Raw genomic sequence first — 60,948 nt, forward strand, 5'->3', positions numbered from 1 at the left:
CTACCGTCTCATTCATTTTTGGATGATAAGGAGCCGAATTGTGATGTTTGATATTTAACTTGGTGCAAACTTCCTTCATTAAGTCATTGTTCAGATTCAACACATTATATGTAATGATCCTTTCAGGTGTTTCATATCTACAAATGATTTCTGTTTTTAGAAATCTGCACACTGCTCCTTTTGTGACATTAACATAAGAGGCAGCTTTAACCCATTTGGTGAAGTAGTCTATAGCCACTATGATAAAACGATGTCAATTTGAGGCCTTTGGTGAAATTGCCCCAATGACATCGATGCCCTACATTGAAAATGGCCAAGGCGTGTTCATTACATGGAGTGGTGAAGGAGGAACATGTATTTGGTTATCATGAATCTGGCATTTATGACATTTTCAAGTAAATCTGATACAATCTCCTTCCATAGTGGACCAAAAATATCCAAACCTCATGATTTGTCTAACCATTGTGAATCCATTTGCATGTGTTCCGCAAACCCCTTCATGTACTTCTTCAAGTATTTTATTGGCCTCAATTATATCCACACATCTCAAAAGCACTTGATCCTTGCTTTTTTTATACAAAATACCTCCATCAAGGATATACCCCATTGCTAATCTTCTTAAGGTCCGTTTGTCATTCTCAATTGCCTCAGCTGGGTAAGCCCGATACTTCACATACTGGAGAATATCATAATACCATGGGAAACCATCCTCTTCCTCTTCCTCAATATTGCAACAATGAGCTGACATCTCTCTTATACTCATCCGAATAGGCATCATTCGAGATTGATCGTCGGCCTTAAACATAGCTGCCAACGTAGCCAAGGCATCTGCCATTTGATTTTCTTCACGGGGAAGATAAGTAAAAGAAATCTCTTCAAACTCTTTGATCAACTCCATCACCAAGTTATTTTATTCTATCAATATGGAATCTCGAGTCATCCACTCCCCACGAAGTTGATAAATAACCAAAGCAGAATTGCCGAATACTTCCAGGCTTTTAACTTTGCGCTCAATTGCAGCTTGAATACACTCTTCATATTCTGCGATATTGTTAGTGCATTCAAAGGCGAGCTTACTAGTAAAAGGATAATGATCTCCCTCAGGTAAAACTAGTATTGCCCCAATTCCATGTCCCACAGCATTCGAAGCACCATCAAAGTTCATTTTCCATGCTTCATTTTTCGGAGTATCTTCTTCAGTAACAAATATACTCATTAAGTCCTCATTCAGAAAATCAAATTTTACTGGTTCATAGTCTTCTAATGCTCTGCTTGCTAGGAAATCGGCAATAACACTTCCTTTAACTGATTTCTGATTTATATAGACTATATCAAATTCGGACAACAACATTTTCCATCTCGCCATCCTTCCAGTTAGAGCCGTTGATTCTATCAGGTACTTTAACAGATCCAATCTTAATATCAACCAAGTAGTGTGATACAGCAAATACTGTCTCAGCCTCTTAGTAGTCCATACTAAATCACAACACAATTTTTCGATAGAGGAATATCGAGTCTCACAATCAGTGAATTTCTTACTGAGATAGTAAATAACTCGTTCTCTTCTTCCAGTTTTGTCATGTTGAACCAGCACACATCCCATTGACTTCTCAAAGACAGTCAAATATAAAATTAATAGTTTGTTTGGGATTGGTGGCATCAGGAGTGGAGCATTAATAAAGTAACTCTTAACTCTATCGAAGCATTTTTGGCAACTATCATCCCATTCTCCTGGGTTTTGATTTCTCAGTAATCAGAATATTAGATCACATTTCTCGGTCAACTGAGAGATGAATCTGGTAATATAATTTAACCTCCCCAGAAAACCTCGTACTTCTTTTTGCGTTCTAGGGGGTGGTAATTCCAAAATTGCTTTGACTTTATCAGGATCTATTTCTATCTCATTCTCACTGACTACAAATCCCAACAACTTCCTTGAAGTAGCTCTGAATATGCACTTGGCTGGGTTAAGCTTGAGCTGGTATTTTCTTAATCTTAAAAACAGTTTCCTTAAGACTTTTACATGTTCTTCTTCGATTTGTGATTTGGCAATCATATCATCCACGTACACTTCTATCTCTTTGTGCATCATATCGTGGAACAAAGTAACCATGGCTTTTTGATATGTTGCCCCGGTATTATTAAGTCCAAAGGGAATCACCTTGTAACAAAATATACCCCACATTGTCACAAACGTTGTCTTTTCCATGTCTTCTGGGTCCATCTTGATTTGATTGTAACCTGAGAAACCATCCATGAAATAGAAAAGAGCATGACCGACCGTATTGTCAACCAAATTGTCGATATGTGGGAGTGGAAAATTATCTTTGGGACTCACTCTGTTAAAATCCTGGTAGTCAACACACATATGAACTTTGCCATATTTATTTGGGACTGCCATTATGTTTGCTACCCATTTAGGCTATTTGGCTACCTATAAGAACCCTGCATCAAAATGCTTCTTCACCTCTTCCTTTATTTTTAATAGCATATCCGGTCTCATCCTTCGATGTTTTTGTTGAACAGGCTTGCACTCTGGTTTTATTGGTAGCTTGTGCATCACAATGTCAGTATCCAATCCCGACATGTCTTGATAAGACCAGGAAAAAACATATTTACATTATCGTAGAAGGCTTATAAGATCCTCTATTGTTTTTTGTGAGAGTGAAGTGCCAATGTTGACTTCATGTCTGCCATCTTCTGTTCCCAAATTTATTGTTTCAGTTTTCTCTTAATGGGGCAATTTTTGTGTGTCTTCTTTCTCTATCATTCTAATAAGTTCAGAGTTTAACTCACATTCCTCATCATCTTTATAACCTTCATATTCTTCGAGACACATGTCATTTTTAAAATCAATTTATGGTTCTGAAATATCATTATTCGAACAATTGATATCTGAAGACCTGCAAATAAAAAAATGATATATTTGGCTGTGGACAATAATCTTATTTAATATTTACCAAAGTAATAATTATCAATGAAGAACAAATAATTAAAGAATTAAATGAGAGATTTTCTATAAAGAGAATGAGGAGAAAATATCTTTTCATTAAAGCAATGACAAATAACAGTTAGTCTTTTACAAAAGCCCTATTATATTTGGGTCAAAAGGAGACAGATTTGTTATTATGCATTACTTTGAAGAGTGCTTATAGTACACAGGGAGTTCTTCAACAGTGTAATTGTTCAAAACATAGCCAGGAGGACACGGACGGATTGATGACAGTGAGCATTCTCCAATAGAATCATCCGTGATAGCATTGATGCTCAGGATTCCCATTAAATCTTCAACTAATTTTATTTCTTTACTGTTCTATGACTGTTTCATCATGTCAATCACAAATCCTTCAGACACAAAAGATTTAGAGGTGGTGGCATGATCATGGGTCCCCAAACAACATCTTCTCCTTGTACTCTTGCCTTCCTCCTTTCATTAAGCTTTTTTGTATCTCTGACTCTATCATGGTACGTTGTTCTGTATCCGAGACCAAAATAATTTCTTTTAGGAACTGGAGCCAACCCTTCAGTGATGCCTTGCAGTTTATTCCCCAAACATTTACCTACCTTCACTCCTCTAGCTAATATCTCCTTTAACTGCATCTTTGTATTCTTCGAAAGATGAGGAGTGGGAATTTTTTTGCCTTCAGGGACAAAAGTGGCATTAACAAATTCCAATGACTGGAATGAGGACTCTATTGCATTTTCATCTACCCCTACATATGGTGTTTCCATAGTGATAGAGGCAATGATGTCTTCTTCTGCTTTGATGGTCACCAGAGTCCCATCAACAATGAATCAGAGTCCCTACAAAAGTTTTATTCAACACTTTGATCAGAGTATTTCGATGTACTTCTGAATGCAACAGTAAAGATAGGATTGAAATCCTTGCTGGGGTCTTATGAAATTATTCTACAATGTTATACTCGCTGTGTTTCAAAAACTTTAAAAATTCCTGAGCCTCCTCAATCTTAACAGGTTCATTTACTTTATCATCAGGATCTTCAATAACCACAGCTCTTGGTTTATCAGCCTTTCCAGGAGCATAGCATCTTTCACTCCTAGTGAAAAATCCAACTTCAGCAACCTCCTCCTCCTTGCTCTCAGGAGTATTAATTTGGCATGTATAGTCCCAGGGAACACGCTTGTTACTTTTGTAGGCAAAAGGCGTCAGGGTTTTAATCACTACCCTAGATGTTGTATTTCCACTGCTTGCCTCATAATTTGGTTTCGATATGACCAGTACAAAAGGCAAAATGAGTATTAATTTGGCAGATATATCTTTCATTCTCAATCATTCATTCTTCATAGAACTGCAACTCCTGTTTGTTCATTAATTCTTGGACCATCTGCCTGAATTCTTGACAGTCCTGAATTCGATGACCATTTTCACCACGGTATTCACAAAAATTCTCTGTCTTTTCTGTTGAATACTCATTTATAGGGTTCAACAACCCTCTCTTCTTTATTTGAACATATACCCATTTCAGTGGCATTCTTACTTCTTCAATCCTCATTTTAATTCTCTGATTTTTCTCAATAGCATTCACTCCCTGATTTTGATGATTTGGAAGTGGGTTTGTAGCAACATAAGGTGCTTCAGAATCATTAAAGGATACCACATTTCTCTTGATCAGATCTTCAACCACTCTTTTGAAAATGAGACACTTTTCAATGTTATGCCCTCTGAGATTTGCATGATATTCGCATGTCTCATTTTCATTAAACCATTTTGGATAAGGTGGTTTAATTGGATCAATAAATTTTGGTGACACTACGTGAGCTTAGACTAATCCATGGAAAAGCTCACTGTAAGTCATTGGTATGGGAGTGAACGTCATTCTTTCATTATTATGCTCGCGCTTAGTCTCTCATTGGGATGAAGAAGTTCTCATCTTCGGCTTGTTCACAGAGAAATTTACATTATTCACCTCTCATTCTTTCTTTTTCACATAGGGTTTCTTTACAGGAGTTTGGCTACCGACAATCTGTCCCTTCTTTAATGCTCTCTAGATCATCTCACCGCACATCACGATATCAGAGAAACTCTTAGTTGCCACTCCTAATATATGATCAATATAGGGAGATTTTAACGTATCTATAAACATTGTTATAAATTCCCTCTCAATAAGTGGTGGGTGCACTTGAGCAACAATATCCCTCCAGCGCTGAGCATATTGACGAAAGGTCTCATTATGCTTCATCTTTATATTTTGGAGAGTAACACGATCAGGCATCATGTCAGTAACGTGCTGGTACTGTTCTTTGAATGTGTTTGCTAAATCCTTCTATGATCCTATCTTAGCTCGGGTTAATTGATTATACCAACTGACAGCTGAACTTGTCAGACTGGCTTGGAAACAGTGAATTAATAGTCTATCATCCTTCAAAAATCCCGTCATTCTTCGATAAAACATGGTCAAGTAAGTGACATGGCAAGTTTTTCCACCATACTTCTCAAATTCTGGCATATTTTAACTTTGGGGGTAGGATTAAGTCTGACACTAGACTTAGTTCCTCTGCATCCATTCTGTCTTGAGAACCCTGTTTTCCCATCTCTTTGAAAAAACCCTTACATCAGTCTTTTAAATGTTCTGGTACCTCGGTTTTAGATCTCTTCGTTTCCTTAGGATCTACATCAATATACTCATGTGGTCTATTTTGAGGGTTAGGTTTGGCCATTTGAACTTTTAATGCTGAAGACCCTGCAGGCTGCTCGACTAGCTTTTCAGGTGAGATAATTAACCTCGGGGTAGACTCCTGCCTAGAAGCTTCAACCGGAGCAATACTTGGTTCATTAGCTGTTTCAATATGTAACCCATACATTTTGGTCATCATATCACTCACTATGTTAGCCTGACTTTGCAAGATTTGATCTATAATTGTCTTTTGTAACTGCTCCATTTTTGCCTGCCAATCTTGTTGTATTTTTAATAACTCTTCTTGCATCTCTTTCTTTAATTGCTCAATCTTGCCATCCATGGTTTTACTTCGTGTGTGATGAGGATTGATGTTTTCACTTGCCAGAATCGTCTGTCACATAACCCTTTAAGAATTAATTTCTTTGTTCTTTTAAATTTGAATGCATATTATTGGTAATGTGTTATAAATGATGCATTTTATTGGTGATGCATTATAAATGATGAATTTATTTATGCAGAATGAATGATGCAAGTGCAAAATGCAAACAAAAGGCGTTGATCCAAGCAATAACCATTCGGAAATAACTTTCATTGGATAAAAAGTTTCACTCATTACAAAGGAGTTCTTTTACATATAAGGCCTAGCCATCAGACTCAACTCTACAATTTCATTCATAATAGCAATGATCTCCTTTGTATACTCAAAAACCGGATTTGTGCGCAGTTGGATGATCTCCGCTCTATTGGCTAATTCATTCATGTACTGAGCAACTCCACCCATTTGAGCTATAGCTTCACCCATCATGCGCTCACGTTCTTCTACCAAGGATCGGTAATGCTCATATGTATTTTCCCATCCCTTATTGATGCGATCGGTTTCTTTTTCCAGATTGGTGATATGAATTCGGCATTTATGGAGTTCACCTTTCAATTCTCTGATTTCTTTCTGGAAATACTTGTTTTCTTCGAGAGCAACTCTTAGGTCCATTGAAGCGGGAGGAACTTACACTTGCAGAAAGGATTGCTCAAGGTTTGATACATGACTTTTGAGCTCATCATTTATAGCTCGAGATTGGTTTATCTCTTCTTCGAATCTCATATGCAATTCTCCCATTTCTCCCATGAGCTCATCTACTTGTATACTTTTTGTAGAGAATCTTTACATCCACGATTCAATCTCTGCCTGTTTTCTATCAAGGATTCGATTCCATCCCTGTCTTTCAGATCACATCTCCTCTTTATTTCACTTTCTTTCTTCTTCGAGCTCTGTAATTCTTCGATCTCTGTCCTCAAAGTCCTTAATTATACTGTTCATCTCAGTTTTTAACCCCTGGACTTGATTATTTTCTTCTTCCAATTCTTTCAAGCTGACTTCTTTCTCTTCCTGGAGTTTTTGAGCTCTACGAGCCTCAGCTTTATACTGCTTGATCAATTCTTTTTTATCAGCCTCTAGCTCACCTACTTTTGTTTTTCCAGCTTCTATCTTATTGACCTGACACTTATTCTCGATTTCCAGACTTTTAATTCGTCGCTTTACGACTGCTAATTCTCTGGCCCACTTTTGTGGCACTTTACTCGACCCAAGTCTCTTTCTCGCTTGTTGCATCCTTTGATAATCCTTCTTTAGGTCTTCTAAATCAGCTTCCACCTCCTCTTTCCGTTCCCTCATCATTATAAACTGTCTGGCATGAAATTCAGCCTCGATAGTTAACATGAAGTTTTCTCCCTCCATCTCTTTTATTTTCTTGGAATCTTTAGCCTTTTCTATCTCAAACTCAATTCTTTGGATTTCTAAATTCGAAGAGATATTTCTAATTTGTTCTTCCATCGACCTTGATCCCTCTCCAGATGCTAAAGGGATTTTATCATTTACCCTTTTTATTCTCCAAGCTTCATAATCAGGCGTCAAGATAACATCCGCTCCAACTACTTTAGTCCTGAAAATCAACCTCCAAGAGTCAGCCACATCTTTAATTTTCTTTCTATAATTAACTTCTTTATAATCAAATTCAACATCAGTCAGTCCATGAGTCACAGGAACAAATTATCGGGCACCGTATTGTCTCAATACCAATAAAGGATCATATCCTACTCCTCCCCACAGTCCAGTAATATAATCCAGTCCAAATCACCACACTTGAACAAGATTTGAGTATGTATCAGCCACGGAGTTCGCCATGCTATGTTTTGACTCTGTAGATTCCTGAAGAATTCAATCCACTGATATTTCTGTGATACTTCAGGCCACTCTTTCTTAAGGTACTCAAAACGATTATAGTTTACTTTTTTCTCCTTCCAAAATGACTTCTGATCCATACAGTAAGTAATTGAGCACAACCCATAAAACGGCCTCCACCCAACCTTCTACATATATTCAAAGATCGGAAAGTTTCAGCAAGAATCGCATGGACTGAATTCACTTCTCTTTCTAACTTCTCAACCAAATCAAATACTGCCAGCTCGATCAGCCCCAAACACTTTGGGAAGCTTATTAAACCATATATACCCAAAGAAAACACATCTCTCCGCATATTTTCATCTACGTGTGCTTCAGATATCTTTTGTAAGTGGGACCACGACATTCCCTCACTTTCTCCCTCTCATTGTAAGCGATCATTTACCCATTTATCGCTCGTACCCGATATCTTTGCAAGCTTTGACTTAAACGAAGGCCCTTTTATCGATCGGGAGTAAATTTTATCCACTTTAACACTTGGTAAATTCAGCATGAAGTGGTATTCCTCATGGGTTGGAGTCATGTCCTCTCGATTGATTGTGAAACAACTATAGGTCGGATTCCAAAACTGTATCATGCTTCGTATGAGAACCGAGTCTACCTTCACATATATCAGATGAAATATATCCCCATAAGTCTGTTGAAAAGCTTGCCTCTCAGTAAGATTCCAACTCTCCCGAATTGTTTTCAATCCCTGAAGCTCATTCTGTTTTAAAAAAGCTGGTGTGTAATCAGACAACTCTGACACGTAATTCCCTGAGAGGTTATCCCCTTGCTCTTTCTGTTTGGCTTCGGACCAATTCTTTACATCTGTCGGATTCACTTCTTTGTTTAGGAAACTCCTTTCCATCGTGAAAGTCTTTCCACTTTATCGATACTCACAGATCAATCACCTTTTCTAATGATATGTGCATGTAGTATGAATAAGGAAAAAAACAAAACAAAACAAACAAAACAAAATAGTTAGTCAAAACAATTGTATAAATTCAACATAAAAAGATATGTATAACATTAAATAAATCTAATCCATTTATATGCTATCTACCCGAATAAAGTTCATAAAAAAAGTCCTACCCCAAACATGTTCTCTACCCTCCTAAATTTATTTAATCAAATCCTAACTGTACATAAATTCTATTTCACATGCTTTAAAAGAATAAATCTATTCTATATACTCAAAAATAAATAAATAAATAAATAAAAGTTAGAGTAGGTTTCTCCATCGTTTACGCCTATTTTGGGTACCTACTGACGGACAGAGGTTCGGCATGACTCTACCTTGTGTGACCGTTCTATGGTTCACTATATGCATGGTTTCATCTCTAACAGGAAAAGAGACTCAAATTGTCCTTGATGTTGGTGCCCCCTTGGGCTGCCAAACCCTCGATCCTCACCTATTACAGGTTTCGAACGGAATGAGTTCAATTCGAGGGGATCACTGCCTTAAACCCATACGAGGAATAAATTCCTACGAAGGTATAAGGAATGTATCCCATGAGTTATTTGCTAAAACTCATACGAAGAATAAATTGTTACGAGAGTAAAGCAATCACCCTGACTAATTTGGATCGAATCTCATGTCTAGAGCTCATGTTATTCAAATGTAAGTGATGTGTGTGAGGAGAAACATACAAACCTTTGACTCAAAACAGAAAAAAAAAGAAAAAACTCGATAAGAACTTAGATATATCTGAAAAACAAAAACAATTAAAATGTTAGTATGTAAAAATAAAGAATTTAGAAAAAGAAAAAAATCAATAAATAGATCATAATTTAACTAGAGACTTGAACTTATAATTTCCACAATAACGACAAAATATAAGCGACTGACAGCCTGACTCTCTTAGATGTCCCTAGCAGAGTCGCCAAACTGTCATACCTTTTTTCTAAAACATTTTTATTATTTTTTAAAAACGATTATGACTTTATTTTGGAAAAATTGATGATTTGAAATTAATTTGAAATTAAATTGAAAAGAGTCGCCATCGACCTTTGGGTTAGGTAGGTTGAATACCTAAAAACGTCTTTTAAAACAATTTTAAAGAAAATCATTTTTAAAGATAAAAGTGGTTTGCGTTGACAAAAGATTTAATTAAAAAAAAAGTTCGAGAATCGGTTACGCGTGGGGAATGATTAGCACTCCACAGAGCCCAAAATTTGGTACTGTATCGCTTATACCTTGTCGTAAATGGTTGAATTTAAAATTCAAATCTAAAGTAAAACTATGATATTTATTGAATATTAATTAAAATAAAAGAGAGAAAAAAAACCTTTCCTCGATAAGAAATCCCGAGATTTGCAATCCTCCGTCGGGAAAGCTACCTCGTCTATTTCTTACTCGTAAAGAGTATTTTCCTTTAAATTAAAAAAAAAGATATCGAAAATTGACATAGAATGCAACATATTTTTTTTTTTCAAAACATACATCATTAATATTAAGATTCAATAAATAAATGAAGAAATTATAATAAAGATTAAAATTTAAAACATTAAACAATATGAACATAAAATAAAATTACATAACAAAAATATGATAACAATAAAAATTAAAAATAATTTCTATAAGCTTTTAAAAAAGGAAGAATTTGCGCTTTCAAATTCTTATTCTGTTTGAACGTCGTATCGGATTGCACCACTTCGATCAAGTGATACTTTCCATGCCCGTTCTACAAATCTTTGTTCTTGAAAATAGTCGAGTGAAATATATTTAATAATGAATAAAAAGGTTTAACAGTAAAAAAAAGTGTAACATTAATAATTTGTTAAATTTCAAAGTAGATGTGCATAGAAGTATAATATAAGGTCGAAATGTATCAAAACAATATGCATAAAGTACAGAAAATGCTTATAATAAAAACGTAGTTAAGCACATAATGTATTTATTATATATATATATATATATATATATATGTACATATACACAATAATCAATAAACACTAACTAAACACATATATAGTGAAACATTAATTTTAATATTAAAAAAATGTGAAAATAATTAATCAATATACAAAGAAACCAGGCACACAATGTATAACGATGTAACTTAAAACATACATACACAAATAAAAATTACTAGACACATATCTATGGATAAATCATAAAAATTTCACGTGGTGTTTTAAAATGATAGGCAAACAGAATAACAGGGATCTAATGAGCAATAAACCACAAGCACTAAGACATTGAAAAGGTGACTAAAATGAATTTAGGACAAAACATACGCTTTAAAACATAAAATACTCTATTTTATACATTCGTAAATATTAAAGGACTAAAATCAAATATTATGTGGAATCAAAGATCCAAAATCTAAATATGAACAAACATTATAACTAAATCATAGGGACCTAAACAAGAACTATTAAAATCATGAGATAACTATCTAAACATTGAAAAATAAAAATAATCAAGCAAATAGGACTAAAACAAAATAATATAAACATATACAAATTAAGTATAAATAAAATGAGATGTCCTTAGTTTAAATAAGACCATAAAACTATTTAAGGTTAAATAGGAATGAATTTACAACATAAACAACATAGGAGACCAGAACAGAAGAAATTTAAAATTTACATTAATGATCGAAATGATAAAAATACAACTACAGAGGACCAAATTTAACATTACCCCCTAAATCCCAGTACACGGGTATGCGTTTACAAAGGAGCAAGGACCAAAGTTGAGATTAACCATAAAAATTAAGAACACGCGTGCAAGATTTCAGAGCCACGAGGACCAAAGATGCTATTAACCTTAAATGCAAAAACACGCAGACCCCTAGCCCCTTAAACAACGTCGCTTCATTTGGTGGTTATATACCACCTTAAGGGTTTTGAAAACCCTTATTTTTCATTCCCCAACTCCCTCAGCCGCCTCACTCTTTCTCCTCTCCCTTTCTCTTCTTCCTCGTTCCTCTTCATGGAATCAACACGGCTCCCCGACCACCGTAAGTTGGTGGCCACGGGGAGCACCACAACCTTAACCACTCTTTTTTTCTCTCCCAAACATTAGCAACCAAAAATCAACTGAAAACCCACCCCTAAGAAAAACTAGATCTAGGAAAAGAGAGGTTGTTTTACCTTCGGTGGTGGCTCCTTTTCACTCCGGCAAGGATACAACCCTCGAATCTCTCTCTAAAGGTAAGGTATCTCTCGGTTTTTTTTGTTTTGAGCTTTCTTTTTGGTCTCTTTTTTTCTTTTCTTTTTTTTAAAACCCCGAATCCATCCTCTCTCTCTGATTGCATATTGATTTTTATCTTCTCCTTTTTGGATGAGATGATGATATCTAGAAAAAATAGGGGATGGGTCTCATTGATTTTGCATGATTACATCCTGATTTTTCGGGATTTAATTTGGTTTTTAATGGGTTTTTGGATTTGATACTGTTTTGGGTACTGTTATTGACTGATCTATCTCTATAGGGCTTCTGTTGATGACACTTGGAGGCTCGAGAACGATCGGCAGCGGCGTGACTGTGCAATTGAAGAGTTGAAGGCGGTGATTGAGTTTTAGTTTAGGGTTTAAAACCCTATTTGCCATCGATCTGGACCGTTGGACGGGTCCATATTGAATGGTTTTTTGGTGCGGTACTGGGATGTTTATACCCTAAGGTTAGGGTTTAGTTGGGCTGGTGTAGGTTGTACACCGGGTTAGGGTCTATAATTGGCATGCTGAGTGATGAGTCTGGGCTCGGGTCAATTGGGCTTCGTTTGTTGGGCATGGGTTGTTGGCTTGTAATATGATATTGGGCTTTAAATGGCCTGCAAAAGAATGTAATTTATATTAATAATAAAAATGAAAATAATAATAATAATAATAATAATAATAATAATGATAATAATAATAATAGATAGAAATAGATAGAAAAGACCAGACAAAAATAGGTGTCTACAGCTGCCCCTCTTTGCACATTCTTGTGTTAACAAGGATAGGGCAAAGACGACAAGACAATACGTTTTTGTCTGGTTCTCTCCCTTTTTGCTTAAAAATTGGATGGTTTGTTGTTGGCGACGACACTGCTCATACGCAATGAAGAGATCTGGTCAGGGGACGACACTGCTCATACGTGATGAAGAGTTCTTGGCAATCTTTAAGAAGGGTGATAATATTGTTCATACGTGATGAGGACGACGGGTTATCTAGGGTGACACGACTCCTACACGATGAGGAGGTCTGGTCTGTGGATGACACGGCTCATACGTAATGAAAAGTTCTGGACATTTTTAGGAATGATAACACGGTTCCTACGTGATGAGGACGACTGGTTATATAAGGTTAACGCGGCTCCTACGTGATGAGGAAGTCTGGTTAAGGGATGACATGGTTCCTACATGATGAGGACGGTTGGCCGTCTTTATTTATAAGGTAAATAACACGGGTCCTTCACGATGAGGAAGGTTGGTTATCTAATGTTGACGCTGCTCCTACGTGATGAGGAGATCTGGTCAGCTGATTTTGACTGATTCATTGCTTCACTAGTGAAATAGATCTTGAAAATCCTGTTAGAAAATGGTCATATGACATGATTTCATGCTGGCAATGTGCCCTAAGAATGATCTAAATGCATGTTTAAAGGGTTATGCTTAGTTCGATCCTGGTATTTGGAATCTCTCATGCTCTTAGATCTGAATACACGAGATTTATGTGTTTGCCCATGCTGGGCTTTGATTGGTTTTTTTCTTGACCTCTCACTAAATATTCTTTGACTTGGTTCTTCTGATCTACCCCAAGAAAGTTTATCTTGCCTCTTTGATTCTTTGGTCATTGATTGATTTTATGAAAATTTGATCATAATGGCCTCTCCTTGTTTTGTGTCTTTAAATTGGGACTTCTTTGCTTGGAAGGTTATGTTGAAACTGATTTCCTTGATTTACCCTTCTTATCCAATAATTCGGGTAAGGATTTAGGGAAGTATCTTCATACGTGCTCTCTGGTGAACACTTGTTTTGAAATCCCCATACTCTGACACTTTTCAGAGTAAGGCATAATAATCGACATTGTTATTGATCAATAATTTGGTGAATATATGCAAGGACAATGAATCAAATTAAAAAAATTTCATTGAAAATAGGCAATGAGAAAATACAATCTTTTGGGGACAAGAAACAATTAAGTATTATATGAAGAACAAATGATGAATACAGTGAATATCAAATGTTGAGTCCTTCCATTTCTTCACCCAAACCTTTCTTGAAAGTTGACATGTGTCTCAAAGATTCAGTTCGTACAAAAGATGTGTGAGTATGAGAATCTTTCCCTTAACCGTTAGGCTTCCGAGGGAATCCACCATTTCAAATCCTGACTATTCGAGCCGTCCATTACGGATTTTCAACTCGAATCCTCATTTGGTTTCAAGACACCTATTTTGGGTTTTCATCTTGAACCCTCATTTATTTATTTTTTTTCTTCTTTTTTCATTTTTCATTTTTTCATTTTTTTCTTCTTCAAGTGTAATATCGTTTGACCGAATCAGAATTCACAGGATTAGGCAAATCTTCTCCATCCATTTCTGTTAACACCAAAGCTCCTCCTGAGAATATCTTTTTTACCACATAGGGACCTTCCCAGTTTGGCATCCACTTCCCTCGAAAGTCTTTTTGCATAGGTAGGATCTTTTTTAGGACCAAATCACCTTCACGAAATTCTCGAGGTCTAACCTTATTATCATATGCTCGTATCATCCTTTTCTGGTACATTTGGCCATGGAAAATAACTCTCAACCTTTTCTCCTCAATCAAATTCAATTAATCAAACCTACTTTGTACCCAATCAGCCTCGTCAAGTTTCAACTCCATAAATACTCTCAGAGAATCGATTTCCACCTCAACAGGTAAAACTGCTTCCATCCCATATACCAAAGAGAATGGTATTGCTCCAGTAGATGTATGAACGGATGTGCGATAAGCAAGCAACGCAAAAGGTAACTTCTCATGCCAGTCTCTATATGTTTCAGTTGCTTTTATGATGATCTTCTTGATGTTTTTATTCGCTGCCTCTACTGCCCCATTCATTTTTGGGCTATAAGGAGCCAAATTGTGATGTTTGATCTTTAACTTGGTGCAAACTTCCTTCATTAAGTCATTGTCAGATTCAACGCATTATCTGTAATGATCCTTTCAGGTGTTGATAGGGAAGCAGTGGTGGATTGATGAACGTTGCTCTTGTTGAAGAATCAAACCTAGAAAAGATCTAGACTCGATGAAGAACAATAATGGATGAATAAGGAAGGTAACAGCAGTAGCTAGGGTTCTTTAGGGTTTTTTTGTGTGCTGGAAACAAGATAAGAAATAAGATTAAAACAAGATAAATAAAAAAGGATTAAAAAAGAAAAAATACCAAAAATCAAAAGATCTCCCTTATGAAAGTGAACGATGATGATTGATGGCATGGATGGATATGTGGAAAATCGATGGATAATGTCTATAGCCCCCTAGTCGCATGAAAAGGCAAACACGATAATATGGCCTAACCAACCCTCCTAGTCACAATGAAAAGGCAAATTGGAGTGTGAAGATCTGCCTCACAAGAACTTGAAAGAACTCCAGGAGAAGAAGCTTCGAAGGCACAGACAATCAACACTTGCAAAAACGAACTCTCGTGTATTATTAATCAAAGAAATCTGATTTTACAAGTTGAATGAAGCCTCCTTTATAGGGGCTGAATCCTAAAGGTTCTAAATAACTAGAGATTAAATAATAAACTAAACCTGTTTTAACTCTAATTCTATAAAATAATAATAACTAAAAATTGTTTTAACCTAACCTTAATTCCTAATAAAATAATAAATCTGATCCTAAAGATAATTGATCATCCTATATTAATTATATTACAAATATCAATATAATATTGAAAATCGTAATATTTTACAAAATCACGTATTAATCCCGTATAGGATTTCCTGCATGCACCGCCTTCAGTAAAATAGTCATATCTTGAGTTCCCGATATCGGATTGATGCGATTCAAGAACCGTTGGAAAGATAAGAGACAGACGGTTGTATCTTCAGAATACATGTTGACCGGATAACAAATGGATCCCATTAAAAACGTTGTTGCAAATCCGCTGCTATTAGACCCTTACGGATGAATGCTTGAACTGCGATTTGAAGATTGTCTTTAAGAAGTTTGGTCTGGCCTCGTGTGATAGGGCCAAGTGGTATAGTAAATTCATCATCCTTAGCTTTAGGTTGTGTAGTGCATGTATCATCTCCCCCTTCCTTAAAAGGATTCGTCCACGAATCTGAAATATCAAAAGGAGATAAGTCAGAAACATTAAAGGATGCACTCACGTTATACTCACCGGGAAGATCAATGCGGTAGGCATTGTCATTGATTAGTTCAAGGACTTGGAATGGGCCATCGCCTCGTGGGTATAGCTTGGATTTCCTTTGTGTCGGGAACCTTTCTTTTCTCATGTGAACCCATACCCAATCTCCTGGTTCAAAGATGACATGTCATCGGCCCTTGTTAACTCGATTTGCAATTGCCTCGTAGGTTTTCTCCATCTTGAGTTTAGCTTTGGCGTGAATGTCTTTGATAAGGGCAGCCTTCTTTTCATCATCTAAACTGGCAATCTGATCTAAAGTTAAGGGAATAAGATCCAAAGTAGTTAATGGGTTAAAACCATAAACTATTTCGAATGGAGAATAACCTGTTGTGGAGTGAATGGATCGATTATAAGCAAACTCAACAAAAGGTAAACATTCTTCCCAATTACGAGTATTCTTACCTACCACCCTTCTTAGCAAAGATCCTAGAATCCGATTTATTACTTCGGTTTGTCCATCGGTTTGAGGATGACAAGAAGTGAAATAGAGAAGTTTTGTGCCAATCTTACCCCATAATACCTTCCAAAAGTGGCTTATGAACTTAGTGTCACGATCGGACACAATGTTGTGAGGAATACCATGAAGGCGGACTATTTCTCGAAAGAATAAATCATCAATGTGTGTGGCATCGTCTGTTTTATGGCAAGGAATAAAGTGTGCCATCTTTGTGAATCTGTCCACAACCATAAAAATACTATCTCATCCTTTCTTAGTGCGGGGTAAGCCAAGTATAAAATCCATCGATAAATCGATCCAAGGAGAAGAAGAAATCGGTAAAGGCGTGTACAAACCATTAGGATTTACCTTTGACTTTGCTTGTTTGCACGTGATGCATGATGCACAAATCTTTTCCACTGTTTTAAGCATGTGCGACCAAAAAAAGTGTTCCATGACCATATCGAGTGTTTTGTAAACACCGAAGTGTCCCATGAGTCCTTCGGTACGTGACTCGTGAACTAAGAACTCTCGCAAAGAGCCTTGTGGTATACACAACATGTTCATGCGAAAAAGAAAGTCATCTACAAGATAAAACTTGTTAAAAGCACCTTTTACACATTGTTTATAAATCTCAGAAAAATCTGGATCGTTAGGATAAAGTTCTTTGATATGTACAAAACCAAGAACAGTAGCATGCATTTGAGTGATAAGTGTGTATCGTCGAGATAATGCATCAACTAAGATGTTATATTTCCCTTGTTTGTATTTGATGATATAAGGAAAATATTCAATAAACTCAACCCATCGAGCATGTCGTTTGTTTAACTTACCTTGTTCATTTAACCATTTGAGTGATTCATGGTCTGTGTGAATAATAAACTCTTTAGGGAGAAGATAGTGTTGCCACACTTCGAGTGCTCGAACGAGTGCAAGAAGTTCCTTATCGTAGGTAAAGTAGTTCAATTGTGCACCTTTTAACTTTTCACTAAAGTAAGCGATAGGTTGTCTTTCTTGTATGAGGACGACATCAATGCCTATGCCTGAAGCATCACATTCTAGCTCAAAGGCGTTAGAAAAATTGGGAAGATGAAGAATAGGGGCAGAACTTAACTTATCTTTAAGAAGTTCAAAAGTTTTTTGTTGTAGTTGTCCTCATTTGAATTTAACTGACTTTTTGATGATCTCGGTTAATGGTGCAGCAATGGTTGAGAAATCTTTGACAAAGCGACGGTAGAAACTTGCCAAACCAAGAAAAGATCTTACCTCGGTGATGGAAGTAGGCGTGGGCCATTCTTGAATTGCCTTGACCTTCTCTTTATCTACATGGATACCCTGTACACTAACTATAAAGCCTAAAAACATAAGCTTATCACAGCAAAACACACACTTATCCATGTTAGCATATAAATGTTCTCGTCGAAGAACTTCAAGAACCATTCGAACATGAATGACATGAGAATCAAGAGAAGATGAGTATATAAGAATGTCATCAAAGTAAACGACAACAAATTTACCTATAAACTCCTTAAGAACGTGATTCATTAATCTCATGAAGGTGCTTGGAGCGTTTGTGAGTCCAAAGGGCATAACAAGCCATTCATAGAAGCCAAACTTTGTCTTGAATGCTGTTTTCCATTGGTCACCTTCTTTCATTCGAATTTGATGGTAACCACTCTTTAAGTCAATTTTGGTGAAGATACTTGCACCATGTAATTCATCCAACATATCGTTTAGGCATGGAATAGGATGCCTATACTTGATTGTTATTCGATTGATAGGTCGGTAATCTACACACATTCGGAATGTGTCATCTTTCTTTGGAACTAGGATGACGGGAACCGTACAAAGACTAAGACTCTCATGAATGTGTCCTTTTTGTAACAATGAATCTATTTGTCGTTCCAATTCCTTCGTTTCCTCAGGATTGCATCGATAAGCGGGGCGGTTCGGTATAGTTGATCCAGTGATGAAGTCAATTTGATGTTCGATTCCTTGTAGGTGGTAAACCATCCGGTGGGTTACTTAAGACATCTTGAAACTCCTACAATAGAGAAGAAAATACACTAGGTAAATTTGTGATGTTAGTGATAATTGATAAAACGGAGTCCTTAAAACAGACTAGAATGCACAACTTATTTTGAAAAAGGGTCTCTCTCAAATCTTTTGCACTCGCATAAATGTTTTGAGACACTCTTTTATTTTCACATTGAGGGCCACTCACCACCCGTGGGTCATTTGTTTGGCTTTTATCGGTTATGACCTCTTTTGCCTTTTGTTTTAAGTTCCTTGTCTCCTTGAGAATTCGTTGTTGATCTATGAAAATTTCTTTGGGGGTAGAGGGTTAAGTTGGAACGGATGACCTTTTATTCGAATTGTGTAAGTGTTCTTCCGGCCATAATATGTGACGTCGTTATCGTATTGCCAAGGATGTCCTAAGAGGATGTGGGATGCTTGCATCAGAATTACATCACACCATACGTCGTCACAATACTTTCCCATCTTGATATTAACGAGACATTGTTTAACCACCTTCATCTCGACACTCTCATTAAGCCATTGTAAGCAATAAGGTTTCGGATGTCGTTGGCAAGGAAGTTTGAGTGATTCAACAACGTTGGAGCTAATGATATTGACATAACTACCATTGTCAATGATGATGGAGAATGGTTGTTCCTTGATTAGGCAGCGTGTGTGGAAGATGTTGGAACGTTGTATGTCAGACTCAGGATGCTTGGATGTTCAAGGTATGGCGGATCACTAAGATTATTCCATTGTATTCATCGCTTTCATAGTCATCACTATCTTCTTTGGCTTGACATGTATAGAATGTCGGGGATGTCGTCATCAGAGTCAGAATTGTAAGATCCATCACCTAGTATGGTTAGGGTCCTCGTTTTGGCAATTGCGGCTAATATGGCCACTTCTAAGCATTTAAAACACTTGATGTCTCTTGCTCAGGTATCGTCTTTAGAGGCTGAAAGTGTGTCATTCTTTACTGGTCGTTGTTTCTCCTTGTCGGGCTTGTCCTCTCTAGACTTTTTTTGAGAAGATGTAGTAGAAGATGTGGAAGGAATTGAAGGATTATCTTGATGAGAAAATGAAGTACCTTGGTATTGTTCTCTGAATCAGAATCTCTTTTGGAGTTGTGCTTCGATTTTCATTGCTTTCTTTAGTGTATCTTCAAGGTTTTCATACCCATGGAGATAAAGAAGATCAGTGATGTTTGGGTTTAAGCCGACAACGAATCTTGACATGGTGTCCTCTTCTTCTTCGGTTATGTTAGCCCTATTGAGTAAGGATTGCATCTCCTTATAGTAATCTTCAACTGAACTTCTACTTTGTCGAATTTGGTGTAGTCGTTGTTTAACTTATCGTGTATAATGTGTCGGTAGGAATCGGTTCCTCATGACATGTTTGAGTTCGGTCCAAGAAGTGATTGGTTGAATTTGGAAGTTTTCAATCTTTTTCCTTGTTTGCATCCACCAAGTGTGAGCATATCCTTCGAATTCCAAAGTAATGAGGGGAACTTGTTTAGTTTGGGGGCAGTCATGGTATGAGAACATGAGATCAACTTTTCCTTCCCAATCGATGTACTTGTCCGGATCGTAGTCTTTTAAAAGACGGGATCGTGAACTTTGGTTTTGCAAAGAGTTCGGGTGTTTGAAAATGTGATTGTGCTCTCTTGGGGGCCAAAAGTTCAACATTGTTTGGCCTTGGATTCTGGATTGGCAGATTCAGTTGTAGTTCTTGTCGTTCTCTCAAGGCATTGTTAAGTTGATCAAATTGAGTTATGAGTCGTTCAAGTGTGGCTAAATAGCCGTAAGTGTCTCATTGTTATTGTCGCCCATCCTGCAATTATAACACTGAAAAGAAGATTTTAAAGTAAAATAAAAATAAAAGGAAGTAAATTCAACAAAGCAAGAAACCTTGCAAGTCACTCCAAGAAAGTAACACAACGAGAGGCAAGTAAGCAGACCTTGTACTCTTTAAAACTCACTTTACCAAGTAGTCTTCCATAGTTCGTATCAGCGTTTGATTACTAGCAAAGGCGATAAGAAAAAACTTAAAAGTTCTAAGAGGCCAAACAAGGGTTAGACTCCAAGAGAATGAGAATGCAAAGAAGGAATAAGTATGCAAACTCTTTAGTCCTACTAACACAAGAAAGATAATGTGTTAGATAATGCAAAAGAACAATAAAAAGAAAAAAAGAAAAGAGCCTAAAGCACTAAAAGTCAAAGAAAAAAAAGAATCAACCCAGAAACCCGGAAAACGCTGGATCAACTTGAGCAACGTTTTTGAGGGGGTTACCGGTGTCCGAAAATTTTGATAAAATTATTGAATGTCTTTCGATGCGTCAAGAAGCCACATGTAAAATTTCAGAACCAAATACCTTCAGTAGTATCTAGTGGACTCTGTTGAACGGTGAGTCCTCAAACAATCTGTTTTTCTTGATCGCTTTGTTCGAAGGTGTTCTTAATCTCCAAATATTCTGATTTTTTGTGTAAATAATCTTCAATATATGACGTTACAATCTGGAAATTTTCACCACGAAATTCCTCCTGTAGAATTTTCAAGAAATTCGACAAGATCCTAGACCGAATTTGCCGATGAAACTTGAAGAATGTATTTGAAGACTATGATGAACTCCGATTTGGGTGAATTTCGGACTGGAGATTTATATTAGGATAAATATGATATCTGGAGAAAATCAGCCCTAAATACCTTCGTTTGCAATTTGTTTTTGAAATTTTGACTTTTTTTGTTTTTTGTTTTACATTTTTTTTTGTTTTTTTTAAATAACAAACTAACAAGAAGGATTTGAATCTAAATTAAAATTAAATAAAAAGAACATGAAACGATGAATCTTCTCTGGAACTAGCTCCGTTGGGATACCTTGACGGTTTTGTGTGCAAGAACAAGCAAGATTGCTTGCTTCTTTCCAAGAATCGGCCCAAATCTGATATCAATTGATAGGGAAGCGGTGGTGGATTGATGAACGTTGCTTTTGTTGAAGAATCAAACCTAGAAAAGATCTAGACTCGATGAAGAAGAATAAGGGATGAAATGGGGAAGGTGGCGGCAGTAGCTAGGGTTTTTTAGGGTTTCTTTTTTGTGTTGGAAATAAGATAAGAAATAAGATTAAAACAAGATAAATAAAAAAAGGAATTGAAAATAAAGAAAAAAATAACCAAGAAATCAAAAGATCTCCCTTATGAAAGTGAACAGTAAAGATGATTGATGGCGTGGATGGATATATGGAAAATCGATGGATAATGTCCTATCGAGCCCTCCTAGTCGTAATGAAAAGGCAAACACGATAATATGGCTCTAACCAACCCTTCTAGTCACAATGAAAAGGAAAATTGGAGTGTGAAGATTAATCTCCCTCACAAGAACTTGAAAGAACTCCATGAGAAGAAGCTTCGAAGGCACAAGGCAATCAACACTTGCAAAAACAAACTCTCGTTGTATTATTAATCAAAGAAATCTGATTTTACAAAGTTGAATGAAACCTCCTTTATATAGGGGCTGAATCCTAAAGGTTCTAAATAACTAGAGAATAAAATAAGAATAAACTAAACATGTTTTAACTCTAATTCCTAATAAAATAATAATAACTAAAAATATTGTTTTTAACCCAATCTTAATTTCTAATAAAATAATAAATCTGATCCTAAAATATAATTGATCAACCTATATTAAATTATATTACAAATAATCAATATAAATATTAAAAATTCGTAATATTTACAAAAGCACGTATTAATCCCGTGTAGGATTTCATGCATGCACCGCCTTCAGTAAAATGGTCATATCATGAGTTCCCGATATCGGATTGATACGATTCAATAACCGTTGGAAAGATAAGAGACAGACGGTTGTATCTCCAGAATACATATTGACCGGATAATAACTGGATCCCCTTCAAAACGTTGTTGCAAATATGCTGCTATTAGACCCTTACGGATGAATGCTTGAACTGCGATTTGAAGCTTGTCTTTAAGAAGTTTGGTCCGGCCTCGTGTGATAGGGCCAAGTGGTATAGTAAATTCATTATCCTTAGCTTTAGGTTGTGTGGTGCATGTATCAGGTGTTCCATATCTACAAATGATTTCTCTTTTTAGAAATCTGCACACTGCTTCTTTTGGCGACATTAGCATAAGAGACATCTTCAACCCATTTGGTGAAGTAGTCTAAAGCCACTAAGATAAAACGATGTTCATTTGAGGCCTTTGGTGAAATTGCCCCAATGACATCGATGCCCCACATTGAAAATGGCCAAGGCCCGTTCATTACATGGAGTGGTGAAGGAGGAACATGTATTTGGTTATCATGAATCTGGCATTTAAGACATCTTCGAGCAAATCTGATACAATCTACTTCTATAGTGGACCAAAAATATCCAGACCTCATGATTTGTCTAACCATTGTGAATCCGTTTGCATGTGTTCTGCAAACCCCTTCATGTACTTCTTCAAGTATTTTCTTGGCCTCAATTCTATCCACACATCTCAAAAGCACCTGATCCTTGCTTTTTTAAATACAAAATATCTCCATCAAGGATATACCCCATTGCTAATCTTCTTAAGGTCCGTTTTTCATTCTCAGTTGCCTCAGCTGGGTAAGCCTGATAATTCACATACTGGAGAATATCATAATACCATGGGAAACCATCATCTTTCTCAATATTGCAAAAATGAGCTAGCATCTCTCTTATACTCATCCAAATAGGCATCATTCGAGATTGATCGTCGGCCTTAAACATAGCTGCCAACGTAGCCAATGCATCTGCCATTTGATTTTCTTCATTGGGAAGATAAGTAAAAGAAATCTCTTCAAACTCTTTGATCAACTCCATCACCAAGTTATTGTATTCTATCAATTTGGAATCTCGAGTCATCCACTCCCCGCGAAGTTTTTAAATAACCAAAGCAGAATCGCCGAATACTTCCAGGCTTTTAACTTTGCGCTCAATTGCAGCTTGAATTCCCAAGATACACGCTTCATATTCTGCAATATTGTTAATGCATTCGAAGCACCATCAAAGTTCATTTACCATGATTCATTTTTCGGAGTATCTTCTTCAGTAACAAATTTACTCATTAAGTCCTCATTCGAAAAATCAAATTTTACTGGCTCATAGTCTTCTAACGCTCTGCTTGCTAGGAAATCGGCAATAACACTTCCTTTAACTGATTTCTTATTCATATAGACTATATCAAATTCGGACAACAATATTTGCCAACTCGCCATCCTTCCTGTTAGAGCCGTTGATTCCATCAGGTACTTTAACGGATCCAGTCTTGATATCAATCAAGTAATGTGATACATCAAATACTGTCTCAGCCTCTTAGTAGTTCATACTAAAGCACAACACAACTTTTCGATAGAGGAATATCGAGTCTCACAGTTAGTGAATTTCTTACTGAGATAGAAAATAGCTCGTTCTCTTCCAGTTTCGTCATGTTGAACCAGCACACATCCCATTGACTTCTCAAAGACAGTCAAATGTAAAATTAATGGTTTGTTTGAGATTGGTGGCATCAGGACTGGAGCATTAATCAAGTAACTCTTAATTCTATCGAAGCATTCTTGGCAACTATCATCCCATTCTCCTGGGTTTTTATTTCTCAGTAATCGGAAATATTGGATCACATTTCTCGGTCAACTGAGAGATGAATCTGGCAATATAATTTAACCTCCCCAGAAAACCTCGTACTTCTTTTTGCGTTCTAGGGTGTGGTAATTCCAAAATTGCTTTGACTTTATCAGGATCTATTTCTATCCCATTCTCACTGACTACAAATCCCAACAACTTCCCTGAAGTAGCTACGAATGTGCAGTTGTCTGGGTTAAGCTTGAGCTGGTATTTTCTTAATCTTAAAAACTTCCTTAAGACTTTTACATGTTCTTCTTCGGTTTGTGATTTCATCATATCATCCACGTACACTTTTATCTCTTTGTGCATCATATTGTGGAACAAAGTAACCATGGCTCTTTGATATGTTTCCCCGGCATTCTTAAGTTCGAAAGGCGTCACCTTGTAACAAAATATACCCCACATTGTCACAAACGTTGTCTTTTCCATGTCTTCTGGGTCCATCTTGATTTGATTGTAACCTAAGAAACCATCCATGAAAGAGAAAAGAGCATGACCGACAGTATTGTCAACCAAAGTGTCGATATGTGGGAGTGGAAAATTATCTTTGGGACTCGCTCTGTTAAGATCCCGGTAGTCAACACACATCCGAACTTTGCCATCTTTCTTTGGGACTGGCACTATGTTTGCTACCCATTTAGGGCATTTGGCTACCTGTAAGAACCCTGCATCAAACTGCTTCTTCACCTTTTCTTTTATTTTTAATAGCATATCCGGTCTCATCCTTCGAAGTTTTTGTTGAACAGCTTGCACTCTGGTTTTATTGGTAGCTTGTGCATCACAATGTCAATATCCAATCCCGGCATGTCCTGATAAGACCAGGCAAACACATCTTTACATTCTCGTAGAAGGCTTATAAGATCCTCTCTTGTTTTTTGTGAGAGTGAAGTGCCAATTTTGACTTCATGTCTGCCATATTCTGTTCCCAAATTTATTGTTTCAGTTTTCTCTTTATGGGGCAATATTTGTCTGTCTTCTTGCTCTATCATTCTAACAAGTTCAGAGTTTAACTCACATGCCTCATCATCTTTATAACCCTCATATTCTTCGAGACACATGTCATTTTCAAAATCAATTTATGGTTCTGAAATATCATTATTCGAACAATTGATATCTGAAGACCTGCAAATAGAAAAGGAATATATTTGGTGTGGATAATAATCTTATTTAATATTTACCAAAAGAATAATTTTCAATGAAGAAAAAAGAATTAAAGAATTACATGAGATATTGGATATAAAGAGAAGAGGAGCAAATATCTTTTCATTAAAGCAATGACAAATAACAGTTTGTCTTTTACAAAAGCCCTTTATATTTGGGTCAAAAGGAGACAGATTTGTTATTATACATTACTTTGAAGAGTGCTTATAGAACACAGGGTATTCACAAAAGTTCTTTGTCTTTTTCGTTGAACACTCATTTATAGGGTTCAACAACCCTCTCTTCTTTATTTGAATATATACTCATTTCAGTGGCATTCTTACTTCTTCAATCCTCCTTTTAATTCTCTGATTTTTCTCAATAGCATTCACTCCCTGATTCTGATGATTTGGAAGTGGGTTTGCAGCAACACAAGGTGCTTCAGAATCATTAAAGGATACCACCTTTCTCTTGATCAGATCTTCAACCACTCTTTTGAAAGCGAGACAATTTTCAATGTTATGCCCTCTGAGATTTGCATGATATTCACATGTCTCATTTTCATTGAACCATTTTGGATAAGGTGGTTTAATTGGATCAATGAATTTTGGTGACACTACGTGAGCTTGGACTAATCCATGAAAAAGCTCACTGTAAGTCATTGGTATGGGAGTGAACGTCATTCTTTCATATATGCTCGTGCTTAGTCTCTCCTTGGGATGAAGAATTTCTCATCTTTGGCTTGTTCACATAGAAATTTACATTATTCACCTCTCATTCTTTTTTTCACATAGGGTTTCTTTGCAAGAGTTTGGTTACCGACAATCTGTCCCTTCATTAATGCTCTCTCGATCATCTCACCGCACATCATGATATCAGAGAAACTCTTAGTTGTCACTCCTAATATATGATCAATATAGGGAGATTTTAACGTATCTATAAACATTGTTATAAACTCCCTCTCAATAAGTGATGGGTGCACTTGAACAGCAATATCCCTCCAGCGCTGAGTATATTTGGCGAAAGGTCTCATTATGCTTCATCTTCATATTTTGGAAAGTAACACGATCAGGCATCATGTCAGTAACGTGTTGGTACTGTTCTTTGAATGTTTTTGCTAAATCCTTCAATGATCGTATCTTAGCTCGGGTTAATTGATTATACCATCTGGCAGCTGAACTTGTCAGACTGGCTTGGAAACAGTGAATTAATAGTTCATCATCCTTCACAAATCCCGTCATTCTTCGACAAAACATGGTCAAGTAAGCGACAGAGCAAGTTTTTCCATCATACTTCTCAAATTCTGGCATTTTGAACTTTAGGGGTAGGATTAAGTTTGGTACTAGACTTAGTTCCTCTATATTCATTCCGTCTTGAGAACCCTATTTTCTCATCTCTTTAAAAAACCCTTACATCAATCTTTTAAATGTTATGGTACCTCGATTTTAGATTTCTCCGTTTCCTCAGGATCTACATCAATATACACATGGGGACTATTTTAAGGGTTATGTGTGGCCATTTGAACTTTTACTGCTGAAGACCCTGCAGGCTGCTCGACTAGCTTTTCAGGTGAGATAACTAATCTCGGGGTAGACTCCTGCGTAGAAGCTTCAACCGGAGCAGTACTTGGTTCTTTAGTTGTTTCAATATGTAACCCATACATTTTGGTCATCATATCACTCACCATGTTAGCCTGACTTTGCAAGATTTGATCTATAATTATCTTTTGTGACTGCTCTATTTTTGCCTACCAATCTTGTTGTATTTTTAATAACTCTTCTTGCATCTCTTTCTTTAATTGCTCAATCTTGACATCCATGGTTTTACTTCGTGTGTGATGAGGATTGATGTTTTCACTTGCCAGAATCATGTGTCACATAACCCTTTAAGAATTAATTTCTTTGTTCTTTTAAATTTGAATGCATATTATTGGTAATGTGTTATAAATGATGCATTTTATTGGTGATGCATTATAAATGATGAATTTATTTATGCAGAATGAATGATGCAAGTGCAAAATGCAAACAAAAGGCGTTTGATCCAAGCAATAACCATTCGAAAATAACTTTCATTGGATAAAATGTTTCACTCATTACAAAGGAGTTCTTTTACATATAAGGCCTAGCCCTCAGACTCAACTCTACAATTTCATTCATAATAGCAATGATCTCCCATGTATACTCAGAAACCGAATTTGTGCGCAGTTGGATGATCTCCGCTCTATTGGCTAATTCATTCATGTACTGAGCAACTCCACCCATGTGAGCTATAGCTTTACCCATCATGCGCTCACGTTCTTCTACCAAGGATTGGTAATGCTCATATGTATTTTCCCATCCCTTATTGATGCGATCGATTTCTTTTTCCAGATTGGTGATATGAATTCGGCATTTCTGGAGTTCACCTTTTAATTCTCTGATTTCTTTCTGGAAGGACTTGTTTTCTTCGAGAGCAACTCTTAGGTCCATTGAAGCGGGAGGAACTTGCACTTGCAGAAGGGATTGCTCAAGGTTCGATACATGACTTTTAAGCTCATCATTCATAGCTCGAGATTGGTTTATCTCTTCTTCGAATCTCATCTCCAATTCTCCCATTTCTCCCGTGAGCTTATCTACTTGTCGGTTTTTTGTAAAGAATCTTTGCATCCACGATTCAATCTCTGCATGTTTTCTATCAAGGATTCGATTCCATCCTTGTCTTTAAGACCACATCTCCTCTTTATTTCACTTTCTTTCTTCTTCGAGCTCTGTAATTCTTCGATCTCTATTCTCAAAGTCCTCAATTATATTATTCATCTCATTTTTAACCCCTGGACTTGATTCTTTTCTTCTTCTAATTCTTTCAAGCTGACTTCTTTCTCTTCCTGGAGTTTTTGAGCACTACGAGCCTCAGCTTTATACTGTTTGATCAATTCCTTTTTATCTTCTGATTCATATTGATTGCATATTGATTTTTATCTGATTGCATATTGATTTTTATCTTCTCCTTTTTGGATGAGATGATGATATCTAGAAAAAATAGGGGATGGGTCTCACTAATTTTGCATTATTACATCCCGATTTTTCGGGATTTAATTTGGGTTTTTAATGGGTTTTCGAATTTGATATTGTTTTGGGTACTGTTATTGACTGATATGTCACTGTAGGGCTTCTGTTGATGACATCGGAGGCTCTAGAACGATCGGCGACGGCGCGGCTGTGCAATTGAAGAGTTGAAGGCGGTGGCTGAGTTTTTGTTTAGGTTTTGAAACCCTATTTACCATCGATCTGGACCGTTGGATGGGTCCAGATCGAATGGTTTATGTTGGTGCGGCACTGGGATGTTGATACCCTAAGGTTAGGGTTTAATTAGGCCGGTGTAGGTTGTGCACTGGGTTAGGGTCTGTAACTAGGCTGCTGAGTGATGAGTCTGGGCTCGGGTCAATTGGGCTTCGTTTGTTGGGCATGGGTTGTTGGCTTGTAATCTGATATTGGGCTTTAAATGGCCTGCAAAAGAATGTAATTTATATTAATATTAAAAATGAAAATAATAATAATAATAATAATAATATAATAATAGAAAAAATATAGAAAAGACTCGGACAAAAATGAATGTCTACAACTATTAAAGATGATAATCACTTATATGATATCAAATTTCCCTTTAACTTATTATTGACTTATTTTGAATAATAATTCTTTAAAATTTTAATTATATGCTATTCGTTTTTCTATGAATAAAGTTTCAAATTAAAATATATATATATATACCACACAGAATTAGAGAAAAAAATGTGCCACGCCAATCGCTGTCTCCAACATCAAATTTTTCATTTCACAAATTAAGTCAATTGGATAAATTTATTTTTCATTTCTTGGGTAAATGTACCTATAAAATGTCCCAAAACCTCTCCTATATCATAGAAATCGCCAAAACCACAAGAAAAATAGACAATCTTTGAAGTTTGGACAAATTTAGCACTCCCACAAACCCGGTATTGATGAGCAACGAAAACTAAATAACTAATACTCCACATTATTAAGCAAAGAAACTAACCCAGAGTAAACTGAAAAATTATCGAATCAAATGAAGTGGGAGACTCGTTACCGGGAAGAACGGATCGACCTGAAAGCTGGTAAAGGTTATTTCCAGATTATGACAGATTTGTCATAACTGGCAGATGCAACCATCCCTGTCACTTGAGATTGCGCCAGGGATGATATAACACAGTCGAGAGCCGTTATTGGCATGCTCCTATTCTCAGCCGTGTGCCAAAGCTCCAATGACTGGAAACGATGAAATTTAACGACAGAAATAAGGAAATTAGTGACACTGAGATAGTGTTATAGAACAATAAAGGTAAGAGAAAATAACCTCAGTGACCAAAAATGCCTTATAATATACGATTTTAACCAACTTTTTTTGGATTTGCCAAAATGACCAACTAAATCGCAATGCGATCGATAATTCGCAACGCGATCTCCGGTATCGCAAATCAGTTTCCAGATTCGCAACGCGAACTTCGACTATCGCAATGCGAACTTCAAATATCGCAATGCGAACTTGGACTATCGCAATGCGAATATGTAAATCGCATTGCGATAGGACTATCGCATTGCGAGCAATGCGAATATATAAATCGCAATGCGGCAATGCGATAGTCGACTATCGCAATGCGAACTTGGACTATCGTAACGCGAACTTCGACTATCGCATTGCGATTTACATATTCGCATTGCGATAGTCGACTATCGCATTGCGATTTACATATTCGCATTGCGATAGTACTATTGCAATGCGAACTTGGACTATCGCAACGCGAACTTGGACTATCGCAATGCGAACTTGGACTATCGCAATGCGAAATGTAAATCGCAATGCGATAGTCGAAGTTCGCGTTGCGATAGTCCAAGTTCGCATTGCGATAGTCGACTATCGCATTGCAATTTACATATTCGCATTGCGATAGTCCAAGTTCGCATTGCGATAGTCCAAGTTCGCGTTGCGATTTATTCCAAATTCGTTGCGATTGTCTAAAATCGCAACGACTGGTGGTATTGTATTTGTTTCTTAAGAATTTTCTAAAAAGATAGTATTCGAGCGGACGTGTCGAAGACACGTATTACCACGACCACGACCACGACCACGACTCGACCCGACCCGAGACGAGACGGACGGCGACGACGACGGCGCGCGAGAGTCCCCCTTGTTCTCTATCACTCAACAAGGAAGTAGGAAAACCAAGCCTTAAATACCATTCCCAATAATGTTTCCAATACTATGTGGGATTGAGCATTACCAACACTTGTTCCCAATACTATGTGGGATTGAGCCTTAAATAGTGATATTATTTTTGAATGTTTTGCTTAAAATTGCAATAATCGCAATTGATTGTAGATTGACTTTTAATTATGACATATTAATCGTATACTAATGCAATTGGTTGCTGATTCAGTTGTTTTAAGGTGCATGATTGTTAATTATTTCATGAATAATCACATTGTATTGGAAACAAGTGTTGGTAATGCTCAATCCCACATAGTATTGGAAACACTATTGGGAATGGTATTTAAGACTTGGCTTTCCCACTTCCTTGTTGAGTGATAGAGAACAAGAGGGACTCTCGCGCGCCGCCGCCGCCGTCGTCCGTCGGGTCGGGTGGTCGTGATCGTGATCGTGGTCGTGGTAATACGTGTCTTCGACACGTCCGCGCGAATACTATCTTTTTAGAGAAAATTTTTAAGAAACAAATGCAATACCACCAGTCGTTGCGATTTTGGACTATCGCAACAAATTTGGAATAAATCACAACGCGAAATTCGACTATCGCAATGCGAATATGTAAATCGCAATGCGATAGTCGACTATCGCAATGCGAACTTGGACTATCGCAACGCGAACTTCGACTATCGCATTGCGATTTACATATTCGCATTGCGATAGTCCAAGTTTGCAAGTTCGCATTGCGATAGTCGAAGTTCGCGTTGCGATAGTCCAAGTTCGCATTGCAATAGTCGACTATCGCATTGCGATTTACATATTCGCATTGCGATAGTTCAAGTTCGCATTGCGATAGTCGAAGTTCGCGTTGCGAATCTTGAAATTGATTTGCGATACCGGAGATCGCGTTGCGAATTATCGATCGCATTGCGATTTAGTTGGTCATTTTGGCAAATCCAAAAAAAAGTTGGTTAAAATCGTATATTATAAAGCATTTTTGGTCAATGAGGTTATTTTCTCTAAAGGTAAAAAGATATCATATCTGAGCTAATATAGACAGATGGAAACAGGGGGCATCAACAAGGAGTTGCGGAGTTGCGGAGTCGCAGAGTCGGTATAACAAAATTCAAATGATGTCAATTAGTTCCTGACAATATCAGAAGGATATGAAGTGGCACCTGATAACCACCAACGACTAAGAAAGCAGGAAAGCTATGATGAAAAACACAAGAATGGAATTTGTTTCCACTGGAATTGAGCTCGTGAATGCACTCTCCTGAGGCCAGCGACCACACTCTGACAGAATCCTGACTGATAGATGCTAAAATGTCTCTATGTGTGTCCCAACAAATAGAGTGTACTTCTGTATTGTGCCCCTGAGTTGAAAAATTTTCTCCACGTGAAAAGCTACTTTGTGAAAACTGGTTTCACTATGAATGAGGTAACATACTTTTCCTTTAAAAAGTTTACGAACTGACAAAATTTCTACCTGCAACAAGTGTGTTCTTCTATCAGTCTCGAAATCCACAATAGAGACAACAGCCTCTGCTGCTGCAGCTAGATATTGCCCTATTCTTGGTTGAAATCTTACATTAGTACTGCCTCCCTGCTTCAATTAGTGAAAGTAATTAATATCCAAAAGAGCCTGCACTAGTTGGGGAAGAACAAAGTTTAGGGATCTAGAAGTCTAGCCTTGGATATACGAGCACAAGAGTACTGATTGATGTTCCATAAGTGAATCTCGCTGTTACCATCACAAGAGCAGAAAAGTTCATTCTTCTTAAGGTGGAAATCAAGGGACATAACTTGTGCCATATGCCCTGTATATTTCCAGATGCAACAACTTGGCTGCAAAAATGACCAATAAAAGCAACCTCATATGAAAACCATAATATTCACCACCATTGATATATTAGAATTCAGACTTCTTTCTTCAACTGTAACAACTTTGTGTCTTGTCTTCAATCAAGCAATGTCAGGTTTAATGGTGTGAGTATTAACTCAGAATAGACAACAACAGTGTATGCAGTCCAAAATCCAAATATAAAACCTGAAGGAAGACTGCCACAATAGAAATGGGCAAAAGGGGACCAAAGGAGAGAACCACACACATTAATGAAAAAAGAAATGAGCTAGAAGATATACTTGAGCAGCATCCCAAACTCGCACTGTTGTATCAAAAGAAGATGTTGCAAACTGAGTGGAATTTGGTCTGAAGCGAATATCAGTTATAATATGAGTGTGTTCCTCTGGCGTACATTCAGTTTGCAGAGTTTCCATGTTCCAAAGAACAGCCTACTGACAGGAAATAGACAAGAATGTACATCATTATTCCACACTTCTATTTAAGTTTTTTTATTAATCATAAATACTCCCACAAATATTCTGCTAGGATCCAAGAAGTATAGCATCACATGGCTACATCGCTTATGGAAACAAAAGAGTCAATTACATTAATAATTAATAATCTAATCTTATGTTGCATGCTACTTTAGAAAATCCTTTCCTTGCATGCTACAATGTTTTATACCTTCTTGTCATGCCCAGCACTGTCCAATAGCTTTCCATCTGAAGAGAAATGACAGCATTTGACTTTTCCATTGCTTTTAAGTATTGAACCAATTTCATTCAAGCCATAACTTGAAATGTAGAAAAGAAATAATTACTGTGGTCAACTCGAAGAATATAGACATTGTTGAAAGCATGAGCTCATATTACCCTTTGAAGTCTCAGCAATGTGTTCAAAGGGTTTCGTTTTAGGCTGCCAAACAAATTCCCTCCATCCCCATCATCATGAGAGAGAAAAGATTCCACATTGTCCTCCAAGGAGCCAACATCTCCAAAATGTTCCATGTCCTCCTGCAATTACAATTACATCATAAGCAGGCTTTTGAAATGACTTGGCTAGGCTTGAATACACGCTTCCATAACTAAGGATGAAGAAACAAAACCCTAACGGAAACTTGTTAAGAAAAAAGTTTTATATAGCAATATTCAATTCAAATAGAGTATCAAGATCATTCATATCCTCATCACCATTAAGAAATCAAAACATTGACCTATGAAATAAAATATAGCCAATCGTTAAGCCATAACCACAGTCCAACCAAGAGGTTTGGAATAGCTAGACACTTTCTACACTACAGCATGAGCAACTCCAGACTGAACACTGACATGAATTACGTAAAAATGATGTGCTACAACAACTAGATTCATCATTAGCCATGTGAATGAAAGATTATGAAAAGCTTAAAGCCTTAAACATTGTAAGCAGCGCTTACAATAGGGATGATGAGTCTCCATCAATATCACAGCTGTGAGATCAATATCTCAGCCAAGAAACAGAAGAACACTTAAACATTGTGTAGAAATCAAGTAATTCTCTGTAATTTCTTATTCTTTTCAATATGACAGATTACATATTTATATAAAAAAACTCTCTCTAAAGTAGGAAACTCTAAGAAAGGAAAAATAATAATCCTAGGATATGATCCCTTAAAATAAGGGATTGTAGAAATCTATTTACAAAATCATATCTCTATAGCAATGGTAACAAATCATATCTCTATAGGAATGGTAACAAATCATCTCTATAATTCCTACATTCCCCCTCAAGCTGGAGAACATACATTGTATAATCCCAGCTTGAATAGGAATTTATTGAAAACAGGCTTTGGCAAAGCCTTAGTAAGAATGTCTGCAACTTGTTCTTCTGAAGGAATGTATGAAAGTGTGGCTGTCTTTTTGTTAACTTGATCAGCAATAAAATGCATATCAATCTCAACATGCTTTGTCTGATCATGTTGAACTGTGTTCTTGGCAATTTGAATAGCAGATTGATTATCACACAAAACTTCAAAGTGATCCTCTTGATTAGTGACAAGTTCTTTCAGTAGTTTAAGTAGCTAAATTCCTTCGCATATTCCCAATGCTAGTGCTCTAAATTCAGCTTCAGCACTACTTCTTGAAACGACATATTGTTTCTTACTTCTCCAAGTTGTAAGGTTTCCCCAAACAAAGGTGCAGTAGCCACTAGTGGATCTCCTTTCAGTAAGGTCTCCGGCCCAACTAGAATCTATAAAAATCTCAACAGTTCTGTCTTGTGTCATCTTAAACATTAAACCGTGTCCTGGAGTTTTCTTCAAGTACTTGAGAATTATATTTGCTGCTGTCATATGCTCTTCAGTAGGATTAGTCATGTGTTGACTTATCACACTTACAGGAAATGCTATATCTGGCCTTGTCAAGGATAAATAAATTAGTTTCCCAACTAATCTTTGAAATTTCTTTTTGTCTACCAAGGACCCATCTTCTTTGTTAAATTTCAAGCTTGCCTTCATTGGTGTATCAATCGGCTTACAACCAAGAAAACTAGTTTCTTTTAGTAAATCAAGTACATATTTTCTTTGGTTGATCACAAGTCCTTCTTTTGACCTTGCCACCTCCATTCCTAGGAAATACCTTAGCTTTCCCAAGTCCTTGGTTTCGAATTCCTTATTTAACAACTTCTTCAAATTGTAAATCTCTTCTTCATCATCTCCGGTAAGAATTATGTCGTCCACGTACACAATAAGGATAGCTTTCTTATTTGTAGAAGTTACCTTGATGAAAAGAGTGTGATCGGCGAGGGATTGCTTGTAGCCGTTTTTTAGGATGACTTTAGTGAACCTCTCGAACCAAGCTCTGGGTGATTGTTTTAACCCGTATAGAGACTTGTTGAGCTTGCACACCTTGTTACTTCCTTCAACAGACTTTAAGTCAGGTGGCAACTTCATATAGACTTCTTCTTTTAGCTTGCTATTAAGAAAAGTGTTTTTTACATCAAGTTGGTGTAATTTCCAATCGCAATTTACAACCAAACTTAGGAGTACTCGAACAGTATTCAGCTTCGCCACAGGTGCAAAAGTTTCTGTGAAATCTATCCCATATGTTTGTGTAAAGCCTCTGGCCACTAGTCTCGCTTTGTATCGTTGGATGCTACCATTTGAGTTATACTTTACAGTAAAGATCTATTTACAGCCAACAGCCTTTTTTCCTTGAGGAAGGTCCGTAACAGTCCAAGTAGCATTTTTCTCCAGTACACAAATTTCCTCTTCAACAGCCCTTCTCCATTTTGAATCCTTTAGAGCTTCAGTTATGCTTGTGGGAACATGTTCTTTATCCAAGTTTGTTGTAAATGCTTGAAAAGACGACATCAATGAATTATAACCAGCAAATTTTTCAATAGGATGCTTGGTGCACTGTCTAACCCCTTTTCTAATAGCAATAGGGAAGTCATCTAGAGTAGGGGAAGTGGATTTACTGATTTCTTCTTTTATTTCGACAGCTGGACCCAAATCCAACTCTCGGCAAGCATCAGATTGCAAAACAGCCTCAGGAATATGTTTTCTTTTCCTTATATAAAAATGGAGCTGTTTGATTTGTGTTGTTTGTGGAATATTTTGAATGGGTAGTTGTATTTTCAAGAAGGGTATTTAAAGTGGGTATGGGTGAAGTAGTGATAGGTACTACCGGTGGATCAATGGGAGTAGTTACAGGTGACAAACCTGTAGGTAAGGACAAAATTGGTGGCAATTCTGAAGGTTGAGAATGAAGAGTAGGAGGAGATACCTGATGTGGTTGAAAATCCTTCCATGTCTCCCCCTGAATTTCAGCCTGAGTGAAATAGGGATCATGCTCATAAAATATTATATCCATAGTGGTAAAAAATCGTTTTGAAGGAGGATGATAGCATTTATAACCCTTCTTAAGTGAAGAATACCCAACCAGTACACACTTTAATGATTTAGGATCTAACTTGGACTTATAAGGAGCAATGTTTTGGATAAAAATAGTACAACCAAATATTTTAAGTGGAAGAATGGAGGAGATAGGTTTAAAATGGGGAAATTATTGCAAAAATATAGATTGAGGTGTTTGAAATTGTAAAACCTTACTAGGCATTTGATTGATTAAATATGTGGCAGTTAATAAGGCTTCCCCCCATAAATATTTTGGAACATTAGTGATAAATAGAAGAGAACGAGTAACTTCAAGGAGATTTCTATTTTTTCTTTCGACAATACCGCTTTTTTTGTGGGGTGTCAACACAAGAACTAATCTGAACTATGCCTTTTTCCCTGAAAAATGCACCCAAAGACTTAGCAAAAAATTCACTGCCATTATCAGATTTAAAGAGCTGAATTTTAGACCCAAATTGAGTGAGAACCATGTTATAAAATTTGGTAAAAACACCTGCAGTTTCAGATTTATCTTTTAGCAAATAAGTCCAAGTTATCCTACTGTGATCATCAATGAAAGTGATAAACCACTTACAATTATCATCATTCTTCACCCGAGAATGACCCCAAATATCACTGTGGATCAAAGCAAAAGGGTGAGAAGGCTTATATGTAGAAGGAGAATAAGTTGATTTAGTGTGTTTAGCAAGACATCAAACTTTGCAAGAAAAAAATTTGGCCTTTTATGAATGAATAGAGCAAGAAAAACTTTTGCAAGATAGTGAAAACTAGGATAACATAAACGATAACATTATCAACTTTTTCTAAAGCGCTGAAAGATTTCGATATTTCGGTTTTAGTAGAGGCAGGAAGAATATAGAGACCATTCTGCAAGCTGGCCTTACCAATCATCTTCTTCGAGTTCAGTGCCTGCAAAATACAATCAATATCATTAAAAATTGCAGAGCAGTGCAAGTCGGTGGAAAGTTTACTAACGGAAACAAGATTGCAAGCCAGATTGGTAATAAATTAGGATTACATACCAGCTGGTTTGTTGATGCAATACCACCCGTTCCATCAGATCCATACATCATCAAATTTTTTGGCATGCTATTACCATGTTGCATATTGCTAACCACAGCTACTCCATCACCAGGCGTAGGAGTTGATGGGGTTGATGGCTGAGAGTTAGAAGGACCCACAATGTTTCCAGTACCGGTACTATTAGCAGGGCCAGAAGATGAAGGCCCTTTTCTTTTCCGGTTATTCTAATACACTATACAAATAACAGTTGTCAATTTAAGGGACAAGTTAGCAACTTATATAAAATAATTTCCAAAGTGCTTTCGAAAAAGCTAGTTTCAGTTATTAAAGGCATAGTTAGCCCATCGCAATTTGCCTTCATTCAGGGAAGCAATTGCTTGACTGTGCTCTTTTGGCTAATGAAGGCATAGAATATTGGAGGAAAAAAGGGAGGCGTGGAGTAGTCTTCAAAGTTGATTTCCGTAGGGCTTATGATTTGGTGGAATGGCCAATTTTAATGAGAATAATGAAGGTTATGGGTTTTGGGGATAAATGGATTTCCTGGATTGATCGATGCATTTCTACAGCCTCAATCTCGGTGTTAGTGAATGGATCTCCAACTGAGGAATTTCACATTACTAAAGGGTTGAGACAAGGTTGCAGTCTGTCCCCTCTCCTGTTCAATTTAGTTGGGGAACTTTTAAACTTAATGTTGATCAAGGTTGCTGATTTAGGCCTTTTCCAAGGGTTCAGCATCGGTAGGGATGGTAATTCCTTCCATTTGACCCATCTACAGTTTGCAGATGATCTAATATTATTCTGCAGTGATTCACCGATGCAGATATTAAATATTAGGAGAGTTTTGAGGGTTTTCAGTGTTATGTCTGGGCTGCATTTAAATTTGTCAAAGAGCACTTTGTATGGCGTTAATTTGGAGGTTGATAGGATAAAGGATTGGGCTAAGGAAGCGAGATGTGGAGTGGGGTATTTTCCAATGACATATCTCGGTTTACCGATTGGTTCAAGGAAAAATTCTGTAGGTTTGTGGGAACCGGTAATCCAGCTTTTCAACAGAAGACTAGCAGGTTGGAAAGCTAATTCTTTGTCGATGGCTGGTAGACTTGTGTTGGTTAAATCTGTGTTATCATCATTGCCGATTTTTTCCTCTCTATCTTCAAAATTCCAGTAAAGGTGACTCAGAAGTTAAATTCGTTGATGGCTAATTTTCTATGGGGAGAAAATCAATCTAAGAAAAGAATTCACTGGGTGAATTGGAATTCGGTATGTAAGCCTTTTGAAGAGGGAGGGTTGGGAAACCTTGAAATTAGTTTGATGAATAGAGCCTTGCTTGGGAAATGGGTTTGGAAATTCGCAAATGATAAAAACAGTCAGTGGAAAAAGATGATATGTTGTAAAAATAATGTTAGCAACTTATCTCTTGCAATAACACAGGTTGTTTCACCTATAGACTCTTGGGTATGGAGGGGTATTCTGAATAATTATGTAAAACAAGATACGATGGGAGAGTGTTTGAGAACAAATTCCAAGATCCAAGTGGGGAATGGTAGGTCGATTGCTTTCTGGACTGATGTTTGGGTGAATAATTTGACATTGAAAACTCAATTTCCCAGAATTTTTGCTTTGACGACGAATAAATGAGGGCTTGTATCCGAGTTTGGTGGTTTTGAAAATAATGTTTGAGTTTGGAATATTCATCTAAGAAGAAACCTATGTGACTGGGAATTGGAGCAGTGGATTACTCTAATGTCTTTGCTCAAAAATATAGTGTTGTCCGGTTCAATGGAGGATTTTCTTGCATGGTCGGGAAATGGGGTTGGTTTGTACTCGGTCAAGTCCTACATACAGACGTTGTCGAGCAATTCTGAAGGTAGGTTTGAGTGGAAGAAGTGGGTGTGGACAGGTTTGGCTCCTCCTAGAGTCCAAACCTTTCTGTGGCATATTCGCCATCGTAAATTGGCAGTCCGAGTGGAGTTGAAGAAAAGAGGGATCCCTTTGGATAATGTTCTTTGTCCGTTATGCGGTTATCAAGAGGAAACAGTAGAACACCTATTCTTATTGTGTTCTGTTGCAAGAGAGATTTGGAACAAATTACTAAAGTTATGGGATATTTCTACTGCTTTGCCTCAAGATCTCATTTCCCTTCTCTGTTCTTGGGAAAATCTAAGGCAGAATTCTATTATTTGGAGGTTTATCTCGGCTGTCGTGTTCTGGTCAATTTGGAAGGATAGGAACTTGGTGGTGTTTGACAACGGAAATGTGGACAGCACAACTCTATTCTTCTTCATTAGACTTAGGTTGGCTAAATGGTACCTTGCGAAATACCCTACTGCCTGTTTGCAGACTGATCTGCTAGTAGGGGATCCCTCGCGGGCTGATAAGATTCAAAAACCTTCTAGCTCTAAGAAGGTTATTGGTTGGTCACCTCCACCATTGGATATGTTTAAACTTAACGTGGATGGGGCAGTAACAGGTGATGGGTTGAAATGAGGAATTGGAGGTATTTTAAGAGATTCAAATAGCTCGACCTTAGCCACTTTCTCTACGGCAGTAGGGACTACTCTTCCTATTTTGGCAGAATTGAAAGTTATTAAGGAGGGAATTGATTTTTTCTATTCATCTAATTGGTTTAAGAAGGGAATACTTATTATTGAAAGTGATTCAAAAAGTGCAGTGGAATGGATTCATAACCAACACTCTGCCCCTACTTCCTTGAGTGATCTGGTAGAGGAAATTGGGGCTCTTATTTATGCTTTGGACGTTGTTCTTAGATGGATTCCTAGGAGTTGTAATATGGAGGCTGATAAGTTAGCTATGCAGGGGATTGGTTGATTGTTTGTAAGCTTTTTGTTTATATGTTTTGTGTTTTCTCGGGTTATGCATTAGCTTTGAGTCTGTAAGGGTGGTGGTAGTTTTGTAAAAGGTAAACCAATCAGATGCTGCTGCAGTATCTAAATTGGTTTACCCTAAGTCAGTGTTGTTGGTTTTGGTTCTGTTTTTCTGTTTTTGAAGGGGTGTTTTTCTGTTTTTGAAGGGGTGTTTTTCTGGTTGTATCTTATGTAATTTCAGTTGTTGAATGAAATTCTAAGGCACTCTTTTCCTCCTTCCATTAATTAAGGAGCTTCCTTACAACCTCCTATAATTAAGAAGGTGGTTTTTAAAGAGGCCTGCAATTCTTATCAAAAAAATTTAAGGGACAAGTTAAAGATAGTATCATCAAATGTTCCCATCACAAGTTCATGGAGTTCGTATGGACACCAGCTTGCAACCTACTGTAAGCCATTAAAAGGAAACATTGCGATAACCAAGAGACAAGGCAGAATCAAATTCAACCTGTTGCACTTGCTGTGACTGTAATGGGTCTTGTTGTGAGGAAGACTGTCTTATTGGTGGCATGTTCATCTGCTGAAAGGACACACAAAGAGAGAGGTAATTAAGAAAAAAGAGCATTGACCATTCTTAATCAAATTTATAACAATTAGGACTTATTAAGAACTACTGAACTTATCCTACAGAAACAATTAGCCATATATTTAACAAGGAAAAAAGTATAAAATATGCACCTAAGGAAAGGGTATGTAGACGAATAATGTTTGCAACTTATATAGTTTATATAAAGCAGATGCTATGACAACCGTCACAAGTCTATATAGAAAATTTTACTTATTTATTTTTCTCTTAAATAAGAAATTGAAAGACACATGCATATCTCATCCATTAACAAGATCGCAGGATACTGTAACTTTTGTTGAAAGCACCTTTTCCACTTTCTTGTTGATTGAACATGAAAACTATAAGGGTGTATTTGACAATAAGAAGTAGTTCAACAAGTATAACTTGTTCTGGAAAGGAAACCTTACTTTTGAAGAAGTTGATTGCATTGGAGAACCTATAGATCCATCATTGGCAGTTGGTTGGCCCTCTTTTGTATTTAAGGTGCTTCGAGATAATCCTGAAAATCTTTGAGGATCTATATCTCCATACATAGGTGAATTACCCATATTTACTTGTGGCTGGACTTGAGCTAAAACCTGTTGTTGCTGCTGCTATGGCAAAAGCTGAAACTGGTTTGCATTCTGTATGAACGGCTTTTGCACTTGAGCACCTAAACTTGGCCGAATTTGATCGATGCCCTGCAAAATAGCCAAGAGTCAGTTAAGGACAATAACCCCGTTAAGGAAAATATATATTAAGAACATGAGTCCAATTTAAAGCTTACAGTTAAAGGCCATCCCTTCAACGGAAGACTACCAACTCCGGGGTTCAAACCTTAAAGAAGAAAAGGTAAGCATGGAATTATAAGAATATTTACAGGAACACCATGACTAAATAAACTATAGAACCAAAGTTACTAGATATTGTGTCTTTGTCTCAAAAGAGAAAATACAGAAAGAGTAACTTCATGCAGTGTTTTTTAGAGTAGCAAGCTTAGCACACAGAAGAACCAAACTAAAGAAGCACCCAAGCTTCTTAAGTTACAGCAGCACTAAGCATATCTTGCGGTAGGCCACAAACAAATATCTAGCCTACTAGGTCTTATTGATTTTTTTTGGGATCATAGTGTACAATTTTAGAGAAACAGATGAGTTGAATATGGTAGGAAAGATGAGATAGTCCGTGATGAAACAAAATATAAAAATATCAGTAGAGGCTGAACGACAATGATGCAGTGACACGATAATAGAAAATAAATCAATAAATGCATGAGAAAGTATAATCAGAAGTTAGGTTTTGAAAACGGAACTCATTAGCATCCAGAAAGGTGATAGTATAAACTGAATAAAACCATTAGTTATAACAAATACCTGTATTTCCCATTCCAGATTTTGACTGCATGATCCCCTGTCCATACATTGAGGAAGGATCCATAGGCATGGATCTCTGTGTACCACCCAAATTCCCTTCACTTTTAATGTCCTGCAAGGATATATATATTTATATATAATATATATGCACAGACACGCATATATATATATGTATACCATTAGTTCAATCAAGCCAAAAGAGATTGCAAATTGTTGCAGCAAATAGCCAAACAAGGAAAAAAAACTTTAGCAATCAATGTCGGTATAGTCTATACCTGAATTTGTTGTAATGATGCAGTTACACTTCCTTGATTTCCTTGAACTAACTGACTGCATCAGAGACAGTTTTGGCAAGTCACTAACCCGAAAATGGTTAATTACAATAAACAAAACACCTTGCCTAAAATGTACAAGTATTTTACCCAGAATGATTTGTAGGTGATTTTAAGAGGGCCATCCTAGCATCAAGAGGTGGCTGAGATGTCTCTGAATTCATTGCATTTGGGTGTTTCATGCGCTCTTCATACATCTTTTCTGCCATTGCACTTGCATTTGACTGCCCTAGCAATCCTTCAGAGCCAATTGCATTTACAGGACCACCCAAAGAAGGATGATTAGGATCCCTGCGCTGCAATTGAGCTTGACGCATCAATTGCAACTGCTGCATCTGCAACTGTTGTTGCTCCGTTGCCTTGATTTGTTGTGCCTGTATGTAAATCCATATTGGTTCAAAACAATCAGTATATATTGCACAAATGACAAGAACTTATAATAATACTTGCTAAAGTCATAAGGGGCCACCTCTATGTATGCTACAGCAGCCTCTGAATGCTTGTCATTTGTTCTAGATATAAATATATCCCAAAAGACAGACCACCACTCAAAAAGAAATCCACCAGGCGCATCAATTGCTGAATATATAAGCAAGTCAATGAATTAATTACTGAAAATATAAGCAATTCTAACATTAATGTGTTAAAACAGATTCATATAAAAACTTCATTTTTTCACTTTCAGCATAAAAGCCAATTCATACCTACTGGATCCGAGGCGACTTTCCCTTCTGTCATGAAGGAATTTGCAGTGGCATGCAATCTTTTCTTTACCAAAAAATCATATATATAAACATCAAGCCTGCCAACCCGAAATAAGAGGAAACAAAAATTAAGGAATCAATTAAACTAAAATCAACATTCGTTTTCTGGAACAGATAATAAATACATCTTATCTGCTTCCCAATTGCTCTGCGCCATCGTTTCAGCTCAAAAACCAATTGAATAACTGTTCAAAACAAATCAAAGGAAAATTGATTTAGAGTAAAATTAAAAAGTCAATTTTCAGGAAAGAATTAAAAATTCGGCAGAAAATATTATAATTGTAGAACCTGAAACTGCATTGATCAAGACTAACCTTAAACAGAGTAATTCAATGGATCGGAGCCTACATTACCATTCTTGATCTCGTGAAGAAGATCTTATTGATCAATTAATAGTTTCTGCCTTCAATAAAGAAACAATTAAAAGAACTTAAATTTCAGAAACAGAAAGCTATAAATGGAACGGAAATGATCGAATTAGGGTTTTCGTTTTAGTTACGTAGATACGATATTGATGAAACTTCGAAGCTCAGAGTTATTTATTTATTTGTGTTTTAACCTAGCGAAAACGGACTAATATTAAGTGGTAAGCAATAAATTATTAAATTTAAACTTTTATATAAATATATAGGATTAATTTAGATTAATCAAAACGAAGAAGAAGATTTTAAATAAGATCCGAACCGGAGATTCGGGTGCTCGGAGTCATAGAGTATTTGTCAAACAAACCTGAGGTTCGGAGTTGTTTGTCCGGAGATGGTAGGTTCACTTTCTCAGCTGTCACACACCACGTCAGCTATGAGGACCCACCAAATGCGTTTAAAACTGACATGGCAGGATTATTCCAGTGTTTTAAAAATCGGACTGGACCTACCGGTTCAACCGGAAATTGTTGTCTGTTTTATTCATTCTATACCGGTTAAATTACTATTAGTGAATCGGAAATAACCGCTAAATCGGTTATGAACCGTTCGAAACGGACTGGACTGTGAACCGATTGAAAACCGGTTCTGTTTTTTTTCTAAAAAAATTAAATCAAACGACGTCATTTGTTAAACAAGCCGCGAGTCGAACTTGAGTATTGATGAGCTCAACTCGAACTCAAAAACTTTAAAAGTAAGCTCAACTTGACTCAAAAACTCACGAGCTAAAAATTATCAAGTTCAACTCGAACTCAAAATATAATATTGAAACTTGAACTCAAAAATGCTCGAACTCAAAAAAAATTAGAAACTCGATTGAAGCCTGAAATTCGAGCTTGATTGAAGCGAAAGAATAGTTCGCTTTGTGCTCACGCTCCATGATTTTGAATGTCAAATTACCTCTATTATTTGTAGAAATCAGTTGGGATGATCTTCTATGTTTCTTAGCCATGTGGGATTGTTTTGTTTTGTTTTCATATTTTTACTCTTTAGACTTTTATGATGCTCTTCTATATTTCTTAGCCATGTGGGATTTTAAAAAAAAATTAAACCAAACGACATCATTTGTTATGATTTTTTTAGCCCCAAATTTATTTTTTGATTATAGTTATATAATTATATTTATTATTTAATATGTTTTACCTTAAATATTATGTTGTAGTTTATTTGAATCATTTTGTTTCACTTGATTTTATGGTTTTTAACTTATATATGTTATAATTTGCTTTGAATATGACTTGTGATATAAAAAATTGTTTTTTATTAAATGTTTTTATTTTTTTATTTAATTTTTTAAATAATTAATTAATTATAACGTCGTCCGGTTCTTCCGACCGGTCTGATCGATTCGACCGATTGAATTAATGAACCGATAACACGGCCGGTTCGCTGACCGGTCCAGTTCTAAAACCATGGATTATTCTACTTCTCTAACTTCTCCTTTACCTTTTTGAATTGATCATTTTTCTTTTATAATTGTATATATTTTATTCGTCAAAATTTAAAAATTATGTGTCAATCATTTTTCTTATTAATTCATTAAATTTTAATTATTTATCGTTATATTTTAATTGTTAAACTTTTAACACCTATTAATTTAATGATGTGGCACATTATTAAAATAAGTTTATTTTAAATTTGATCCTTGAATATTAAATAGAATATTAATGTGATTTAAAATTTTAGATCAAACATCATTTTGATCCACATATTAATATTAAGTTGGTTCTTGAATTCATCCAAATGTTGTCATCCACCACTCACCAACGTCATTGTCAATGACTATTGATCAAGATCGATTGTCATTGTTATCTATTGTTAAACTCTAAAACTTTCAATCCACTCATTTTTTATATCTTAAACACATATCTAATGTATGTTTCACCAGAAAATATCTTAAACTCATCAAATCTAACCTGAAATTCTTTGCCTTCCTTTAAAATTAAATCATAACAATATATTTATCATTAATATTCCTTTAAAAAAATCAAAAATCTATATCTATATCACAATTAAATATATAAACTTTTTGTTTATAATGCCATTAGCATCTTTTGATGCATCATTAGCCGTAATAAGCTCGGCCTCAATTATAGAATCAATTATCGTATCTTGCTTCGAACTTTTCTAGCTTATAGCACCTTCATTATGATAAAATACAAAATCATCTTCCTCACGATATTTTCAATTAAGATGATTTTCATAAATTATCTTCCTCACAAAGTGTTGAACTAAACTTAGATTTTGATATAACATGAATTTTTAAATGTTTTAAGTTGTTAAAATTTACATTTTACGATTCTATAAATAATTTGTCAAAAACTATTACCAAGCATTTTTAGTGTAAAAAAAGTTAACAAGTGTTCTTGACACTACATCAGAACTGGTATATAGTGGCATTTAAAAGCGTCGCTAAAAATGTTGCCGGCGTAAAAAAATACCGCAAAAAAGCGCTAAAACAAACGTCGCAACTGTTAGTGGCTTTTCTACTAATAAATGTCGCTAAAAGTCATGTTATGTTACGGCATTTGTGTACTAAAACGCCGCTAAAGGTCAAGTTATATAGTGGCATTTTAGTATACAAACGCCGTAACAAGTTCACCATACAGTGACCTTTTTTAGAGCAAATGCCGTAATAAGTTAGATATTTAGAGGCGTTTTCTCGCAATAGGTTCCCTATTTAGCAAGGTTTTTAGTCACAAACGTCGCAATAGGTTAGTCATTTAGCGACATTTCCCCCTAAAAATGCCGCCAAATATGCACTATGTTAGTGGCGTTTTGTCCCTAAAACGCCGATAATTAAAACTGATTTTCAACATATCTTCTTCCTATTTTGTACTACCCAAATTTAACCTGTAACAATATCCAATAACCATCTTAAATTTAATTACGATTCAAATTAAGTAATAATACATAAAAACATAAATAAATCAAAGTTTACAAACATCCAAGTTAAATATAATGTAGTTCAACATTTTTCAATAACATAAACAAAACATTAACCTAAGAAAACACCTACGATGATGAATTCTTTGTTTGATTCTGCTGCATCATATGCTTCATATCTTCAATTTGATTTTGAAGTTATTCATATTTTTCTGAAATGTTGCTTCTGTCACTGCTCTCTCTGCTTCTCTCGCTGCTCTCTTTGCTTCTCTCGCTTCAGCTTCGGCTTTCATTTGAGCAATTTTTTCATCAACTTGACTCAGCTGGTGTTTCAATCGATTAACTTCTTGTTGAGAAGATTGGTTGTGTGATGGCATGTACTGAGACAAGATGGATCCAAAATATTTGGTTGAAGTAACGAATAATCCCTGAGATCAAACTCGACCATATCTTTCAGGATCGAAAACTTCAGCAATAACTCGATTTTCAATCTCGTCCGCATTAATAGAAGCATGGGATGAATCCATAGCTTCATACTCTACCCTTTTATCGCTCAATTTTTCCAGTTAATAAGTTAAGAATTTAGAACAAATTCAAACATTATTTAAAATAAAAATGTTATACTATAAATATAACATAATGCAAATTTTATGTCCACTAAATATACCATAATTTATGTAGCTTCAGAAGCCATTAGAGAGCCATCTTTTTTTGTATGTGTCATTTCGAAGAGCTTTATTCGTCCAACTATATTATCGGACGTGATTTCCTACAATGTATAATATAAATTAATACTTACAAAAAAGTAATAAATAATAGAAAAAATGTTAATTACTATATGCTACCAACTTAAAATTACTATATGAATAATCATAATTAAAAAAAAGAATACATGTTCATGAGCTACACGTGTAACACCCCCAACCTGTATCCGACCCGGATACGAGTCCGAAGTGTCACATTGACTTTTCAAACATTCATTGTTATGAAATAGTGAGTAATTTAAAAACTTTTATAACATTTAACTTATTCAAAACGTTTACAAAATATAAGAGTTCATACAATTTATATCTTTAGACTACATGCCAACTACACTCTATATACAGTACATATATTTTCTGATCTGATATTTGGTAAGGAGAACTGACCTGTCTTGCTCCGCATTACTCTTTACTCTTCTCGAAACCTACGTGTGAAACAATCACACGCTAAGTCGTTGACTTAGTGAGGCAATAACACATATAATAAAACCACAAACCATTTCATATAACATAATGCATACATAAACATATACCATCATTATCATTAAGAAACACACATAACTTCATATGGTTCATGTAACACATTTCAAACCACTTACCTTTAATAACCATTTATAAACCCATCGTATACATATCACATTCAATATGTTTGTTTGATCTCTTTATTAGCCCATGTACACTATTGAGAACTTAAGGTATGTGAGTACATTGAGGTTGTGCACTAATGCTGTCACCACAACTCGTATCAATTCCCTCATGGGGCACCGAACCTTAGTTCAGTATTCATCCCGAAGGACCAGTCCATAGATCCCGAAGAATCTAGGTAAACAGCCCATATGTCCCGAAGAACATAGGTAAACAGTCCATATGTCCCGAAGAACATAGGTAAACAGTCCATATGTCCCGAAGAACATAGGTAAACCCTCGACCCTTGGCATGCCAACTATACCTATAGCTCTCTTATCACATAACATGGGCATTAACATTCATAACAGTTCAATTTACTTATTCATATCCTTTCTCTTATGAACATATATCTTTTCTTTTCAGTCACGTACCAAATGTACGTGTAATCATTGATCTTATAATCACATGTTCATTCTCTTCGGTCACATACCATGTGTATGTGCAAACATATATCTAATATCATATAACACGCATCACAAATGCATGTATTCACATAAATCATTTCTTATAGCTTTATTCATATAAACTCATATCTTATTTCACATATACTTTCCATATAACTTATATATATCATAATCACACAAATGATAACATTGATCACCAATCAAATAACATTTTAGGAGTTACTTCTTACCATAGTAACTCCATCACTGGCTCATCGCAAGCCAAATTTTTATTCAATAATATAAGTACAAATAAAATTGCACTCACCTTAGCTTTGCTTTGATTCGATTCTAATCCTTCAGTTGATTCAGAACGAGATCACGTTCTATATCTACATAATCATACATAGATCTATATCAGTATCATAACTAATATACTCTAATGGTTCACTCTTTAGACCAAGAGAAAAGTCAATTTCATCTTTTAATGAAGGTATGCATCGATGCACTACTGATGCATCGGTGCATAAAATGTATTCGATGTTGTATTATTGCTGAGATGCATCGATGCACTCCTTATGCATCGATGCACCGATTGCATTCGATGTTTCACTATTAATGGGATGCATCGATGCACTACTTATGCATCGATGCACGAATTGCATTCTATTTCTTTATTTTAAAAGAGTGCATCGATGCATTACCAATACATCGGTGCACATTCAAACAAATTTCTGGGTTTTAACCTTGATGCATCGATGCACTATGAATGTGCATCGATGCACTCTGCCCAGAACCTCTTTCTGAACCCGAAAATCCATTCATTTTGGATTAAATCCTTCATGTTTAATCCCCTCTTTCACTCTTAACTCTAGTACACATCCTTAAACCAATTTATACTCATTTATTTCATCTTTAACCTTCAAATCCTATCCTTCATATGAAATTCAAGAATTACATCAATAATCCAACATGTTTGAATTCCACTTTTAACACTTCATATATCTTAACTAGATTGATGACAAGTCAAATTTAACTTTCAATTATAGTTATGAACTCTATTCCAAGATTTCATTTAAGAACTTCAAATCTTAAATCTCTCCTAACTCCATCATCCTTTGATGTTAAGATAACTTAAGCTTTCCTTAAGCTTAGTTATCATCTAATAATCAAAACCCAATATTAAACTTAACAAATAATTAACTAAGTAGAATACTCACCTTTGAGCTTGGAGATACGGGAGGAGAGGAAGAAGAAGAAGAAAAGAGAGTTTCTGGATAAATCTCTCAATCTTATCCCATATATACCATTATCTTATCCTTTCCAAGTCAAATGACAACTTTGCCCTTAAAATCCTTTAATAATTACTAAAAACTTTTAGGATTTATTTTCAGATAAATCATTGAACTAATCCATTCTTCTATTTTAATCACCAAATTTCTGAAACTTTACCATTTAGTCACTAACCCATAGTTTGGGATGTTACAACACGAGCAAAGCTCTTCAATCCAGCAGTGTGAGTAAACTTTTGTTGTTGTCTGCTAGCAAAACCAATGTGCTTTCGGTCCTACAATTTGAACTCCACATGACTTATAAATTCAATAATATAGTGACATAATATTATTCTTAAAGTGTGTCATACATCTCATTTCTTTGAACTCCAAAACCTGACTGTATCTTCCCATTCCAGGTGGGACATTTTGCAGCTTTCATTCGAGGCTAAGATTGTTCTTAAAATATTTATTTTTTAAGAAACTCTTGTGGTCTCTCCATTACTCTTGTGGTCTCTCCATTTCTTTCCTAACGCTTGCTTCAATTAATCGTCTGAGACCTTTGTCGAAGCGATTTTTGAGTGCGGTGTGGGGAGGCGAGATTTTGAAAACCACGTCATTTTTAATTATTCTCTTTACGATTGAATTTTAATTAAAAACAATGTGATTTTAAAAAACCTCTCGTTTCGAAAATTTGGAAATTCCTTTATGATTAAAAACATACGGTTCGAGGAGTCGCCACCAATCTTTGATTAGGGTGTGATTGGGCACCCAAAAAATGTTTTGTCATTTTAAATAAAAAATTAATTTTAATTAAAACAACAAATTTAGGTCTGTATTACCAAAATTCGAGTTCGGGAGTTGATTACGCGTAGGGAAGGATTAACACCCCCACAACGCCCTAAATCGGTACCTCGTCGATTAATTAATGTCTTTGCAACGAATTTCACAAGTTTGAGTTTAATTTGATTAATGATCCCTAAAAACAACAAAGCAAAATTTATAAAATTCAAAAATAACAAAATAAATTAAATTAGGATTACCAAGCCATTAGAAAGATAAAGAATATTTGATTATTTAAAGATATCGAGACCAGATCTTTAGTTTAGTTCTAACGACCTTTTCTCGAAAAATTTTAATAGTCGAATATTTCCTTTTCTTTTGTTCCCAAATTTTACAAGGATAAATCCAAATTTAATTAGGCGTTACTGACGGGATATAATTTTAATTTAAAATTGCCAAAACAACTCTCTAGTAAGTTAGGAGAAGTTATTCCAACAATTTTAAATTAAAAGAATATTACCCTTATTCCAATTATGTAATGGTGTCGGGTCAAACTCAAGAGGCTGACATGCAGAAAAAATTCACACCTAAACATGTGCGTATCATACTCAAAATAATATATACATGCATATACTTAAAGTAAATATATCTTAACCTTACAAACATGCATAAAATATTAAACAAAAGGACTCAAAATAAAAATTTAAAGTAAGGGGCCAGAAGCATAATCAATGCAAAATTAGATTAAACATACTAAATGGATTAGAATAGCACATACAAGACATTCAAAGGTCAAATGTTTAAAACAGCAAAGGTTCAACTACAACACTACTTAGGACTAAAATGTAACTCTCAAAATAAATAAATTGGTTGAGTAAACAAACAGAAATTCAAAACAATTTAATTCGGGACTAAAAATAAATACGCTCAAAATATGATGGCAAAATCAGAATCTAAAACAACGCAGTGACCAACATTAAACACGCACAGGAATATAAAGACCAAATTACAAAGCAAACAAGGACTCGACATAGGGACTAAAATATAACATGCGGAAGTTGAAGTTCTAATATCTAAACAACAAAAGTTACATAAATAAACACTTAGGACTAAAATCAAAAGTGCATACAAATATAACATGCTTGATCACGAAACCCCTTGTCCATCATGAAAACCTTCTACTCTGATGACCACTCACAAATCGACACCTTTTGATTATGCCATGATCATGCATGCAGACAATGGGAAAAACCACATAAAAAACAAGTTAGTACAAATATGATAACAAAATGACAAAAGGCAACAATAACAAAATAAGTAAATTAATAAGATAATGCAAAAATAAAAAATGCGAGTACAAATGCAAATGCACGAGGTGTTAATTCCAAAAGTGACCACTTGTAGAACAACCGTTCACTTAGACAACAAGAATTCAGTTAGTACACCATGTAGTCAAAATACAATGTGATTCTTTATCTCTTCATTTTCTTGATACTCTTCATGGGATCTGGTATTGCACCTCCAAAATTGTCGGTGTATTTGATCACCTTTGATGACGTCGGATGTCTTTAAATTGAATCTTGAAATCTTCATTCTTTCCTCCAATGTGAAGTGGTCTTCATGTCTTTATAAAGGGTCTTCATGTCTTTATGAATGGTCTTCTCATCTTTATGAATAGTCTTCTTATCTTTACGAATGGTCTTCTCGTCCTTAGTATGACTGAATTTATCCCTTGAGTTAACATCTTCGCCTTTACACTTTTAAAGGAATTCTTCAATCAGCTTCAGATCTCTTCATTCATCGGGCGTCCTTCTTCATGGATCGTTTGAACATCTCTGGATCTCCTGGTTTTTACTACATGGTGGAGAATTTCTTGCCTCAATATGTTCAGCCTTCTTGTTAGTCAATCATTTGCGAATTAACACCCCTCGATGACATGAGGATGCAAATGCAATAAAATCACAATAAAATAGACATATAACAAAAATGGGTTAGTGCACATAAGATAAACAACAAGATAGTGGATACTGTAAACATCAAATAAAACCTACCCTCACATGCTGACTACCCAATCATGTTTTAGTAGATCCTACCCAAAATGATATCTACCTACATACTTTGTCATTCACAAAAACTACTAACCACATGGTATCTAATTCACATGCTTTGTGCGAAAATATAAAACCTAACCGCATGCTTTTCTAGTTCTCATACTTCTTGCAAAAATAAATTCGAGGAAAATGTTAGAATGAGTTTCCCCTTAATGTCTGCGGACAGAGATTCAGCATAAAACGGGCAGAGTTTCGGTATCACTAAAAGGGTCCTCGAATTATCCTTTACTGGTGCCCCCTTGGGCTTGCCAAACCCTCAATCCTCACCCATTATAGGCTTAGAACGAATCAAGTTCAATTTGAGAGGATACATTTCCCTATGTCCATGCGAGAAAACTCAATGTTTCACTCGTAAACATAAGGCATGTACCCCAGAGGTTACTTGCTAAAGCCCATGCGGAGAAAAGTAATTTTTCTCACGTAAGCGTAGCGTTCACCCCTACCTAACGGGACAGAGCACAGTTAGAAGGCTCTAAATATCGAAAGGTTATAGCGGCAGTGAAGGGGAAACCCATAATCCTTTGCCTCGATCCAAGAAAAACAACAAACTTAAGGTCAGAAAACTGAAACATGCAAATCACACGTTAGTACAACTATTTATTTGTTAATCAAATCGTAAATTTAAAATGCAAACAACAATTTAAAACAAACCAGGGATCAACAACCAAATTAAAGTAAACTTATAACTTTCAATTTGCAAAGACAATTAATTAATCGACTATCGGCCTGACTCTCTAAAAAAAAGTCCCCAGTGGAGTCGCCAAGTTGTCGAAACGATTTTTAAGTGCGGTGTGGGGAGGCGAGATTTTGAAAACCACGTCATTTTTAATTATTCTCTTTACGATTGAATTTTAATTAAAAACAATGTGATTTTAAGAAACCTCTCGTTTCAAAATTTTGGAAATTCCTTTATGATTAAAAACATACGGTTCGAGGAGTCGCCACCAATCTTTGATTAGGGTGTGATTGGGCACCCAAAAAATGTTTTGTCATTTTAAATAAAAAAATTAATTTTTATTAAAACAACAAATTTAGGTCTGCATTACCAAAATTCGAGTTCGGGAGTCGATTAAGTGTGAGGGAGGATTAGCACCCCCACAGCACCCTAAATCGGTACCTCGTCAATTAATTAATGTCTTTGCAACGAATTTCACAAGTTCGAGTTTAATTTGATTAATGATCCCTAAAAACAACAAAGCATAATTTATAAAATTCAAAAATAACGAAATAAATTAAATTAGGATTACCAAGCCATTAGAAAGATAAAGAATATTCGATTATTTAAAGATATCGAGACCAGATCTTTAGTTTAGTTCTAACGACCTATTCTCAAAAAATTTTAATAGTCGAATATTTCCTTTTCTTTCGTTCCCAAATTTTACAAGGATAGATCCAAATTTAATTAGGCGTTACTGACGGGATATAATTTTAATTTAAAATTGCCAAAACAACTCTCTAATAAGTTAGGAGAAGTTATTCCGACAATTTTAAATTAAAAGAATATTACCCTTATTCCAAATATGTAATGGTGTCGGGTCAAACTCAAGAGGCTAACATGCAGAAAAAATTCACACCTAAACATGTGTGTATCATACTCAAAATAATATATACATGCATATACTTAAAGTAAATATATCTTAACCTTACAAACATGCATAAAATATTAAACAAAAGGACTCAAAATAAAAATTTAAAGTAAGGGGCCAGAAGCATAATCAATGCAAAATTAGATTAAACATACTAAATGGATTAGAATAGCACATGCAAGACATTCAAAGGTCAAATGTTTAAAACAACAAAGGTTCAACTACAACACTACTTAGGACTAAAATGTAACTCTCAAAATAAATAAATTGGTTGAGTAAACAAATGGAAATTCAAAACAATTTAATTCGGGACTAAAAATAAATACGCTCAAAATATGATGGCAAAATCAGAAACTGAAACAACGCGGTGACCAACATTAAACACGCACAGGAATATAAAGACCAAATTATAAAGCAAACAAGGACTCGACATAAGGACTAAAATATAACATGCGAAAGTTGAAGTTCTAATATCTAAACAACATAAGTTACATAAATAAACACTTAGGACTAAAATCAAAAGTGCATACAAATAAAAGACCAAATGAAAAATGAAAAACTCGATTTTAGGGTTAAAATGAATTGTAAACGAATGACGAATGACCCAAAAACCAATTAATCCATGCGTGAAACAGGGCAACAAAACACTGCAGTTTTAATGCATACTTATATTCTAAACTTATGTAAGTTTAACCCTAACTCTCATTTGCTCTCTTAACACTCCCCAGCACCGTTCTCTCTATCTTTCTCTCTTCAACCCTCAACGTCGCTCGACCGAGAGCCACAAAGGCTCGCTCTACGCCGACCACCACCGATTGGTGGCCGTTATACCCCCGATTATCTTCTCAAATCAACCACAAAACCCACACCAAACTTATATAACCCCCAAATTACCCTAGAAACTGCCTAGTGAGATCCAAATCGACCCAAACAGCCTCAACACCACGTGCGAGCCTGAACTCAAAGGAAAATGACCCTTCCACACTCAAAACAGCCTGAAAATGGATACCTTTAAGGAATCCACAGTGACCCAACCTCAGGCGACGACTGTAATCCTCTTCTGATGGAAAAGGTAATAACTTTTGATAGATTTCTTTGGTTCTATGCTTTAGGGTACTTGGTTGCTGATTTTTCTCTCGGGCTATGGCATGCTCAAGTCTAAAACGTTTTGGTTGTGAATATTTCTAATAACAGGAACAAGTAAGATTTTTTTACACTTTAAAAAACGCTCCCCTTCTTATTGTTGAATCATTAAAAAAAAAGGGAATGATATGCTTCTGTCGAATGGCCAAAATAAGAACTCTTATTTTTTATTGATCACTTACAAAAGGAAACGGAAATAAGACCATATCCTTCTTTTTCATCCAATCGAAGGAAGAAGATGACCCCCTCCCACTGTTAATGTCTCCCTTGAATTATGTGTATCCCTGCTAATGGAGTAATGGGCGTTGTAGGGTATGGGCATGAGCTGTTGGTGGTGTTTTCTCGGGGTGCCGAGCCTTGTCTGTCGCGCTTCACGTGGGTGGATGGTAAGCCGGGGTTGGAAATGGTGAAGGCACGGGCACGAGTTGGAAATGGTGAGCTCGTGGTGGTTTCTGCTGGGGGTTGTTCCTGGCCTCACGTGATGTTTCAACCAGGTTCGCTTGGGCCTGCTCTGCTTTGCGGGCTCGGGTTTTAGGCTTGTCTTGAACTTGTAATAATTTGGCTTGTAATTGGACTGTAATTATTTGTAGTCTATTTTGGGCTTTGTAAGATATAAATGGACCTTAGACACTTAATTTATATTGAACTTCAATCTGTGTCTCGATTTTTATATACGATTAATCCCAATTGAGCACCTAAAGCTTCCAAACGCAAACTTTCACGCTTCGTCATTTGAATTGATTCTTCATCTGAGCACAATTACCTCCAAATTAATTATCGGGTATCTTCAAATAGATTTAAAAGGCCCGGATAAAATTAGGGTATTACAACCTTTAAAGAAAATTTCTCCTACAAATTACACAAATGTTGAAAGTAAATATATATTATTATTATTGAACTACAATGAATTATTTATTACAATGAAATATTACCTTAATGCAATCCACAACCTGGTTTTTGCTACTATTAGGAATCTCACGTCATGACTCATAATTGATCGATCTCAAAGAGGAAGTTGGTACAATTCCTTCATTATCGAACGACCTCTACTATTGCACCTTTGACCATTTTCAGCTACATAAGAAATAATTTAGTGCATGTTTTCAAAATCAAGTCAATAAGAAAATTAGTCACCATTTAAATACAGAGTCGAACATTACCTTCAATTTCTACAGTTTCTTCAACTGTATTCGGAACTTCTGTAGATCCAACACTAATCTACTCTTCATAATTTGTTTTCTCCTCCTCTTGAGGAGCTTGAACAATCCACAGATCACTTAATTTTCTCCTAGGCATAATATATGCAATAAACAAACAACAATATTAGTAACTACTGACAACAATACTATTAATATATATATATATTCGACAACATCAATATATATAAATGATAACATTATAAATTAATCAATTAAGATATAAAATCTAACTAAATTATTATGTCATACCAATTTTCATAAATATCTTCATCCATGTCATCCCGAACATATTGGAATTGTGAACTGGTACCAGTAATAGGTTCATCTAAATTTTGTGCTACAAAAGACAAAGTTTATGATCTTGTTTCAATGTCATCTCTACTTCCATCCCCGATGTATATCAAGTCTCTAGGGGTGTCAAATTAACACACCTAATGTTAGATTAAAATTATATCTTTAAAATTATATCAAGTGTGGGAAGCATATTCCATGGTTAATGAGAATGCAACTAGAGAAGAAGTCAAATTAACATCAAGTTAGGGTTGTCACTAAGAGCAGCCCAAGCAATATATGAATGGAAGAGGCAGCACTAAGGGCTGTCACATAATATATTATATGGATAATTTGGATCCAATTAACCCTAGCAATATCATTGGTGCTTCGGAATATACCCTTTGAAATAATAACATATACGAAGTCTTAAAGAAAACCCTAGAAAATAAACACTTTAGAATTCGTTTCCACAATTAACATGTCATTTCCTATACAATTTGTCTCAATAAACACTTAAAGGAATGTTTTTATAGCTATGAATTCAGCATAATCTATCCCGAATCCCTTCATCGAAAAAAATAAAACTTGTATGACCACATACTCCGAACACAACACACCTCCACAACCAACCCTGGTTGGTAATTAAAGTTAACATCTTCATGATCAGCTTAAGATTAATGGATAACAAGCAGAAATTGTTGTTAAGTATATGTTATTAGTTGATGACCATGTCATTATCTCTGTATACTAAACCCTAATTAGATTTAATATCGTGAATCAATCAAATAGTAATTCAATCAATAAAATTATAATAAATTAAATCTTAAGATAATACATAATTATATAGGCATTATATATATATATAATACTATTTCAAAAGGTTATGGATCAATCAAATATTAATTGAATTAACATTAGTTATTCGCATCATTAGTCTTCATCTCAGCTATATCAACCCCAGCATAAAGAATTAAATTATCACCGAAGAATAAGTGAGAGTAAGAATCCATTATAAGCAAGTTGAAAAGGTTTTCAAGCACCGTTGCTAACAAAATTACTAATATTTCATCAATTCATTGACTCATTTATACTCTCATAAATATTTTACTCTCAAAATATTTTTTTAAAATATAATATTATTAATATATTTCATAATTTTAGATTGTATTTAATATATTAAATAATATTATAATATGAAAGATAATATATATATATATATTATGGTTAGATAAAGTCAAAAAAATTGGAGCAAATCATTGTCATAATATTATAAATAATTATAATAAAATTAATATAGAAACTCGAGTAACTCGATTCGAATTTCTTAAACTCAACTCGAAAAAAATTTAAGTTAAATTCAAATTATAAAATACAACTCATCAATTAAAATAATTTAAATTTTTTTTACTAAACTTGACTCAATCCAATGATCAACCCTAGTTTTTGCTAATAGTTTTGTTTTTGTCTCTCTACATTTGATGTGTACTTGATTTACTCGTTTGTTGATTATTGATGTCTGTCCTAGATTTGTTAGGGCAATCCCTCTTTAAATGGAATGAGTTATGTGGCCTCTCTTTTGCTTTGAATTTATGAATTTGCCTTGCAATAAAAGAAAGAGAGAACAGCAAAAACTGCCCTTTATCCATGCTAATATGAAATAGTGTGACGACGAAAATCATATCTTATGACTTCTGGATTTCAGATTTCTCGGGCCAAGTGTTTTGACATGACTTATGAGGGTAAAAAGAAATAAAAAGAATACCAAATGTCCCTATTTTTAAAGGTATTGTTTTATTAAAAGCTTTAAAAAAGCTAAAGCAAAAAACTACCCCCACTATCCTTTATCCTATACCCATGGTCATTCCACAGACAAAGATTATTTGTATGATCGTATCAGAAACTGGTATTAACATGTATTTACAACTGAATATAATTCAAATGTTAAAAGAAGATCGATCAATATTTGTTATTTTTTATTCTAAAAGTCGAACTGACACTGATATTTTTATCTCTTTCCCACTCAGAATTTAAAACCTGGCTCAGTCAGTCAGCTACAGACTCCAGTCAAAGCAGATCCTAGCCTTATTTGCATTTGCAGCTCTCTTTTCTGTCATGAAAACTTGCTTTAAAAACCCCATAATGGATATGCATTTGTAAATCCCAGATTCAGAATATTCAGATTCATCCATGAACATAGAATATTCACGTATATCTCCATCATGTTCCTGCCTTAGCTAGTATATAAAAACTTTAAAATGTCAAACACAGATGATATTTACTGTGGGTTATTATCCAAAAATGCTTTTAAAGATGAAAATATATATTAATAATATAAATTTTGCATATTAATATCATCGATAAAACGAACAATAATTGCATCGGACGTTGACCGACTTTCTATTGAGGCATAAATATCAGAGCTGAAGCATAGTATTTTTCAAAATTTCTGGCATAAAGAATGACTAAAATATATATATAATAAAAACAAGGATCAATATTTTCATGCATGTAAACAAACTGACACATGAAGGCAAAGTGAAAAACTTGGACAAAAAATATTCAGACTTGCTATTAGTCTTTATATACATATCAATCCCGATCATTCACCAAAATAAAAAAGCGAAAAACAAAACAAAGAAGAGATCAGAGAGAATAGAAAAATGAAGGCATCAATGAAAACCCTTTGATGGTGGATGCTAGCCGCTTTTCCTCACTTGTTGGATTCAGGATTCGGTCCGCTAGGCACTTCGTGAACCGCCACCTCGAACCGACAATCCGTAGAACCGCTTCCACCGGCGTTTTCAGATGGTGAAGAAGTGGAAAACGGGTGTAAACTCGGCATGGAATGGTGGTGAGTGTAAGATGAATAGATGGGACGTGCAAAGAGGGGAGAAATGAGGAGGAGGAGGAGGAGAAGGTGAAGGACGGACCATTGGTTTGCTGGTGAGTTTTGGGAGATCGATTTGTTGGGAATCGCCATGGAATTGTGATGAGAAAATGGGAACCTGCTGCAACCCTCCCCAGTAGAGCAGAAGGGAATAATATCCATGAACCAGTCGGACCACCAATTCAGATGAAAAAAAAAGAAAAGGGGAAAAACTAGGAGTTATGATGGAATTAATGGTGGAGTTTGTGAAAGTTAAAGATAAAGTTGTGACGCATTCCATGAACTTATATTAACGAGGCTGAACCTAATGTTCTTCCTGAAATACCCTTAATGCCCACCTTTCATCCTTTCTTATTTCTCTGACCTGTTAATCCAAACTTGAATTCAATTACACTAGTATATTGAATAGATATCCATGTAGATCTTTATATATCAAAATACATTATGTGGTAAAAAGTTTGTCTATAAGGTGAATCAAAAATTATTTTTAAAATTAAAAATACCTATTACGGTATGAATTATATGATTGTCGGTAATGCTAAAACAAGATTTGCACTAAGAATGCATGCCTCCAATTGATCATATAATCTCTTCTAAATCTCGATTGCGCTACTTTAGAGCTTCAATTCTTGGAAATTTCGGAAAATGGATATCGCAAATTGCTGTTGCAATTATGTGGATTTTGGGCGATTAATTATTATATTTGGGAATAAAAATAAACCCTAATTATATTTAATTTTAATATTTAAGAGAAAAAGATGATTTAGAAAATAAAATATTAGTTATATAAATGACATAGAAAAAAGTGATGATGTGAATAAATTTGAGGAGAGCCCCTGAAATAATTTCTTGAAAGAAAGGGACAAAAAATATTAAAATTATTGATTTTGACACACACATATATATATATATACATACGGGATGTATGTGGTTATTTATGGAAGCAATTATACACTTATTATTTTAAAAATTATATTAAATTTAGTTTAATTTGTAAAAAAATTATATACCTAATATTTTTAAAATAGTATTAATTTCTAGATCCGTAAATTAATGATATTTGAGTCACTGTATATCTATTGAGACATTTTATTTTAATTACTTTAGGGATTCCGTTATAAAAGGTATGAATATTTTTATATTGTTGCATTAGAAGTTTTATAGGACTGAAGTGTGAATAGGGATGGCAAACGGGTACAGTTTCGTGGATTTTGCACTGCATCCGCTCCAATTGGGGCGGGGATGTGTATAAT

The 60,948-nt window shown here is 35.5% G+C and overlaps 1 long non-coding RNA gene and 1 pseudogene across 1 annotated transcript; one reads left to right on the top strand and one right to left on the bottom strand.

Moving 5' to 3' along the window:
• Window positions 1–29,563: 29,563 nt before the first annotated feature.
• On the bottom strand, window positions 29,564–43,772 carry LOC120119299 (annotated as a pseudogene).
• Window positions 43,773–54,910: 11,138 nt separating this feature from the next.
• Window positions 54,911–55,988, top strand: LOC120119348. Its single transcript, XR_005515822.1, has 2 exons — window positions 54,911–55,265; window positions 55,648–55,988. It is a non-coding gene; the product is annotated as an uncharacterized LOC120119348 (long non-coding RNA).
• The last annotated feature ends 4,960 nt before the right edge of the window (window positions 55,989–60,948 follow it).

The sequence above is a fragment of the Hibiscus syriacus genome, unplaced genomic scaffold (assembly GCF_006381635.1).
Source record: "Hibiscus syriacus cultivar Baekdansim isolate YM2019G1 unplaced genomic scaffold, ASM638163v2 tig00110332_pilon, whole genome shotgun sequence".
Taxonomy (NCBI): domain Eukaryota; kingdom Viridiplantae; phylum Streptophyta; class Magnoliopsida; order Malvales; family Malvaceae; genus Hibiscus; species Hibiscus syriacus.